Consider the following 72,089-nt stretch of genomic DNA (forward strand, 5'->3'; position numbering starts at 1 on the left):
ATACGTTTTGACTAACAAATAGAAATATTACATTTGCAATGAAATGTAATAATAAATGCTTATTCATTGTAATAATAAGTAGTATGAATAGATAATAAGTAACATCTGTGTATATAAGGCATGTTACCATTTATACGTGCGTGTAACTAACGCATAAGGCGTGTAACCATTAACACATGTTATGTTCTAAGGTATGTGTTACAGCATAGAAATATATAAACATGAATGTGAGATCGACATAGATAATAATTGCATAAAAATAAACATTGTACGAAATATATAGTTAAAGTGACTTACCTAGTTATAAAATGAAGAGAGAATGAATCGAGCGTATATCGTCTTTATTGCGGAATCAGATGTGTGTGTCTGAAGCACATTTGCGTCTTGCTTAAATATAGCTCGATTCATATGGTTACGTAAACGTCATATTTCTTGATTAAAGGTTATATTGCTAATGGCGACATACTGTCTTGGTAATGTTTTGTGTGTGTGTCGCCTATCAGTATAAACCCTTCATTTTGTTTAATTAATGTATAGTTGATTGGCGTACCTAGCTGCCGTCTTTAAGTTTATCCCTGTTAATGTGTTTACTGTATTCATTGCTGATTGACGTTGCTGGCGTAATTGACCCCTCCGTATGACGAGTTAACCACGCCCCCCCGTGACACGTGATGCAAGGTTAGACAAACATTCAATAATGGCTGCCAGTTCGCATAGGTCGATAGCAAAATCAACCGATCTGCCGATTACGTTTTTGCCTTAATTTATTTACAAATATCGTTGTTTAAATAAAAAGCCGACAAGAGGAGACATTCAAGTATTTCACTACAGGGTACATTTACGATGACAACGTGATTTAAATCGACGAAACCATTTTTACTTCAGTAAATTTTATCGAAGCACAAGAACCCGGAAGTGAACGTCGAACCAAAAGTACATTTAAAACATCCTTTGCTCGTTTTTCTTGTCAGAACTGATAAATTAAAATGTCTTGTTTGTTTCTTTTTTCTTCTTCTTTTTCATCTTAATTTTTGTTGTTGTTGTTGTTGTTGTTGTTGTTCGACTTTTATATTAATGGAATCCCGATATGCCGAGGAACAAGAGAATAGAATGCGCAGCGACGACCCGGCCTCGACCCGTTTAAAACCGTGGCGTCTTTATTTTTGGTCGGGTTGCGTTAAATGTTTTGTTTAAAAAAACAAAAGGGAGGGACGTGAGCAGTAACATTAAAATACAAGGCGTGTGGGAATGCTATCAGTGTACCAAAATTTTATGTACGAAAGGTTACAAAACTATAGCAGGATACAGTCGCCTGTGCCAAAATTATGCAGGCAGTGGTTTAGATTGTGGGATTGCGATATTTATGGGGGTGTATAAATATATATACACAACATAGCTGCACTGCTTGAATCAACCGATATACGGCACTTGCCCTATTTATGAAACCAAAACCATACACGAAAAAAAATTAAATTCAGAACTGGCGTAGCCAGAGGGTGGGTTGGTGGGGACCACATCTTTGGCCCTCCAGTTATGTATACTGACATATTGGCCCGTCTCCGTTCTGACAAGATATATTAGGGCTGTTTACGTTTGGGTGCCCCATCCCTTCTTTATAAAATCAGGCTGTCCAGCACACCCTTTTGAAAAAGTTGGACACAATTAGGAATGAAAATATAGAAAATGTAGGACAAAAGTAGGAAAACGTAGAACAAAAGTAGCACTGAAACAGTACGTAGCGACATTATTCATGCTCGAAACACCGTTTTATTTAGTGCTTAGTTTGTACATGTATTTTGTGTTCTATCAAAAATAATTTGTATCTTATGTAACGGTCACGTTATAGTTATTTCAAATTACTGTACACTATATTAATCAATATACATATTTACATGCATAGGAATGCTGATGCACAGTAAAACAGAGTTAACATGATTAATTTAAGTTTTCCATAATGTATTATAGGTTCTGAAGTCATACATACACATTGTACATTATAATCATATTAATCATTGGAAAATATGTTGGCTTTGAGGGTGTAATTTTAATATGTTGAGATTATATGGTGCCACAAATTGAGAGATGTATCTTGCTGCCATAAAAAAATTAAAATAATTCCCGTAACTGATGACTTTTATAATATTACAAGGAATATGCACACTTTAACAGCAATTCGTGGCATTTTCAAACCAAAAAGTACGAAAAACTAAGTATTCTGAAGAAAAAGTAGGACAAATAGGACAAAAACCAAAAAGTACGAAAAGTAGCTGGACAGTCTGTAACATATTTGCCAATTAAGCCAGTACAACAGTTCTTAAGTAAATTATAAACTTATGTGTTGTGGCAACAACTGTTGGGAATCAAACTTGAAGCTTCTGCACCCCCCCCCCCCCCCCCAATCTCACACAACCCGCCCATTAGTTATCCTACTGTCACACAAAATGTACTCAAAAAGGTTTATCTGTTCTAGAGGCATAGTCAGATAAAAAATAGTAATAAATATTATAAGACAACCCATGCCTACAGAACAATAATAATAATACAAAATAAAAATTTAATTAAAAACATTTATATATATATATATAAAAAAAGAGGCATAATTATATTTTTAGAGAGAGAGAGAGAGAGAGAGAGAGAGAGAGAGAGAGAGAGAGCACGGTTTCTGCCAGAGGGTAAAATGGGTATGGCGCCATACCCAAATTTTTATTTTTTTTAAGTTAACATTTTGACAAAATTAATGACTCTTATCATTATTGTATGATTTTCTTAAGCCTAACCCTAAATGTAACCCATTTTATTTGTGGAGGAGACCCCCCATAGCCCCTGTTGACTGTGGTTGCATTCAATAACATAGCGCCATACACAAAACATTATTTCTGGCAGAAACACTGTATATATATATATATAACATAAAACTAAACCACAGATTGCAGTTCGCACAATTTGTTTAATATTTATTATGAGAATACTTCCTAACATTTTCTTTTTTCTCAAAGAGAGGGTCTTTACGTATTACTCCCCATGCAATCTGGTACAGGTAAATATATCTATTCAAAAATGTATCTTTCAGTGGAATCCATCTCCAAATCATTATCCTCGAAACTGAGCAATTAAGGATTACTATTTGATGGGTGGTGTCAAACTGAATCCCAAGTCTTGGAAGTCTGAATTACTCCTTAGCAGCAATATGTCAAACACAATTTTTTTTTTTTAAATATTGTATTAAAAAAAATTGTTGAAAGTGTTTCATTTTCAGCAGCAATTTCACCCCCTGCCCCAGTTTTTCTTTCACATATCAGTTGAAACTGTTCTATTATTTCTATCATTCTGTTCTCAATATCAAGATGCAATGTAATTTGTTTAATAGTTTGTCTTCAGAATCTCATTTTCGACATCTAAGCAATGACTCCACATCCATTGGTCCAGTTGCTGAAATATATAAAAACAAACATGTTAAGTATTTCACATCCATTTGAAGAAGTACATTAGTCTGTAACTTAATTACATATCATTGTATTAATTTAAAGTTTAATTTAATTTTAGGAAAACACTTTTTTAACAGGAAACAAAATCAATGTGACTAAACAAAGTATAAAATTAAAAAGTATAGCAGTAAATTAAGAAAAGTAGTGAACAATGTATTTAACGTTGATGATGTTATTTGATTTCTATTAGAAAGTTTCACAAAGCTACATATAAGATGGCATGTGGAAGAAGAAAAATGCCTATGCTTTGCTAAAATTTGGGGTATAAAATAATGATGAAAAACAAAACTACTGTCTTCAAAAGAAAATCATATTTAGGGTAGGTAATAAAAACAAAACAGATGTAAGTGCCTCATCTAGGTGGTTATGGGTTTGAAATGTTTTGAAATTAGGGTTAGAACATATTTCAAGCACATGACCATTTATAAACAGCAGTTCTTTTACTATCATTTATCTGAACATTAAAAAATATATCTATTAATTTCTAAGATTTTTTTTATTATTATTATTATTTTTTGGCTTCAAAACATTTCAGGGTCCCTACATAAAATTTGCCTAATTTATAACTTTCCAGACAATACTTCCTTATCCCCCTAAAGCTCACAACCATATAGGTTACTCCCTCACTCCCCTCCCCCCACACCCCACACACACAAGAACATACACAGACTCACGCCTACACACATGCAAACAAAAAGAAAAAGAAAAAATGCTAAGACTTTCAAACGTTCCAGCATGCTTGTTAATACTATCACTAACCCTAAACCTAACTTACGCCTAAATTAACTGAATGCTGGAACGATCGGAAGTCTTGCCAAAACTTTTATTTTGGCCATTCGTCTGACTGTGTATTGTTTAACGACAGATTCTTAACGACAATATATACATCGAAGACTGATTAAATGAGTCAGTAAATTCCATTACATTGGAGGGAAAGTGATTCTTAAACTCTTACCTTTGTAGAATTAATATATCAGTTGAATTTTGATGGATTCGGCAAAACTTCACTTTCAATACCATGTGACGGTTTCGCAGGAAAACACTGATTTCACGTCAATCGTAGGCTCCGCATAGTTGTTATCGCTATTAACACTTGTCAGCAGAAGTATATGTTTACTATGATTATAATTCAGTTGGAGGAGACAATTATTTTAACTAATTTTAATGCTAACTATACAAAAACGTTACACATCGAAAACAAGTATGTTGTCTAACCTAATGGCGTCCAAGCAAATTTGGGCCCGCGGTTTTTGAACCACGAAACATGATTGGTCCAGAGCGGTTGTCAATCACGCCGTACGGAGGGGTCAATTAGCCACCGGTTGTTAATTGATAAGTCTTACTCTGTTTATTGCTGCACTGTATTGTCAGCGTTACGTGTTTTGTGCAGGTTTGCCTTGGGGTGGTAAATGACACTGTGATAGTACCCCCATGCGACATATAGCTTTTGTCCTCAAAAGCCAAAATAAGTTATTAATAATGAAAGAACATACTAGTATACATCTAAACATAAAGATGCATAATTACATACATACATACATACTATATTTATATACATTTCAATACTAACTAAATACATACATGAGTATTGCCCTATGTCACATGCCAACACTGTTCTAGGTAGTGAGGAGCTAGCCGTTTAATATGTATTGACCGAGGAGTCTGGGTCAATAACTTTAAAAAACCCATGACGGAGAAGTAAAATATAGGCTGTAAATGGCTGTTAGAAGAGATTACGTAGCTTCCTAGCTGTGAAGAAGGAAATGCGTATTTGTGATGGGAGTGGAAATGATTTGTTTGTGAGCTTGTTCGTCATAAGAAATCCAGGCCAGTTAACACCTAGTGTAGGAAATAAATATCCCGAGATTTGTAGATTGTCTATGTAGTTAGGAGGTTTGATTAACTAGTAGGAATGACACAGGGTCAAGGGCATTATAGGAATAGTGATACACAGTGGACCCGAAGTAATTTCAACCATTATGCAATGTTTGTGTGACTGGCGTTGTTTGATAATTAAGATAATGATGAGTGTGATCATTAAGATAGAGATGATTCCAAGCATGACAGAGATGTGATAGTCTGTGAGATCTGTTGGTTCAAATGAGTCTGTTTGTGGTGTTGTGGCTGCTTGGTACTGAAACGATGGCAGTTCCATAGCTTTACAAGACACTGTTGTAGTTATTAAGAGTAGGGCAGCACACATAGTTCTAACTTTGAAAAACATCCATATCACTAGTAATATAGATATAATGGAGAATACTGAACTTACTATGGTAATTATATCGTTTGTGTCTGGCCAAGTGGGCGTTAAATAAATTTGACCATCAAGAAGTGGTTCCGCTAGTGTCTTAAATATTGTTCTATCTTGTTTAGCACTCTGTACCATTCGTTTCAGGCTAAGGTGATCTTGTTTATCTTGTGCTAGCATACTAGAGAAATTGTGTGAATAAATATGAAAATCAGGTATGTCTATTGAAATAGCTTTTGTAAATGTTGTGTCGCCTGCAATACTGGAAAGAGCAGAGGCATCAAAGAAATGTTGAAGAAATGCCAGATTGACAGGATGAAGTAGTGTAACATGTGTAGATTGATTCACTCATGAACCAAACGGTGCTGGGTAAACCAATTCTTCTGTGGAGAGAGCACAATAGCATGGTATAGCTATAATGCAGAATGTACAACCTTCTATAATACTTTGGGTGGATGGACATTTTAATGAAAGCAGGGGTATACGATAAACTAAGACAGATGATTCATCTATATCTATCAATTGCAAAGGTTCAGGCTGGGTAATGTATCTAAAATTACAGAGCTTTTTTATTTCCATCCGATTATTTTTAAATAATGCAAGTTCACATGAAGATACCGTGGTTGGTTTTAGAGCTAATCTATACGGGCAGTGAAGAACATGGTTGCCTGTACACTGAGCAAACTGTGCTGCATCTAATGTAGTGTAACGTTGATTATTATCAGATATGGCAAAAAATGCAGGTAATCACAGTAGTTGTGTGGCGTGCAGTGAAGTGTCATTTACTGGAACCGAAAGGGAGACTATCTTATACAGACTGAGAGGTTTTGGAAGTGAAGATATAACGTATTTGACAGAAATGTAAAGGCTATTTTGACTACGTGTATATATGAACTTTCCTTGTGTATAATAGAATGTAGGATCTTGTTGTATTATGGTAAATGAGTTGTACTCTCTGGCTAGGATTTTAGAGACATGGTGTCGAATGATTTTTGGGGGAATTAGGAGAGGAGACAATATACCATTTGCTAATTCTAAAACACCTAATTTTTGTTGTTCCAGTTGTGTGACTAGTGATGCCTGTTGTATGTGGTCCATGAGAAGAGCTGTTATAGAGATAATAGATGATCTTAGAGATAGTATATTGTGAGCGCTATTTGCTGTGGCAATTTGAATACCATCATGATTGGCTTCTATTCCAGTGTTCGAGATTAAAACATTTGGGTAGTATCCCAGTTGGATACTATCATTTCAAAATCTGGTATCCCACCTGAGAATTTAGTATCCCCCTTAAATGAAATTCATAAATAACATCATAACAAACTTGGACTTAACTGTTACTTAACTTCATCAGTAAATGACGACTTTCATTGTTTCAGCGAAAAATAAAAACGCAGGATTAAAAAAGAATAAAGAACAACAACATTATATGGTATCCTGTTGGGATACTGGGTTATTGAAGTCTGGTATCCAAAATTAAATTAGATTATCCCCGGGATATCGGGATACCGTTAATCTTGAACACTGTATTCCCTTCATGACATTACTAAATCGAGTATCTTCCAAAGACATAAAGGATGATAGATGTTTAGCGTGACGTGCAAAGGCATTTGCAGTATTCAGTTCTGTTTTGGTAAGTGCGTTGATGTGTTTTGCAAGAATGTTAACATCGTCTGTTGTAGGTGTGCCAAAAAATTTCTTTGCAAAGCTTCCAACAAAACTAAGCATAGCCAGTTTTGAACGAGTTGAGCTTGGATAGGTTGATTCTGGTATAAGTTGCTTAATTTGATCAAGAGTACCATTTAACTGAGAAATGGTTTGTCGTTTTATTGCATTGAGGTGTGTTTGAATCTGTGCAATAAGTAAACACGTAGCGTTATGCTTGTAACATCTTGTCATCTGCGGTATCTGTGGCATCTCGGGTAGTTTTACCTCATACGTATGTATCCAGTATTCAGTTGCGAGATGGACAGGAGGAGCAGGTTTGAAAAGAATTCCATAATTCAGTCGTTGAACCGGTTTCACCGCGAAGACAGGAGATGTGCATATCATCAATAGCCAAACAAGCAGTCTCCCCATGGTAGAACCTATGACAGGATGAAACAAATGGAATACATCAGTGGGTAATCCAAAATTGACATATGTTGTGGCCATCAACAATCCCAACTCGTACATTTATAACATAAGTAATTATGTTGTAGAAAACCCACTCACATAGCCACGAGTCTCAGACATTTCACGGACTAACACAGGAAGTCATAGTTTGATTTATGAAAAATATTTGCGACCTCTTTTTCGTCTGCGTCCAGACTGTGTCCTGCGGATATGAAAGTCCTTCAAAAGGTCTGCTCGAAAATCTGTATGTGGTTCCCATGTAGGTGTAGGATAACCCATCCATTTGGTTAGGTAGTGTTGAACACCTTGAATACGTTTCATTCTCATGAGCCGCTCCACTGTATATGTTTGTGTTCCTGGTTGTGAAGTAGCTGGTTGAATGGGAGACTGGGCAGCTGGATGACTGCGAGACTGGGCAGCTGGATGACTGCGAGACTGGGTAGCTGGATGACTGCGAGACTGGGTAGCTGGTTGAATGCGAGACTGGGCAGCTGGTTGAATGCGAGACTGGGTATCTGGTGGAATGCGAGACTGGGTAGCTGGTTGAATGTGAGATTGGGCAGCTGGTTGATGGACTGTTGTATGATTCCTGGCATTCATGTTAGTGTCCGTAGTAGGCAGTGTGCGAGCTCTTTGTTGTAATACACGTACATATTGTGACTGATGTAATTGTGCAGGCTGTTGTGGAGCTGGTGCTGTACTGCTGGAGTAGAGATCAAGTTGAGAGTCTCTATCTCTAGTAGTGTCAGTTGTTGACTGTTGCTGTGCTGTTGGTTGTGACATCTGCGTTTCCTGAGAGTGATGTGTTTGTGTCGACTCTTGTGGGGTGGATGGCATTCTAGCGTAAAAATATTTGAGACGATTTGCTGGTACCAGGGACGTGTGAGTCTTCTTGGACGCTGAGTGACAAAGCTTGTATGTATGATTAGGCCCTATTTGCGTGATGAAGTAAGGACCATCCCATTTTTGTGTCAGTTTTGGTGAGCGACCTATCATATTGTCCTGTTTAAAAAGGAGTACTTGGTCACCAATGGAAAACGTAGGGTGTTGTGCTTTGAGATCTTGGCGATCTTTGTTGACAGTTTGGCTTGTGGCCATATTGTCTTTTGCAATAGCCTTGACTACCTTGAGATTATCAATGAGTGTCGTGATATGCATTTTTGCGTCTTTGCGTAAGCTGGGTTTGGGAAGAAGTAAGGTATCAAAGGGTAGGTGCATTTCTTTTCCAAAGAGAAGGTAATGTGGAGAATATCCTGTTGACTGACATGGTGTATTTCGCATTGCCATCATGATATGTGGAAGTAGGTCAGCCCAATTAGTCTGTTCTTTATTGATGTAAGATCTGAGAAATTGTTCAATGGTGCTGTTTCTTCGTTCACATACCATTTGTTTGAGGATGATAGGAGGATGTATAATGATGCTTCACTTCAAACAGTTTGCAAATTGCATTTACCAGGAGTGAGGTGAATTGACGTCCTCGATCTGTGATGAGAGTGCGTGGCACACCATATCGTGTAAATACCTCGTTGAAGAGAACTTTGCCTATTTCCGTTGCTTCTTGTGTACGCAGTGGAAAAGCTTCTGTCCAGCGGGTAAATGAGTCAACTACAAGAAGTATGTACTTGTATCCTTCTTTGGTTGCTGGTAAGGGCCCGAGGATGTCAATGTGAAGACGAGAGAATGTATCTTCAATAGGCATAGGAACCATGGGAGCAGGTTTTGCATGCGTGTAGCGTTTTGACTTTTAACACTCTTCACAGGAATGGATGTAGTTTTGTATGTCTTGGTACATACCTGGCCAGAAATACTTGTTAAGAATCGCTTGTCGAGTGGCATCTCTTCCAAAATGGCACCCTCCTGCTTTAGAATCATGATAGGCAAAGAGAAGATCTTTTCTGTCCTGTAGTGGAACTAGCAGTTGTCGTACCATAGGTGGGCGGTTGTGTTTCTGTCCTCTATGTTTGGGTAGATAGAACTGATACAAGATGCGATTTAGGACATCATATTCTTGTGCTCGCCCTTGAGGACCTTTTATCTGTGACTCTCTGTAGTTAGGTGGCATTTCATTCTTCTCTATGTAGTCAATCACAGGTTTTAAATCAGGAGACTTGCGTTGTCTATCTGTAATGTTCTGTTCGTCCAGATTTGTGTCTATTAGTACAACAAATGCATCCATCGGAACTGTTTCGTGATTGTAGTGGAATTCAACAGAAAGCTGAATTGGCTCCTCTGAGGGTGAATTCAATGTTTGTGTTTGCGTCGTAGGTATTTTTTGTAAATGTTGTGGTGTATCAGTGTCAGTTGTACACACAGAGGCTTCTATTTCATGTGATTCTGCTAGCTGGGCTGAAGTTGGTTCTTCAAGCTGGATGTTCCTTAGATCTAATGAAGGAATGTCATCTGTAACTGGCAGTGTCATTTGTTCCTTATACTGGACTCTAGATAAGGCATCGGCATTTTTGTTGGCGGTCCCTGTGTCACAGAAAAGATTAGTTTTATGTATTTTATGATGTTAGAGGGGGTTTATATAATAAATGCCCAATATTTTGTCCATATCTGGTAGAGCATGAGCATACTGGGTAAATTGTGAAAACGTTGTCATAACTTTTTATGAGCAGTATATTGAGTTTCTTCAGTGGGAAATTAAGCTGCAGGTAAAATGCATGCAGGCTGTGGGAAAGGTAAACGTCACCTGTCTGTTCATCAGGGCGTTTGCCAAGAAGGTTTCCAGCAGGCAAGTTGACTGGGAAATGGCTCTTAGGAGCTTTTTGGGTTTGAGCGTGAGCCAGAACCACGAGAACCTTTGGGTTTGAGCATGAGCCAGAACTATGAGAAGTATGTGAGCTATGATAGCTATGTGAGCTATAACTGGGTGTGAGGGATGACACAGATGTAACCAGCGGAACTGTAGGAGAACCATCTGCAAGAGATGTCTACAGACTAGCGTGGTGGCGGACTGTTGTTAGGATGTCTGCAAGAGATGTCAACAGCCAACCAACCAAGATGTGCTAGTGTCTGGTTGTCATCAAGATACTGATAGTATTCGCAATGACAGTGAATTTCAGATGAGTTTATACTGATACAAACTGAACTGGCTTAAAATGATTATTTAACTAAGGCTCGAATATTGACTAGAAGCTAGTTGGCTCAGACCGGTTTACCATGAACACCAGCATACAGTTTTTTGGGGGGTTTAATTTAAGGTTGGGGTAGTGATGTGTTTGGAGTGAAATCGTCATTTTGTATATTTATATTTTGTATATAAATTTGTTGAAATGTTTTGTTGTTTGACTTGTTTCTTGGACAATATGTCTTACTGATAGTCAATCTCTCGTCCATCTGTGACACCCTGCACGGTGAATAATATCGAAATCATACTCCTGTAGCATCAGTGACCATCTGGCTAGACGTCCCGAATCTGGTTTTATATCTTTTAGCCATGTCAGTGCTTTGTGATCAGTGAAAACTTGGAACTTCTGTGATGTAAGATATACTCTATAGGTTCTGATGCCTTCTAATACAGCAAGACATTCTAGTTGTGTGGTTCCCCATTTCTTTTCGCATGGATGAAGAGATCGACCTCCATAGCAAATAACATGTTCTCTTCCAGTGGAATCTAGCTGACTCAAAATATACCCAAGAGCAGTCCCGGAGGCGTCTGTTGTGAGTATGAATGGCTGATGTGGGTCTGGGTATGCAAGAATAGGTGCAGATGTTAAGGATCTTTTTAGCTGTAGGAAGGCTTCCTGACATTTGTCTGTCCACTGGAATGGAACATCTTTTTGTAACAGATAGTTGATAGGAGTGGCAATCTTTGCAAAGTTGTGAACAAATTTGTGATAGTAGCTGCATATTCCTAACAAATGTCTGACATCATGGACTGTCTTTGGAGTAGGAATGTTTACCACTGTATCAATTTTGGTATTGTCCACCTCGATTCCCTTTTTTCTAAACAGATGTCCGAGATACGTTACCTTTTTCGCAGCAAACCGACATTTACTAGGTTTAAGTGTGAGTCCAGCTTCCTTTATCTTTTGAAAGATGCATTCCAAATGTTGGAGATGTTCTGTAACGTTCTTGCAGAAAACAATGATGTCATCAACGTAAATCAAGATGTATTTCCAGTTCATTTCTTTGAGGGTGGTTGAAATTGTTTGCTGGAAGGCCATCGGAGCATTCTTCAATCCAAAGGGTAGCCGATTCCATTCAAAAATACCATCTGGAGTTTTGAATGCTGACCGATCTTTGCTGGCTGGATCAAGAGGTATTTGACAGAATCCGCTTGCACAGTCAAGGACACTAAATATTTGAGCATGTGATTCCCCAACAGCAAAGCGATAGGTACCATCATGTTTCTTTACCATGACTACTGGAAAATGCCATTCAGAGGAAGTCGGCTGAATTATACCTGCATCCAGCATCTGGCGGACTTGAGTAGAACATTCTTTCCTAACCTGTGCATTTTGTCTGTAAAATGGAAGACGAATGGGCCTAGCATTACCTGTGTCGATTTTGTGGTGATGTATGTCGGTTTTCCCCAGTTCAGACCAGTCCTTGACAAATGCTGTACGGTGTCGTGATAGAAAGTGTTGGAGCTCCTCTTTTTGTGACAGGGTGATATCAGAATCGGTAAGGTCAAAGAAAAGGTCAGTTGAAGGTGCTGTGTTTTCTGATGTTGAAACAGAGTGAACATGTTGGTGAGTTGATGTGGAATTTGTTGTTTCTGATAGGGTGTGAACAGAATTAGCATTTACAACTGATGCAGTTGCAACTACGCTTCTGGTACCAAGCTGAATGGGTAGGTTAGTAGGATTTAATATTCGTATACAAATACGCTTTTTCGCTGTGTTGACCAAGCATTTTGCACCTTGTAGTTGTTTGCCGTGTAGGCTAGGAGCAGGTTCTAGGAGAACTGTTTGGTTTTTACCACATCGGGATATACGTACAGGTATATCTGCTTGTGTTAGCGCTGGAATAATGATTGGTTTTACTAGTCTAGCATAGCCTGCATTTGTCTCAGCTAGACAAACAGAAATGAGACCATCATCGTGCGGCCAAGTCGATTGTAGCACTGTTGTGTGTAAGGAAGTCTATGCCAAGAATGAGAGCGTGGTGCAGAGAAGAAAAGGCATGAAATTTTTGTGCTATTGAAATGTTGCCAATCCGAATTGTGAGAGTGATTGAGCCTACTACTGGATGTTTTTCTCCCCCTACCCCTATAATCACTGGGATGTTTGATTTGGACAAGGAAGACTGTGCGTGTAGCCTTTGAATAAACTGTTGGCTTACACGACTAATTGAAGCACCTGTGTCAACTAAAGCATTGATTTTTAATTGTTTCACTTTAACTTGTATTGTGTTTCTTGTTAACGGAGCTACCATTGAAACATGTACTGGTTTGTGCCTGACTCCAGATTGTCTCTGATTATCAGGCGCAATTTCCTATCTACCTTGTCTGTAATAACTTTTTATACATACGGACCCATGATGACCAACGTTGGAACAATATTTACAAACTGTATTGACATGTGGACAAACATTACGACTAGGGCAATACTCACCACATCCTGGACAGCGGTTTTTCAGATGAGCTGGTACAGCAGAACGGTTGTTTCTAGATGGCTGGTGTCGTGGACCTGCTCTCTGTCCATTGTTGTATCGGCGTTGTTGTGGGTATGGCGTCTGATGTTGTTGTTGGCATGTCACCTGGTATACTGGCTGATGTTGTTACTGACAATGCCCCTGGAATGCTGGCTGATGTTGTTGTTGACATGGCGCCTGGTATACTGGCTTATGTTGTTGTTCACATGGCGTCTGGTATACAGGTTGATTATATTTATTTGCACCAGGATTTGTCGCCTGGAGCGTTTCTGCCTCGTGTTTGATCTGATTAACCTCCGCTTTGTTTCCGGTTAACATAGCCTCTACTACCGTCGATAGGTGTCCAAGCTTTTCTGCCAAATCGACAGAGTTTGCTTGAAAAAGCGTGGGGCTAGATTGTTCTACCATCTAAGCATTATGTCGCACTTCTTCTAGTGTTTGGGGTTCTTTAAGGTGGACCCATTGTCTCATTGGCTGCTTTAGTCCATTCACCGCAATGGCTACCACCACTTCCTTAGGCAGATTTCTATTTTGTGTGGCCGTTTGCACTCTTGTCAAGAACTCCTCCACAGTCTCCAATGCGTTCCGAGACATACTGAGGAGTCCCAATTGAAAAACCGAACTCTTTTTAAAACGTTTCTTGAAGGCTTCTCGAAGGCGTGCCAGGTGTTTTTTAACGTCATCGGTGAGATCTTGGTGCCACACCTTTGCTGAGCCTTCTAAATAGAACGGCAGTAGCAGGCACGCGCATTCATTAGTATATGCATTTAGCGTTGTTAAGCCTGTAAAGTCATTCCACCAAGTTGTGGGATCTTGGCTACCTGAAAAGTTTTCGAGTTTAGTATGCGCCATCGTGTCAGAACCTCCTTGTGTTGTTGGTATCGCAGGAAGTGATGACAAATTGTGTGTTGTAGTTGTGGATGATGATGGAAGTGTCTGAGTGTTGGTCGTAACCGTTGTTGATAATGATGATGGCTGTGTAATTATTTCCGGATATAGCATTGTTGTTGTTGCTGGTGGTGATGTTGTTGTTGATGTGTCTGTATGATTCCATCGAAGCTTCTCTCTGTAGTTTATTGGGCTGGCTCCATTCATTGGTCGGGATCGGAAGATCTCCACCACTTGTAACGATCTTGTTTTTCGGGTTACCTTTGTTTGTAATAACTACTCTGGAGGATGTAGTAAAGAGCAACTGGAGTCAGCCTAGTTATAAGATGAAGAGAGAATGAATGGAGCATATATCGTCTTTATTGCGGAATCAGATGTGTATGTCTCTACATTGCAATACATACGTTTTGACTTACAAATAGAAATATTACATTTGCAATGAAATGTAATAATAAATGCTTATTCATTGTAATAATAAGTAGTATGAATAGATAATAAGTAACATGTGTATATAAGGTATGTTACCATTTATACGTGCGTGTAACTAACACATAAGGTGTGTAACCATTAACACATGTTATGTTCTAAGGTATGTGTTACAGCATAGAAATATATAAACATGAATGTGAGATCGACACATTTTTTTGTTTAAATTAAATTGGTTTACAATTTAAATTAAAAAAAAAAAAACTAAACGTCTATTCCTACTTAGTAATTAGGCACATACCCTGCACTCTACTGTTTTGACTGATACTCGTTGGACAGATACTCATTGGACAGATTAATATACATTTACACATTTAGATACAATTTGTTTTCATTTGAGGAGTTGCTAATCCGTCGATAGTCAGTTTCAATACTAGATTTACGACCAATTTGGTTAACAAGTAGTATAAACCATTTATTGTTATTATATATTATTTTATTATGTCTGAACATTGAAAATTGTTTTGTTTTCAGGTGGAGAGTTTGTATTGACACTTGAGTATTATAAAGACTGAGTTCATTTATGTTTGCATAATTTATTATTTTATTTTCAGTGTACATGTACATTCAAATTTTATAGAGTTTATAATTCTATTCATTTGTGATTTGATAGTTCATTGCCTATAACTGACTGATGACTTTATTTCAGATCGTACATTTGAAAAGTGGCTAGGTAGTGCTGTAACTGATAGTTAATAACTTTATTTCAGGTTAAGCTATTGAGATTTGGTGTTTCCCTATTTAGTTGTTTACAAATGAAATCACTTTAGAAGTGGGGATAAATACATGTATTACAATTAATTTATGCACATGAAGGTTATTAGGTTGTATATGTAGTCTATCATATTGTGTTTATAACCAAATGTGATAGATTTCCTGTTTGATGAATTATGGTTTAGCTAGAGCTTTCAAACTGTTATAGTCAGGGTGAAACTAATGTTATTGGTATTGAGTGTTGGAGATTGACAGTTTTGTGTTTCTTCCAGAGTTGATTGTTTCATGTGATTGGATGTATTTTATGAGCATTGATTACTGTCGTTAGTAATCATAGTGTATTTTATTTTGGATTGTGATTCTTGTCAAGATTATTTTATTTTCGGAAGCGGTTTATATTGTTGATAAACTGTAACAATGGCGCGACGTTTGTCTGAGGCAGACATGGTAGATGCATTGAATGCTAGTGGAAAGTACAACATTGAGTACAAGGGTACAATTACATCTATTCCAAGTCTAAAGAAAGAAAGTTATGTTTTGAATATGCCTCATATGGGAGGATCAGATAGTCAAAGGGGTCAGCATTTAACATCGTCGACTTATATTCCTAAGATTTCTCCATTTTCTGGTGATGATCCACCTCAGAAGGGAGATTCTTCTTTTATGGAATGGTGTTTTGAAGTCAGATGTTTAATGACAGATCCTGAGATGCATCCTCCTATGGTGTTGCAAGCAGTCCGGAAATCACTGCGTGGTACTGCAAGGTCAATGCTAATTCCACTTGGTGAACGGGCAACAGTTACAGATATTATATCAAAGTTAGATATTTTGTTTGGTGACGTCCTTACAAATGGCATGATCATGCAAGAATTTTTTAATGCTAGTCAAAAGTCAGAAGAGTCAGTTACTGCTTTTGGATGCAGATTGGAAACAATGTTGCAAGCAGCAATTAATTGTAGTGATTTGGATAGGCATTCAAAGAATGATTTGCTGCGGCATAAGTTTTGGACACCATTGAATTGTGAGAAGTTGAAATCACAAACTAGACACAAATACGATACCATCAGGGAGTATGATGATTTGTTAAGGGAGATAAGGAAAGTTGAAAAAGAACTTAGTATGACAACTGCAACAAATATGTCCAACAAGAGGGTTCATCAGCAGGCGATGCCAACGGTTGGGGTTGATAAGGTGTGTGCATTAGAGTCGCAGTTCGATAGGAAGTTGGAGAATTTGAAAAGGAAGTTAGATAAAAAAAATAGATGATAAGTTTGATCTTATTTTAAAGAAGTTGGATCGCTTGAATGTCGAGGGGCCTCAACTAGATCATTCAGCTGGCCAAGAATTTTCTTGGGGAAGGCAAAACCAGTTTCGTGGTAGAAGGGGGTACAACCTACAACGTGGTAGAGGAACTTCCAACAACAATAGAGGGAACTTCTACAATGATAGGGGAAATGACTATCATGGTAGAGGGAATCGCTATCAACGTGGTCCAGGATATTTTGGTCGACGCAATGGTAACGAGAACAATGGCGATTTAAACGCACAATGATCTCTGATAATGGCCAGTCAGAGATCAGAAGTGATCAGGTTTCTTATGATGATCAATGCCAAAATTTTATGAAGAGACTCATTGGTTCATCCAATGAGGGGATGATCGTTGTTAATGGACAGACTACCAGAGCTCTAATCGACAGTGGGTCAATGGTGACTACTATTGCAGAGTCATGGTATAACAACTTACCAGATAGTTGTAAGCTGACTCTGTTTCATTTGGACACTTTGGGGTTGCAAGTATCCGTTGCCGATGGTTCTAGTTTGAATTATTTGGGGTACATAGAGTGTATAGTTGTTGTTCCATTTATGTCTGAAACAGAGTTGTTTGTACCAATTTTAGTGGTGCCTGACACTGCGTTTATGCGACATTGTCCTGTGATTATCGGAACGAATATTATTCGATTGTGCAAGGATATTTCTTCAGGAGAAGGTGATTGTGATATTCTACCTGAATGGAAAACAGCTTTTGACAGTATTACATGCAACACTTTTAAGGTGAAGTCTCTAAATAGAAAACCCTTAGAAGTGGGTCCCTATGAAACAGTTGTCATTGATGGGATTGTGAGAGGAGTTGACAGGGATGTTTTAGAAGTGGTTACAGAAGATTTACATTCTTCAGGTTTTACAGTATGCCCTCGAGTGGTCAAATTAAATCAGTCAAGATCTACTTTGAGGATACCTGTAAAAATGTGTAATATGTCTGCCAAGACAATCACTATTAGACCCAGATCTGAAATCTGTAGCATTCAAGAGGTTAAAGTGGTGGATAGTCTTGCTTCAGAATGTGATTTACCTGATAGAGGCCAGGAAATGTCTAACCCAGAAGAGTTGGGAGTAAAGATTGGCACAGATAACCTTAGTGAAATTGAGTTATTTGAAGTTCGACGGGTACTTGAAAAGTGGAAACATGCTTTTTCGACAGGACCATTAGATCTAGGAAAGACGGATTTGGTGAAACATAAGATTGAGTTGGAAAATAACAAACCTTTCAAACTTCCTTATAGAAAGATACCCTCAGGTATGTACGATGAAGTACGTCAACACGTGAAAGAAATGCTTGATGTCGGGGTGATCCGAGAGTCCAGCAGTCCCTTTTCTTCAAATATAGTGTTGGTCAGGAAAAAGGATGGGTCTTTGAGATTTTGTTTGGACTATAGAATTCTAAATTCTAGGACACATAAGGATAGTTATATGCTTCCTCGCTTTGATGACGTGATTGATACTTTGCATGGCTCACGATTCTATTCAAAATTAGATCTGCGGTCAGGGTATTGGCAAGTAGAAGTAGAGGAGCAGGATAAGGAGAAAACAGCTTTTTCAGTTGGAAAATTAGGATTCTATGAATGCAACCGGATGGGATTTGGTTTGACCAATGCACCAGCAACGTTTCAACGGTTAATGGAAAAGTGCATGGGTGAAATGCATCTGAAGACATGTTTGATTTTCATAGATGACATCTTGATATTTTCCAAGACTTTTGAGGAGCATGTCAAAAGATTAGAGGCTGTGTTTGGCAGGCTTGTGCAGCACAATTTGAAACTGAAGGCATCAAAATGCGAATTATTTAATACATCTGTTACCTACCTTGGGCATGTTGTTTCGGCAGATGGAATATCAACGGATCCAGGGAAGACGTCAGCTGTGAAGGATTGGGCTGTGCCTCAAAATATCAAAGAGCTTCGTCAGTTTTTGGGTTTTGCGGGATATTACCGTCGTTTTATAAAGGACTATGCAAAGATAGTAAAACCATTGAATGAACTCCTGGAAGGACACGGTACTAACCCAGCAGCGAAACGTTCCACAAGAAGAAGAAGATTGCCGAGTACAAATGGGAAGATAGACAGCAGTTTGCATTTGACAAGGTGAAGGAATTATTAACGGAGCCTCCCGTTTTGGCATATGCTGACTATACTTTGCCTTTTATTGTACACACCGATTCAAGTGGAACAGGATTAGGTGCCATTCTTTATCAAAAGCAACAGGGTGTGGAAAGAGTTGTTGCCTATGCCAGTCGTGGTCTCCGCCCCAGTGAACTCAACTATCCTGCTCACAAGTTAGAGTTCCTTTGTTTGAAGTGGGCCATTACGGACAAATTTCATGATTACCTTTATGGTAATACTTTTCATGTTTTGACCGACAACAATCCACTCACATACGTTTTGACTAAAGCCAAGTTGGATGCAACAAGTCATCGATGGGTAGCTGCTTTGGCAAACTACAACTTTACATTATCTTACAGAACGGGAAAACTCAACATGGATGCAGATGGCCTTTCTAGAAAGCCTGACGTCTTTGCTGATGTAGTCAAAGCAGTATGTCAAGCAGCTGTAGTTTCAGTTCCACTAGTTGATTGTGTATCAGACCATACTATCACTCATTCGGCCGGTGATGTGATAGGTCATGGGGATACCGTCTGTTGTATAGACTGGAAAATAGAGCAGGATGGTGACAGAGTGATTGCTAGATTGCTAGAGTCATTTTTATTCTCAGCCATGGTCTTTTGCGAAGAGGGGAAGGAATCCACATAGAGCTGCCAGCTGTGAGAAAGTTTATGAGAGAGCGGAAACGTCTCGAATTAATAGATGGAGTTCTGTACAGGAGAGTTATCTTGGAAGGACAGACCATTAGGCAGTTGGTGGTACCCGAAGTACATAAAATGACAGCAATACAGGGTGTTCACGATGAAGCGGGTCATCAAGGTAAAGAGAAAACGCTTTGGTTAGCCAAGCAACGTTTTTATTGGCCAGGGCTTGAAAAGGACATAAACAGAAAGGTAGAGCATTGTGGCCGTTGCATTCGAAGATTCGAAGAAAGATTCCAGTGAAGCCAACCACCAAATTAGTTCCCATCGAAACTACAAGACCAATGCAGTTGGTTTGTATCGATTTTCTAGGTCTGGAGCGATCCAAAGGAGGTTTTGAAAACATACTGGTGATAACGGATCACTTTACTAGATATGCCCAAGCAATTCCATGTCGTAACCAGTCAGCACATACTACAGCAAAAGCCTTATATGAGCATTACATCTTGTATTATAGTTTTCCGGAACAGCTTCACAGTGGTCAAGGAAGAAATTTTGAAAGCAAGGTGATTAAAGAATTGTGTAAGCTTGCAAATGTTCAGAAGACTAGGACAACACCTTACCATCCAATGGGCAATGGATCAGCAGAGCCATTCAACCAGACTCTTATCAAGATGCTAGCTACATTCGATGAAAACCAAAACACAGACTGGAAGTCATATGTCGCACCTTTAGTGCAGGCATATAACTAAACCAAAAGTGATGCTACTGGATATTCTCCACATTATCTGATGTTTGGGTGGAATCCCAGGTTGTCTGTAGATGTTTTTCTTCGAACAAAATCACCCAGAGGAAAAACGGAGGATCACAGAAGCTATGTTCAGAAATTAAAGAATAGATTGGAGTATGCCTACAAAGCGGCTGCTTGACAGGCTACTAAATATTCAGAGCGCAATAAGGAAAGATATGACAAGAAGATCAGAGAAACAAAACTAGAAGTTCGGGACAGAGTTCTAGTCAGGAAAGTAGGACTGAAGGGGAAGAATAAGTTAGCTGACAGATGAGAACAAGATGTCTACTTGGTAGTACAGGTGCCCCACAAAGATATGCCAGTCTACAGGGTGTGAAGGGAAGTGGGAAATGGGCCCATTCGAACACTTCACCGGAACATGCTGCTACCATTTAACGCCATTCCTTGTGATGAATTAATTACCGGGTGTAACTATGAAGTTAGACTGAGGCAGCGAGTCAGATGTCGTTCAAGAGTTGAATCGACCTCTGCATCTGAATCTTCCGATTCAAGTGAGTCATCACAGACAAGTGTGAAATACATTATTCCACAGCGTAGACATCCAGGACAGAGGGCGTTACATCCGTTGTCGGTTTCTTCACCAAATGGAGAGCATTCTACGACCTCTGTAGTGGAAACTAATCACCCAACACCTGCAGAATCTACCCCTACTCCTCAATTAGATGTTGAAGTTTGTTTTGGAAGCAATGTGGAAACTACGGTTGACACATCTCCCATTGATAGGTCAGTTCTTTCAGAAGACCAAGTTCATGATATGAATTTGGAGCCTGTCGAGTTACTGGAGGAACGTCCTAAGAGAACTCGGAGACCACCTGACCGATATGGTCAGTGGGTTTGTACTCAGCTGGTTTCCAGTGAAGAAGTTTTTGTGTAACTTTGAGCAGTTATGTAAGTGGTATATATTTTTGCATTGTTTTTAAAAAAAGCTCTTTGCAGTTGGGAGTCTTAATAGCTGTCATGCGAGTTGCACAATACAGTTTCCTGTAGCAAAATGGGATGCAGTTAGAATCTACATGGTGTATAGTTGCAATTACTATATAACAAGAGTGTATAGTCTTCAGACTCATATTTGAGCTAATTACAGATTGGCTTTATAAATACACGTAGTTCTCAAAAGAGAATGACTTAACTGATTTTTTGAAAAATATATTTCTATGTATGTATATAATATTGTATTGGTTTTTATTTCAGGCATATGGAACCAGTGCCATGCTACGATGGTGTGGTTATAGGGTTCAGTGTGTAATCACTATCCATATTACTTACCAAATGTTTGATACATGTATGCCAGTATTTAACTCATGTTCTTATAATATTTAGATGGTGACTGACGAAATGCCAGGAGACATAACCAGGTGTTTAGCTAGCAGTTTAACTAATTGTATATTTTCAGTTTAATTATTCAGGATAAAAGTTATTATTGAACTAAACATATAAATTGTGTTCAGTAGATCATATTATTAACTTAACAATTGTTTACAGAAACCCCTTAATTTATTAACTTAATTAGTCTTATTGATAATCCAAAGTAGTCATATTATTATAGTTTGGTTAACTCTAAGTTGACATACAAGTATGACATGACATGACCTGACAGTAACCACCTGATTGATCGGGGTCACGCATGCTTTTCCTGCTCCTTGCACTTCCCAAGATCTTAGAGAGAGGAAGACATCTTTTGTATATGGTCAACTTAGCTACAGGCTGTGTTTTCGAGGTTTGTGAAAACCACTTTGAGATGTTGCAGTTCACCCGCTCTGTGTTTGTCCATTGGCCTTTATGTTCTTTCTCGCACTGTCCTGGACGTGATTGCTTTTTCTGGATTTAATGCAGCATTCAATGCTTCAGCAACAGCATTTCATTTCACAGGGTCACTGAACGGGATATTCACATTCACTTCTCTAAGAAGCATAATGTCAATTGTAGGCGTGAAAACAACTGATTTTTGTTGTTGTTGTTGTTGTTGTCCATATTGACCTGAAAGAAGTAAATTATTTATAAATATTAATTCAGTTTATTGTGATAAAGCCTTCATAAATGTGCGTTTCCAGAACAGCGCAAAAAAACATTAGGGTAGGGTAGATTGTCTTGCTTTTTTATTTCTTATTATTATTATTATTATTATTATTATTATTATTGTGATTATTAAATGAAACATTAGGGCAGGCCTTTAAAAATAAATTCCAAATAAGGTCGGGTATCATGGAAACGTTTTGGTTTGTTAAATTTATATCTCAAAGGCAATTTCCATGAAACCCATTACATTAATTTGTTTCACTACAATTAGATAAATAAAACGTTTCACAAAAACTTCATATCCGGTCCATATGATATATGTAGCTGGTATCAGTTGATAGTGAGGGGTGGAGGGGGGGGATTACATTTTTAATGCCTGGCATACTTATTTAAGGGAAAATGTGCGAATAGCTAAGGACCAGCAGATTCTAAGGAAGTCAGTCCTTTCCCAAAGAGGCCAAGAGGCCTACACCCCCTTCCCCGTCTACGGGCCTGCTGCATTCTACGTTCCTGATGTGGATTATTTTGTCATCCCCACTCCAGGTTTGAGTCCAAACTCATATGGTTTTGTTTTTTATAGAAAGCAGAAAAAAACAACAAAAAAAAAACAAGGACTAAAGGTGCTTTCCGTCTTGGTACGAGTACACAATGAATATTTTTTAGAAAAATTAAATGAAATGTTTCTACTATACATATGTTATAAGTAGCACAAAACCCTCATATTACGTTCCACACAAATAAAACCACAATATACATATGAGTAACATATTTAACTAATTATCAATTAACATTAATTATGTAAATAAATAGCTTTATGGTAGAAAAAATACATTTGTATACATACGTTTTAGCCTCTACGTATAAATGGCGTTTTATACGTAATGACGTGTCCTCGTACGTATGGCATGGAAACATACGTCACACAAACTGATGACGTAGTACGAAGAATTCGCCGAAACGCACATGGAAACGTTCACGTTGGGCCGTGCCGAACCTCTCTATTTATCCAAGAACTTACCCATGATATCCATGTCATAAACCCACGTAATAATTTAGTTTAGCATATAATAGCTAGCATATCCAGTGTTTTTCAGATCACATACTTTCAGAATTTGATAACTGCAAATTAGATGAAAATCAGTCAAGGTCATGACGCTACGTTTATTGACATTAAGCAAACGTACTATGGCGACACTCCAGAATTGACGTATACATGATCAGTCGTCAAACAAAAACATGTTAATAGCATCCTTACACTGAAAGTTGTCTAACGTTATGAAAAAAAAAAAGAATGAAAAAAAAAGAAAGACCATCATGCACTAGTTTTATGTAAGGATATCCAACATATTTCCCATTCAAAATGACACCGCATTGCATATTCATGTCATTTGAATATCCATCGATGGCTAACTGGATTTAAATTTGAGATTATATGATAAAGAGATTATTACACTCGTGTGTTTCGGTATTGTCAATATCATATATTAGGAATAAACATAATGTATTATGCACGTCAAATGTTCGCACAATACATTTTGTATTCCTTATTATATGATACTGACGATACCGAAACACACTGACAATAACTTCTATATATTAACCCGTGTAATAATGGTATGCAAATTTAAAGGTATGTGCAAATTTGCAAGGTCTGTGGGTGAGGTGTGTCAGTGGGTCATTTGTTTACAAGCCATCAACACCTGTATATCTTAGGCTTAACATAACGTTTTCATAAGATTTAGTTTAGAAAGTGACGTCAAACTAATTTGCACTAATCGTGATGACGTCATATTATAGATTGAGGCGACTTTATTACTGTGTTATAGGATAAATAGAATTTGCTACTCATGTTTTTGATATGAAAAATATCAACCTCATCTAGTAAATCAGAGCCTCGACAAATACTGATTAACGTAGACATGGTTGATATTTTCCTTATTAACAAAACCCTGATTGTGCTAGATATCATTTCTATGAAAGATGTGAACGTCCCATCTTAGTATCTGACCACAGAAAAGTGACTGTAACAGAGCGATCACAATCACCACTGTAGCAACCACATCAAGGAACGGCTCTTTGATATGCATCTTCCAACAGACAGGAAAGCACATACCACGATATCTGTCCTTCTGTCTGTTGTTGTTGTTATTGTTGTTGTTGTTCTTCTTATTATTATTATTTAATTAATGTTTTTTTTTTTTTTGTTTTTTTTTTTTTTTAAATTGGGGTGGAGGGGGGAGTGGGCAGCACGAAAACCTAGTTATATTTATTAAGTTATATCAAATCAGGTATGGGCCATTTCAACCAAAAGAAATTCAGAATCATTGATAGCTACCACATTGTTCTAAATTCAAAATGACCACAAAAATGGTGAAAGTTTCTAATGGGTTGACAAAATCCATTACAAATTCCTTAAATGTCTTTTTTTTATATATATTATGGCAGTATTGTAGAAGGTAACGCCTAGTTAAGTTGAAAACGTACTAAACATGGTTACTACAAATACAAACTATGTTCTTTTATGAAAGAAGTGAACGTCCCATGAACAAAAAGTGAGGTCATATACCGAGGGAAATTCATGAGATAAATGCTCCCAAACCGATTTTTAAAAAGATATCAACGAAATTCAAGCGGATAACGTTCCTCATTGGAAGCATAGGTCGAAGACTGCTCTTTGCATCAGGAAACGCAGTTAAAAACATTGCGTCCAGTACATGTAGAGAACACAGGACCATGCGTTTACAGAGTGGTCTTTGCGTTAGGAAGCGCAGTAACTACATTGTGTCTAGTACATGTCTAGAACACAGTACGTTGTGTTTACAGAGTGGTCTTTGCGTTAGGAAGCGCAGTAACCTACATTGTGTCCAGTACATGTCTAGAACACAGTACGTTGTGTTTACAGAGTGGTCTCTGCGCCAGGAAACGCAGTAACCTACATTGTGTCTAGTACATGTCTAGAACACAGTACGTTGTGTTTACAGAGTGGTCTTTGCGTTAGGAAACGCAGTAACTACATTGTGTCTAGTACATGTCTAGAACACAGTACGTTGTGTTTACAGAGTGGTCTTTGCGTTAGGAAGCGCAGTAACCTACATTGTGTCTAGTACATGTCTAGAACACAGTACGTTGTGTTTACAGAGTGGTCTTTGCGTTAGGAAACGCAGCAACTACATTGTGTCTAGTACATGTCTAGAACACAGTACGTTGTGTTTACAGAGTGGTCTCTGCGTTAGGAAACGCAGTAACTACATTGTGTCCAGTACATGTCTAGAACACAGTACGTTGTGTTTACAGAGTGGTCTCTGCGTTAGGAAGCGCAGTAACCTACATTGTGTCCAGTACATGTCTAGAACACAGTACGTTGTGTTTACAGAGTGGTCTCTGCGTTAGGAAACGCAGTAACCTACATTGTGTCTAGTACATGTCTAGAACACAGTACGTTGTGTTTACAGAGTGGTCTCTGCGTTAGGAAACGCAGTAACCTACATTGTGTCTAGTACATGTCTAGAACACAGTACGTTGTGTTTACAGAGTGGTCTCTGCGTTAGGAAACGCAGTAACCTACATTGTGTCTAGTACATGTCTAGAACACAGTACGTTGTGTTTACAGAGTGGTCTTTGCGTCAGGAAACGCAGTAACCTACATTGTGTCTAGTACATGTAGAGAACGCAGTACCGTACGTTTACAGAGTGGTCTTTGCGTTAGGAAACGCAGTAACCTACATTCTGTCTAGTACAGTTTACGGAGTGTATTCTGCGTTAAGAAACACATCTGATCTTCTTGAGCAATTGAGTTTGAAAACGCAGCAGATTTCGTCCAGATAACATGCACTGCGTTAGCAGTGAACGCACTGCGTTAAGAAACCCAGGGGAAATCGCACTGAGTTTGGAAACGCAGCAGAACAAAATTACATAGAATTAGTGCGCACAGCATTAGGAGAGAACTGTGGAAGTTATTAATACTGAGTTTCGGAATACACAGATGAGGTGGAGCTAGGAAGTGGCCAAAAATAGGTGCATGGGTATGTCGCGGCGTCGGACCAGCAAATCGCGGTGTCGTATCAATAAGTTGAAGGCTTCTTTGAAATGCCACTGACATCCACTCCTTTTATTTGGTATCAGGGTTGCACATGATTTATAGAACTGATGCTGTTTTATAGCTGTGCTGTTATAACACTAACCTCGTGAAGGTGATTTAATCCCCGAGGTTCTGCCTGCCGTACATTAACTATCGACCTGCGTGGACTATGAGGTACTGGGGAGTGGCCCAGTATAGATGAAGCATCGCACCAGTAAAAGTAATTTAAAAGCAGCTAATTTACCCAACACTTTCTTAGACCGATACTAAATGTTGTAGCCACTTTGTTTAAAATGATCAATTACCTGCTAATGTGCCATTGTGAATTACAGTTTACAAATTAGTATGTTCCTCAATTTTAATAGTTTAAAATCTAAAACATGAAAGTCATTAGTAATTCAATAGTTTAATTATTTGATATTGAATATATGTGGACTATTAAATTGATGGCCATTTCGAATTTCCGTTTGGCTGCAATTTTGAATTTCTAGGTGTTTGCTATGACAAGAGGATGGTTATAACAATGAGCGAATTTGAATGATATCTATAGTCCACAAGTGTTGTTGCTATAAAAATGGAGCGGAAGACATTTGAGAGAGAGAGAGAGAGAGAGAGAGAGAGAGAGAGAGAGAGAGAGAGAGAGAGAGAGAGAGAGAGAGAGAGAGAGAGAGAGAGAGAGAGAGAAAAAAAGAGAGAGAGAGAGAGAGAGAGAGAGAGAGAGAGAGAGAGAGAGAGAGAGAGAGAGAGAGAGAGAGAGAGAGAGAGAGTAAAAACAACAGTTATCCAAATACCTATTTGTGGCATCATTGAAATGAATCAACCACTATTTTGCAGGATAGCCATTCGACTGATTTTTGCAGAGATACGGTTTTGCTCATGGATAACTATTTTTTCTTCAGCTTAATACTGGATCCACTGCGGTAATTTGTAATTCCTCATAGTTATATTTAGCAGGCCATATTGATTAATCTAGCCGCTACAGGGACACGTTATTCAACGACACCATAAGAGTACAATTATGTTTTAATCATTGGCTAACTGATGTGAGAAATGTGGTCATTTCACACGTATTGAGAGGAACCCCGCTACATTGTGCTTACATTAGCAGCAAGGATCTTTAATATGTACTTCCCCACATACCTGACAGCACATACCACGACCTCTGATATACGATACGTGCTATGACATAAATATATTGGAGCTAAGATTTAATAATCACTGGCAGAAGATAGTTGTGGTGTAAAAATAAGAACATCTGTATAACAGGTTCAGTAAAGACCCTGACAAAACTGTGAGATCTGTATAACAGGTTCATTAAAGACTGACAAAACTGTGAGATCTGTATAATAGGTTCAGTAAAGACTATGACAAAACTGTGAGATCTGTATAACAGGTTCAGTAAAGACTATGACAAAACTGTCAGATCTGTATAACAGGTTCAGTAAAGACTATGACAAAACTGTGAGATTAATGAAGCAGATCCACCGCTGGGCAGACTCACCCAGCAAATCGTACCAAACGTCATTGTAGGATGTCTGCATTATGGTATATCTCACTTTTGCGAGATAACAGTTAACCTCGAATACTTCACTTCGTATCTGTGTTTTAACAAAACTAGACTCCATTTACACTCGTGCCATTGCACAACGGCATAGGAGGAATATATACAAAAACAGTTTGTTATATACATGTGACAAGATGGTTGACAATAAATACATTAATTACAATGCAAACACACAAACAGAAACACGTACAATTACAGGTATCAATATATTATGCAAAAATACAGCTATTTAATACACATATACGGGTATCCAAGTGCTTATAAACGAATCAATTATTAAATGTCATATATATATATGAAACATGGTAGTTTCTTGAGGGTACTAATTCTTTTATTCTCAATTAGTTCTCTAAAGTTATAAGTACTTGGCCGTGTACAATAATATGGGCGTACAAACTCTTAAACTTGTACTCTTGAATTATAAAAAAGGCAAATGAAAAGATAATGGAACTCGTCGCGATATGTCCGTTACATTACATAATAATTACAAACTTTCCGAATGTATACGATTTACTGTATTCTGATTGGCTGACGTCACTAAAAAACGAAGCGTTATCCTTCCATAAACCTCATAAAAAACGTCATCACGGAAGACCAAGATCGAAATAACCGCACAACACCAACAGTCACTACACGTAAACAAAAGTTAATATCAAGGTCACTTTGCGATAGAAAAACACAAGACAAATCTGCACATGAAATTGTTTCATTTTTTAAAAAGAAGTTATAATAAAGATATATACACTGTTTTTGTTGATTCAATACTTATTTTTATTTTTAGCGGACAATTTCCAATAGTATGTATACATGTATTCCTACGCTTATTTACAGAACATGGTTGACGGTAAGAACGAAAGAAATTATTTTTGAGTGTTTTAAGGTACACTTCTTGTACTGTTTGTAATTATAAGAATTGTTTCTAATTTTTTAGGAATTTATCGATGTATAAAAGTCACAAATGTAGTATAAAATCGCTTCGCTACGCTACGCGATTTTATACCATTTGTGACTTTTATACATCGATAAATTCCTAAAAAATTTAGAAACAATTCTTATATGTACAAATTATACCTTCTATAAGTATGTTATTCCAGCTTCCAGTTTTAACGGTTAGACGTTCTAAATTTTAAGAATATTGTCTAGTTTCTCTGGTAGTTTGTTAATATAGTTTTTAAAAAATAGTTGTTCTTTGTATAATTGTTAAGTGTTGCCTCTCTACGATTGCGATATGTTATTTTTCCGTGTTTGTAAATACTGATCGCATTATCTTTGTTTAATTTGTTGCGAGGGACAATTGCTGATATGAAATATTGTGTTATCCAGATATCAACCATTCCCAAGTTATTCAGTGTGTTTTTTAACAGTGGTAAACCAGTTATAGTTAGTTCCGTTAGTAAGGTGGTCATTTTGTATAAAAGATTGGAAAGTTTGATTGCATTTCTGGTATCAGTCGCGCCTAATAGCGTACTATTCTTCTATATATAGTTAACTCTATTGGTATTCTCCCTAACTCTCCATAAAACATAACTATTGGTGTTTCTTTCTTAACAGGTAGTATGTGTCTTAAAAAGTGTATTTGTACCATTTTGTTTTTTATATATCCCCATATTTCGCCTCAATATAATAAAACTGGAAGAACCATTGAGTCAAACATTTTATGTTTTCATTCGTTCGATAGACAGGTGTCCTTTGATTTTGATAGTACACAGGACATGACCTTGATAGCCTGTTGTTTAAGTCTATTCTTAATAATTTGAAAGTTGTTTAATTTTGTAAAAGTAATTCCTAAGTATTCAAATCTTAAAATTATGTTTATAATCTCTAGTGTTACCGTTAAGAATAAATATTTCTATTTTGTTACCGTTTATTTTAAGTTTCAATTTATTTCAATATTGATAAAACATATTTAAGGAGTGTTGTAGGTCTGCTGCAGTGGTTGATAATAGGGCAGTATCGGCGGTAACAGCGTCACTAGATTGTTATTGCATAATTGATGCCCGATAAACAATATATAATGAGCAATCTTCAAATTACTTAGGATTATGTCTTTTTTTTTTTCCGTTCTTCTCCTTAAAGTTCATCAGGGTACGAACACACCCACATCCATACCAAAATGTTGTTGTATTTTATTATTTACTACTTAATATTATTATTGTCTTCTCCTTTTTTGTAGGTTCATAGGTGTATGAAAACAATAATAAACATGTAGGCCTACTCTTGTTTTCTTCTCTCTTTTTTCGTTTTTGTTGTTGGTTCGTTTATTATTACTACTATTATTATTAATTATTATTACTATTTATTAGTAGTAGTAGTAGTAGTAGTAGTAGTAGTAGTAGTAATCCGAACATATTTTCATCATAATGTCCACAGATTTTTCTATGAAATCTAAATCAAAGAAATGAATGCTACATGTAACTTACTTTCACTGAGCTTACTACAATACGATCGTGGGCCACCCCATCCATCATAGCACGACCATGTACCAGCGTCAGTTTTTGCATCAAACGACTCTATGATCAACGTGTTTTGTTGGGGCGAATCGATCACACCGGTGTAACCGCGAGGGAATTCACCAGACGGTTCGCATATTCTCTGTAGATAGTTACATGCGACTCTCTCTTTATTATATGGTCCAACCCAGAATATTCCTAACTGTACAGTTCCCGATATCCTACATTTTAATTCGGTCTTCTGCCCTTCAACTGCTGGCTCCATACAGTCAATGGCTGTTGTAGCTTGTTTACCATATTTACCTGTAAATAATAATAATAATAAAAATACAATTAAACAGTTGAACACAGAAACAAATAGTACAGAGCTGAATTTTACAGGATAGTTGCACAATATATATATATATATATATATATATATATATATATAATTGTATAATATTTTCAGTACAATCAAAGTATGTGATATTTTTCAGATCACATACTTTAACAATTTGATAACTTTGCAAATTAGATGTAAATTAATGGAGGTCACGGCACTAGGTTTATTGTCATTTACGCAAACGCACATGGGCGACACTTCATAATTGACGCATGCATTCATAGTCATCAAATAAAAACATTTCAACAGCAATTTTACACTTAAAGCTGTCCAGTCTTCAGAAAACAAAAAACGTTAGGCCCTAGTTTATTTTGATGTAAGGACATCCAAAATGACGTCATTCGAGTTTAACATCATTTCCATTCAAAAATACACCGCGCCACATATTCTTACGTCATTTGAATATCGCGTAATGGCTGACTGGAATTAAAGTTGCGTGTACAGTTTACAAAAACACGTTATATTAAGCTTGAGATTATATGATAAAGAGATTATTACCCTCGTGTTTTTCGGTATCGTCAATATCATATATTAGGAATAAAAATAATGTATTATGCTCGCATAATGATACGGAAAAACACTCCGGTAATAACACACACACACATATATATATATATATATATATCATATCAAAAGTCCACAAGTTTCCGAGGTATGCTAACTTTACTACAGAAGTAAATGTATATTTATATTTTGGTAACATGATTACGTCAGTAACCTATTTTCATCTTCAACCTTTGAGAGACCATAATATACTATAGGATCGATATCGCACGCACATTTGAAACACTTGCGATCGGAATTTTAAACAAAAACAAGAATTTAAATAATTAAGAGTAAGAACAAAAGTGTTATTGTAATGATGCCAGGATTTTAGATTGGGTGGGTGGGGGCAACCCACTATTTGGGATGGTGTGGGGGTGGGGGTAGGGGTGGGGTGGGGAGGCAACCCACACTATGTATGTATGCATGTATGTATGTATGTATGTATGCATGCATGCATGCATGATTTTATATAATTTAATACAATAAAAAAAAAAAGAGAAGAGTTCGATTGGGGGCCATGGCCACCGTGTCCACCCCCTCGCTATGCAACTGTAAGTATGTCCATTGTTGCTGTTTTCTGCACTGTGTTATGTTGAATTACAACCATCGTTTAAATTATATATTTATACATTTTATTTAAATAAATAATGAGTATTTAATTATTAATATAAATCATTTAACAATATTTTTACGGCCTTAAAAGTGCCAACAGTCTTTAGTGGTTTCGAATGAAGAAAAATAGGCTCTATTTGATTAAAACTTCATAATTGTTCATAAATCAAAACGTTTGTTTTGTTGACTTAAATTTTAACAGTAGAATGGATTATATTTTATATTGCAATGTGCTAAGGATATTGTTTTCATATATGAAGCCACATAACATTTAATGGAAGTATACATTTTCAGTAATGGGAAGGAAGCTGACGCAGTAATCCTCAACATTCAGGGTTTCTGCCAGAGGGTAAAACGGGTATGGCGCAATACCCAAATATTTTTGCAGATTATATATTTTTAAGTTAAACATTTGACAAAAATAATGCATCTTAACCATATCCCTAAACTTTACCCATTTTCTTTCTGTGGGAGAACTGTTGACTGGTGGCATTCAATTCCAAAGCGCCATACCGACAAATTTATTTCTGACAGAAACACTGACATTAGTTTGTTAGTGCACACGAATTCCACATCATCCATTAATTTGTATATTTACAGGGCTGTATCTAGTATAGGAGAGACTAAATCGTACACTGAGAGTCGTCAGCTATTGAGCGTCTACTGAATATTCATGAGCAAATGGTTGATCAACATCGAGATTTTACGACATCGAGTAATGTCCTGGTGTATATATAAAAAATTATTCCAAATGTGGATGTTAATGTAACAAGTATTTAATAATATTATGAGTGGTTAATAAATTGTGTAATTGAATGTTATGTAGCGTATACCATTGTCGTTATTTGTTGTTTTTGTACTCTCTTCTACTGTGGGCTAATCCCGCCAATATTTCGATGACTCCTACAACAGTTGTTACGGATATCTAAACATGACAAAATTGTAACGCATTAAAAAATAAACTTAATTAAAACACCCCCAAAAACCCAACAACAACAAACAAACAACAACAACAACAATATCAAACATCATCCAACAGCTACAGAATATATAATTTAAAATAATTACTATATAAATTTGTACAGGTCAAACACATTAGAACAATGTTATCCACTACTTTTAATTATAATCATTTATAATAACAATTTAAAAATATAACAAAAACAACAACACATCAGTAGTTACGGTAGTTTTCAGAAAATGATAAATTTAAGATTTCGGTAGGTTGGATTATAAATACATTATCTCATTACCAAGTGCACATGAAGTCATCCATTGATATACTTGTAACAAATTACACACTTCTTGGCTAATGTCTATTTCCTCAAAGTAAAAACCTACTTTTGTAGACACAAAATGTATCAGTTATTTAAGTGATCAGTGGATTTCTATTTCTATTATTTTTAAAGTATGATTTTTATTACATACATACAGTGTGTGTGTGTGTGTGTGTGTGTGTGTGTGTGTGTGTGTGTGTGTGTGTGTATATATATATATATATATATATATATAGAGAGAGAGAGAGAGAGAGAGAGAGAGAGAGAGAGAGAGAGAGAGAGAGAGAGAGAGAGAGAGAGAGAGATAGATAGACACACATGTGTATAGGTAAACACCTTATTGTTGTTGGGATTTTTAACGACATCAATAGAGCACATTGATTTATTGGATGTCAAACTTCTTTTTTTTTTCTTCTTTTTTTTAAATGATTTTATTGCCCCAAGATCAGTTGACAGTGTCAAGGTTGGGGAGCCTTGAATCATTGCCTTACAAAAATACATGTATATATTCATACCTTCTAGTTACATACATTTGAATTTGTTAAAAACAATACATAAATATGAATACAATAATGGTTTTGATCTGAGGGGGACAGGGGATAGAGAATGGACAGATGAAATGAATGGGGTAAAAAAGAGGAAAAATAAACAGAAACTAAAAAAAGAGAGAAAGAAGCATGTATTATTTACTCGTATTGTAGATTTAAGATTGGTTTTCTGGTTCTACTGAATTTTTTAGTATATCCAAGCAAGCCCAGATTTTCCTTTAGGTTAATAAAATGTGCAGTTATGAGATTGAAGAAAGTAGTACCAATTATTTCTCCGATTTTCAAGCAAAAAGATTCAACCATTTTCTCCCAATGTTCATTAAATTTGTCATACTGGCAATTTTTAAAATAAATACATCTTTCTATTTTGAATTTAGTTTCCAGGATATTTTCAATGGCCTTTTTGTGCAAACTTTGTTTAAGTATTTTCATGTTGTAAATGTAATATTTTATATTGACAGTTATCCAGTTTACTACGTATCTTAGATCACCATCTGTCATTCCAAACATAACTACATTTTTGCTTAGTGGGATGCAAAGATCAGTTTTTTCAAAACTCCATTTTTTAACTGCTTCCCAAAGGTTTCTTACTTCAATGCAGTCGTAAAAAAGGTGTTGCAATGTCTCCGGTTCATTATTACAAAAAGAGCATTTGTTTGAATCAACATAATGTATCATATGAAGAAAAGTATTAGTAGCCATGATATTTTTAAGGATGTCATTACATGTATATCTGGCATTTTTATACCCCCATATTTATAATCTTGAGTTAATAATTCTCGTTTTATTTTTTTCTGGTTTATTTTGCCAAATAAATTGGAAAAATATTTTATTTAAATTATTTATAATTGTTTTTGATGGATTTGGTAATGACATTAGTAGATACGTAATTTTTGGTATTAATAAAGTTTTAACAATTGTAACTCTTCCTAGGACAGTCAGTTTTCTAAATGACCACAGTTTTATCAAGTTCAGAATTTGTTTGATCTTAGAGTCAAAATTACATGCTATAATATCTTTTAAATTTATGGGAAAGTTAAGGATGTCAAACATTTGGTAATTCTGACATATAATCTTAGAGAGGAAACCCATTACATTTTTTTTCATTAGTAGCAGATAATCTTTTATATGCACCATACCACAGCCTTTAATATACATGTACCAGTTTTGGTGCACTTGCTGTAACAAGAAATAGTCCAATGGTCCCATCAAAAGGGCTCAATCCTAGACCGACCACACATCAGGCAAATGCTTTACCACTGGGCTACATCTAGCTTCTTCAACTTATGTAGACACTGAAAATTAAACATGAATATGAATTATTAATCCATTATCTAACTGATCAGGGTAAATATCCATTTCATTACAGATGTGCATTTACATTTCCATTACAATTATATTGTTATTAATTTTTAAGTAGACGTGAATAATCTTACTGTATGTTTACTACTGATGTCAGTGGTAGTTTTCAGAAAAAACAGACTCGTAACATTTCAAAAGTGGATTTTACAGTACCTAACTACCGATGGTACATGGATATCCACCTGTGGCGGGATTTGGCTCAGTCGGTTGAGTGCTCACTTGAACTGCTTCCATCGCAGCATCGAACCACCTTGGTGGATCCATTCAACTGATTGAGTTTTTTCTCGTTCCAACCAGTGCACCACTACTGGACAAAGGCCGTGGTATGTGTTTTCCTGTCTGTGGGAAGTGCATATAAAAGATCCCTTGCTGCATTAGAAAAAAAAATGTAGCGGGTTTCCTCTGATGACTACGAGTCAGAATTACCAAATGTTGGACATCCAATAGCTGATGATTAATTAATCGATGTGCTCTAGTGGTGTCATTGAACAAAACAAACGTTTCACTTTTTCGGGATATCCACTGAGGGTAACTTTCTTTTAATATGGTATATTACATTACATATATGTTGGCTAATGTATATTTCAGCTAAGTAAACACCTAATAATGTAGACATGACAATTCAATATGAATATGATGGCTTAATCCATTATCTAACTGATCAGGGTAGATTTTCTTTTCATATGTAAAATTTATTTATTTATTATTATTATTTTTTAAATCAACAGATGAGAATAACCTTACTACATATATACTATCCATGCCAGGGGTAGTTTTCAGAAAAGGAGATCCATAACATTTTAAAAGGGTGGATTTTACTATACTTAACTATCGAGGGTACATGGATATCATCCACCTTTTCCTTTAAAAGTTTATATTGCATTACACATATGTTGGCTAATGTATATTTCAGTTAAGTAAACACTTTCTAATGTAAACATGACAATTCAATATGAATGTGATGGCTTAATCTATTATTTAACTGATCAGGGTAGATTTTCTTGTCATGTGTAAAAACTAGAAAACAACAACAAAGAGTTGAAACACTTGTCATAATTTGTTTTATTCAGAGACTTAGTAACAACATTAGTAAAAGCATAGTACTTGACACTGGTAGCTGATAGGCAAGTATTTAGTCTACAAATAGCTATACTCCATTCACAATCTGAAATAATTGTTACCACAAATTACACGATAATATAACCACACAACAATAAAAGAACATTGTAAATATAATACCCCAAAGTAATATTATCCCATGGCTTAGTGACACTGCATGGGGATCAAAAAGCAGTTTGTACTTGTAAATGTTTAGGTGCTGTGGGAATTGCAGAACACATGGATGTGTAAAGTACAGTAAGCAATAATATGTCATTTATCTAAATTGTTTGTGTATTTTTATGGTAAAACATTCAATATGCCACCATAAAATGAAAAACATTTGCATAATTGTGTCTACATACAGTGTAGTAATGGTCACTCGTAGACTAAATAAGCACTATAAAAAAGTACATAAACAATTAATATGATGAACAATGGCATGCTAGTAAATAAACAATTGTTTAAGATTTACTTGTGCACTGAAACTATCAGTAGACCAACTAGGCCAGAGTTTGTCATAACTATAAGTTACTAACTATACTTTATACACACGAAGAATCCACAGAAAAGCCCCATTACATATGACATATTTGTTGCTTATCAGCTCTAACCCATGTTTAGAGTATTTACTTTTTAACTGGAAACTACTCCAGTAATTATAGCATGCTCATTCACATGGTATAAGGGTATTTAAAAAGCATTTAATAGAAAACGCCACGCTACGCTCAGTGACTTTGCAGCAAAATAGCTCACACAGGCGAACTATCAACATGTAACAACTATACACCTCGCATCCGGTGGAGTTAATTGTTGAACCATTCTATTATGGCAAATTTGGTGAATAAATACAATTCCTAGCAATATGGCCTTTATTATCACAAACAAAACAGATGACCACAACTCCATACCACCCAATGTGTAATGACTTGGCAGAACGTTTTAATACAACACTAAAGTCCATGCTAAAGAAAATATGTTATGAACAACCAAAAGAATGGGATAGATACATTGATACATTACTTTTCGCATGCAGGGAAGCTCCACAAGAAACCTTGGGATTTTCACCTTTTGAATTATTGTATGGTAGAACGGTTAGAGGTCCAATACAGATTCTGAGGGAACTATGGGTGGATGAGGCGCAGGAGGAAGATGTGAAAACAACGTACCAGTACGTGATTGATTTAAGAGAGAGAGGTTGGAGGAGACTTGTTCATTGGCGCAAAAAGAATTGGAAAAGGCATCTACAAGGTACAGGAAGTATTATGACACAAAGGCAAAATATCGACAGTTCAAGGTAAACAATAAAGTGTTGTTGTTACTACCAGAAAGTCATGACAAACTTTTAATGAAGTGGAAAGGTCCATTTGGATTCTAAGTGTGCACAATTTGGTGCACATCAATAATCTACCGGGTGTAACCCGGGCACCCTTGAAGAAAAATCCAAGATGGCGGCCAAGATGATGGCCAAATCTGGAAAATGGCCATAGCTGGCTTATAAATTGACAGATAACAACAATTATTGTATCTACCCTATGGTTTTAGAAGCCAAGGAGGGCACTGGTGCTATCAAAATTCAGATGTTATAAATTGGTCATGTAAATGCAAGATGGTCACCAATATGGCTGTCTAAATTGAGCAAATGACAATAACTTCCTTAATATTCGGTACTAAAAAGTAATTCTTGCATCTAACCCCATGGTTTTTGTGGTCCTGGAATACAATGAAAGTAGTTCAGTTCTTCTAAACCAGTTAATTTTAATTAATTCAAGATGCCAACCAATACAGGAATGTACCTAAGAGACGGAATTGTTAGAAATAATGTGCCACTGTATAGTTGTAAACATGATTAACAGTAATTAAAAAAGCTTGTGGCTTTAAAGTGCTGTTCCAGATGTATGATGTATTGAGCTATATCAATCAAGATATTATTTAATATGATTAGAAAATTAAAAAAATATTTTTTTTTAAATTATATACCGGTATATTTTCCATTTAAAAATATTCCCCTGAAAAACAGAACCAGCTGAATTCGTTTCGGGAATTTCCGTAAGATTTGATCCGTGATGTCACGAAGGGAACTCCTTTCGATAATCAGCGCCATTGTTCATTGCTTCTTTTGTGTTTATTATGGTTAAACGGCGTGTTGTTGGCGGCTGTAGCAATACAAAAGCCGATAAATTTAGTCTTCATGCATTTCCTAGTAATGTTGCTGTGAGAAAGCTGTGTGTGAATTTGATTAAAACAACGTGGAAATACTGGACAGGAAGAAAATGCCGGAGACCGTTGCGACAGCAGACAATTTAGTTTCGATTCGTCCGAACTGGCTTGTCGGCTTAAGCGAGATATGGGAATACCATGTGTTATGGTTTTTAAAAAAAGATGCCGTACCAACAATTTTTCTGCGACACAAAACAAATGACAACAAGCGGACGCCATCCACACCGAAATGTCCCAAATTGCATTATGCTTTCAACTCCGGTCAGTTTGTTTTCTCATGCACGGTTCGTGCAACCATCTCGATCATTTGTGAGATTTTTCTTTACAGTTCGAGAACATTAAAACAATAAAGTACAGACAAGTAAGTATCTATAGCCTAGTCCGTCCCATCCTACAAAAATTTAGGGTTTTTTTTTTGTAAAAAAGAAAAAAAGATGCTAATTTTGTATGCATCTTAGAAAACAATCGGCTCAGAAATAAATGACTTGTAAATTCCATAGGATGAAAAAAGGTGTTCCCTGTAAAACAGACTTTAAATACATTAAATTAATTTTACTATATCTTCCCACAGAGAAAACCTTTTTTCATACTATGGAATGTGCTATAAGTTATTTATTTCTGAGTAGACTGTTTTCACAAATGCACACACAAAAAAATAGTATTGTTTTGTTATTTCCAAAACACTTTTACTTCTTTTTTTTTACGTCAAACTAAACTGAAATTATTCACACAAAAAAAACATCTTCATAGATGGATGGGACGGACTAAAAGTCGTTTTTGTTTATTTCTTAAAATTACTGATATCGGGTCCACTTGACTCGTAGATTTTCAAGAGTTATTTATTGTCGGTCCCACTTGCACTTGCACTGGAAGTCATCTCGTGGTAGGTTTCAGCGTTCCCTTCGTGACGTCACGGCTATTTACCAGGCAAATGTTTTTACCGAGAATTTTACTCGGTCGTTTCCGGCAGTGTTCTACGGGAGTGATGTTTTAATACTTTTATGGGGCATTTTCGTAATTATTGATTTACATATCGGTATAAAATATTATTGCAATGAATTAAGAAAGCATTTAATTGTGGATTTTGAAATTTTAGTGTATGGTCTGGCACAGCACTTTAAGATACTCAATTAATAATAATAAAATAATTTGACAGATGTAAAGAAAAAGTTTGTTTTGTTTAACAACACCACTAGGGCACATTGATTAATGAATCATCAGCAATTGGATATCAAACATTTGCTAATTCTTTTTTTTAATGCAGCAATGGATCTTTTATATACATACCATGGCCTTTGACCAGTTGTGGTGCACTGGTTGGAATGAGAAAAAAAAAAAAAAAAAAAAAAAAAAAAAATCAGTCGAATGTATGCATTGTATTATTATTTTACAGTGACCTCTTCTTGGCCAATTCTACAACTCCAACAGAATGTAAGATCTCTGTAGTGTTGTGCATGGTGTAGTAAGCATGATGTAATTTTGTTAATGTGCAATGCAGTGTTATTTTAGGTGGCCTAGTAATTGCTTTTTATTTTAAAAACAATTGAACACCTATAATTGCATTCCATTGCAAACAGGCAAAACTGCATCATGCTCACTAAACAACACACACAACAGTACCCGAAGAACACAACAAAAAAAAAAAAACCCAATAAAGGTTAACTCTGATATAGTGTTTCATTATTACATGTAGGTCATCCTCTTTAATCCAACAAGTCTTTTGTGTGACTGTTACTTTTATCAGTTCCACCTTCCTCTGTTCATTACTTATTTTGGTGGTCATGAGTTAAATGCAAGAATTACTTTTCTGTATCAAACAATAAGCACTTTATTGCCATTTTCTCCATTTGAACCACCATATTGGCAACCATCTTGTATTTAGGTGACCCATTTATGAAATCTGAATTATGGTGGCACCAGTCTTTTCTGGTTCCTAAAACCATGGGGTAGATATAAAAATTGTTGTTCTCTGTCCTCTCTTATCTGATTTGGCCACCATCTTGGCTGCCATCTTGGATTTTTCAAATTTCTCAAGGATGGCACCCAGTGGATTATCGATGTGAACCCCCTACAGAGTCAGAAACCACAGACAACAACTGTTTACTTAGCTGAAATATAAGCATTCAGTAACGAGTGATTACCATTACCTGTAACATGCTTGGTAGTAAGAACGAAGACAAGCACAACGAATGATACAACAGCTAACTTCATATTCCTTGTCTGTAAATAAGAGAAATACATTTTAAAATTTGGTTCTAAACTAATGAAGAATGTGTACAATGACAAAGGCCCAGGAATTGTTGCTCCTTGTGAGGGCGATTCTGTATTATACACACAGTATTCTCGGTGTAAACATCTGTTTAGTAACATGTTTTGTTTTCAAGCCACTGATCGCATAACATTACTTTGTCCGCAACTGTACGAACAGGTAAGGTGGGAATATGTTTTACAGAAGATGCAGAATTGCACAAATAATCATAACGAATCGATTCTGTGAAATAAATAAAAAAGCGCAAAAACTGATAAGAATGAGACGTTTGTGTGTCATTGTCAAACGCCTATTCATTCTCGGTGTGTTTATTTATTTATTTATTTTTATTTTTATTTTATTTTAAAATTTAGTTGAAATATTATCTTTTCTTCCTTTTCATGTATGTTTTTATGGAATTTTGTTTATATCGTTTTTGTTCATCGCTTTTTGGCATGTGTGTTGGGGTAGGGGTAGGGGTAGGGGTAGAGGTAGGGGTTGTGGTAGGGGGGAAGTAGGGGCAGGGGTAGGGCTAGGGGTAAGGGTAGGTGTGGTTGGTGGTGGATTCACAAGTATCTCGTCCTATTGATCATGTTTGTTTACTTTTAAGGACAATTTCTCTTTCTTTTAGTTATACAATAATTTCACAAAACTAGGAAGAGTATCTTTTAGAAACAACACACTTTTGTATTATGTACAGGGCCCGCAGAGTATATTTGAAATTGGGGATGGGGGTTAGGGCCTCCACGAGTCCAAAATATTGGACTAGAGTACTCGAAGTTCAAACTCGACCCGGGCCCTAGTACCCGACACTTAAACTAGATCAAAGATTTGTTAAGGAATAAAGTAAAATAGTATACATCTTCATTCCAGCGCCAATTCATGCCAGTGTATTGCATTGCATATGTAACCATGGGTAGTTTTGCAATTAATGATAACTACCGCATATGAATATTATATTAATACCTATTGTTAATATTTATATATCCTACATTATTTCATTTACACTTGTTAATAGTGTCACGACAGGTTGTATAATTATTTTATCAGTTGTCAGTTGGTTAGCTGTGTTGTGTTTTATGCAGTTGAGTGTGGGATCAGTGCACGTGAAGTTAGTGACGGTTACGCTTGACTTAATACTCTGACACATAACAGGTAGCAATGCATGCTGGTAAAAATCCGATCTTTTTCCCCGCCAAAAATAACCACACCTTGGGGCACTTCCATCTTTTTCTTGAGACGTTTTCATGGCAAAATGACGTGGACAAATATAATAAAATAAGAATGCTCTGCCTTGCACGGTGCTTGAACCTTAATTGGATATATCCTAATGCACGTTGGTATGTTATCCTATTCTGTCTTGCACGGGTACTGTGAACGGACTAGAGTCTTGCTAGACTCGGCCTGTACCCGAGTACTCATGGAGACCCTAACGTCAGTTTGAAGGTCAGGGTATAATGTATAATACTGTGTTAATAGCGGTCAACTCTGCTGGTGCTCTCTTTCACCTGTCAGCGCAGGCGCTCCCCTCTCCCATTTACACGACCTCCCTCTCCCATCCATGACAGGCGTGCGCTAAAACAGCTTGCTCTGAATGTGCACGTTAAACCCTATAACCTGACCTGATCTGACCATCCAACCATGCGGTTCTACGTTTTGAGACAGGGACAAAATGTTGTTGTTTTTTGTTTTTGTAAATGATGCCAGGGTGCAATTAGTTCACAGCTGTCCTACCCGGAGTTTATTGGAGGCCCGGTGTAGCATTTAATTTGCACTCCCCAAGAATATGCATTCCCCAGTCATTATTTTACGTATAATTTGCACTCCCCCAGTTATTATTATACTTATAATACGCATTCCCCTTTAATTATTTGCACTCCCCTGGTAATTATTATACATATAATATGCACTATCCACTACTATGTTTAAATACAGAATACAATAATTGTCTCTTAAAAAAGTTTGAATTGATAATAATTTAAGTGCTATTCAGTGAATATAATCCACATTCGTTAGTATTAGTCGCATATCGGTCCAACCGGAAGGAGTTATAGGTTTCATCTCTGTCCGTCTGTCTGTATGTCCGTCTGTCCGTCTGTCTGTATGTCCGTCTGTCCGTCCATCCATCTGTCCCACATAAATTTTCGGGATATTTTTTTTTTCACAATGCATCGAGATATTGAGGTGAAATTTTGTATATAAATTTTATTACTTACAATTATAGATCAAGTTTGACTTACATGACGAATCACACATTGTGACCGAATTGACCTCCCCGTAAGGCTTGGACGCCATTAAGTTAGACAACATAAATGTTTTGATGTGTAAGGTTTTTGTATATTTAGCATTAAAATTAGTTAAAATAATTGTCTCCTCTAACCAAATCATTATCATAGTAAACATATACTTCTGCTGACATGTGTTACCAGCGATGACAGCTATGCGGAGCCTACTATTGACATAAAATCATGTATTGAAAGTGAAGTTTTACCGAAATCTATCAAAATTCATCTCATATATAAATTCTACGAAGGTAAGAGTTTAAAAATCACTTTGCCTCTAATGTAATGGAATTTATTGACTCATTTAGTCAGTCTTCGATGTGTATATTGTTGTTAAGAATCCGTCGTTAATCTACACACAACGAATGGCCACAATAAAAGGACATTCACACACGTGAACGATGATGAAACCCACGTGAAGTCGAATAACAGGTGAAAAGACCTCTATATGTTCCCTCCTTTTTATAACAAAACCATTTTTAACCATGATGCCTAGTATAACAAAAACATTTATTGATTGTTTTGTTGTGGGCTTTGTGTGTGTGTTGTGTTTTTCGGTTTCTTGACGTACCTTAATTTTATGTAGGGACCCTGATTTATTTACACACACACACACACACACACACACACACACACACACCACAACCTTCTGATAGCACATTACTAGTATCCCCATCCACCCCCTACCCCCATCACCACTTTCAAATACACTCCATTGGCCGTTTACATAATAAAACAAAGGCTGTTTCTAAAACATTTTCTTTTCAGTTTTGTTAAATTACTGATTAAAATAATTAATTAATTAATTAATTAAAATCGACAACAAACATGATCGATTTCATGGGGGATAGTACGGAGTACTTGCGAACCAACCAAAACCCTCTCCTCACCAAAAGGCAGTGAACAAAATACAATTAAAGAAATGTCCACATAACATACATAAAAAGAAGAAAATATCATAATTCAACTAGATTTTATTCAAATATATAATAAAAAAAATAAAAAATAATAATAATAAAAAAAAAAGAAGAAAAAAAAGCCGAGAATGGATTTTTTTTTTTTTTTGCAATGACATACAGTTAACTTCTCGTTCTCCAGGGTTTCACGTTTGGTTGTTGTTGTATTTTCTCATGTAATAGATCAGTTATGCAGTCTTTAGACAGTCTTTGCAAGGCTCGCAATTAATTATGTTGATAGGGATTCAGTCTTTGCTTGTAAAATTTTAATTGGGAGGCAAATGTTTGAAATTGAGAAGCAGTTGTAGAGCACTGGTATTGCTATCATGTTACGCTTTGCGGCTAATTCTTTGTGACACTCGGAACGTCTCGGCTGATTCCATCGATAAATAAGTGTAAGTTCAGGCAGTAGTGTTTTGCTAATGTTAGCTAGACTAGTTTTTACGCTACATGTTAAACCGAATGACCACTCTGAGAACCAGTCTAAAATATTTCACCACTCGCTGTAGCTGAAGGTTCTAATAGACCAAATCAATTCCTATTGCCGATAATGTTAACGTTTACTAATAAAACTGATATAAGCAATCTAATTAAAATTAGCTCCACTATTACATGTGGATCTAAAGACAGCCAGTTGGAGCTCATATCCACGAATCAAAACCTTACTTGCAGAATCCTGCCAGTGATTTAAAACTAACAACACTGCGTAGTCCCCAATGTCCAGGTAACATTTCGTCTGTAAATAATAATTTAAATATTGACCAATCACACTTCGCCTTTTATAACGTTATTTGGGAGCATACAAATTCTAAAAATATCAGGCGAGTCTATTTTAGTGGCCGCAGTACAGCGAACCATACCAATACGTACGAGGTGGGTTATCAGTTTTCAATTTTACCGAACAGCTGTTTAAACGGAGACTATGGGGGATATAGTTTCTGGGCCTTCACCATTGACACCCCCCCCCCCCCCCCCACCCCCACCAAAAACCCCACAACCCAAACAAACAAACAAACAAAAAACCTAATAAAAAACCCAAAAACCTCTAAACAAAAACAAATAAAAAACAAACAAACAAACAAAAAACAAACACACAAAAACAATATCTGACACTGATAGGCGATTCCGTGTAAATGAGTCATTTGTTTCCACCCAGTTCACTGGTTGCTAGGCATGCTAGGGTGAAGGTCAGCAGATGTGACGTGCAACACGAATCGGAAAAGAATAAATTGTATTATCTCGGCTACATGTAAAATTCTTTAATCTCATTGGTTGTTTGCCGTTGGACAAATCCCTTATACCACTGTGGGCGGAGCCAAATTCTCTTATACCCCGTCTGTAATTTCCAACAGTTTCCAGCCACCTCAGTTAATGCTAAAGCAATACTTAGATTATAAATAACATTGATAATCAATCAAGTATGCATAATTAATTTTATTTTTACTATAAAATACACTATTTCAATACTTTTAAAAGCTGCAATGTTGAACTCGGCCACCTAATTACGGTCGTGGTGTTATTGTATTAATGCGCGATTAGCAACAGTTGTTTTTTTGTTCTTTATTTTCTTTTTGTTTTACTGCATACATTTCTGATAAAAAAAAGTTGTTTTATTATTATATTTTTTTATTATTAATATCTGTTTCAGACAATTTCGTATTACAAACATTTGAAGTTAAAAACTCGTTTATCGATGAAACTATTTTTCGTCACTGGCAAGTGGTTTGGTTCGCGTCCGCGTCCGCGTGGTACGGCTCCGTTAATAAATTGTTAACAATTATTGTCTGGCGTTATTTTGATTATTTGGCTGTATGGTTTAACATGTCGGCAAGATAAATTCGTTGTAGAAGCATCTCTCGGGGTATATGGCTTTTTATGTACCCTCTGTGTGCTCTTTTACCCCCTCGCCTTCTGCTCGGGGTAAAAGAACACACAAGAGGGTACATAAAAAGCCATACACCCCTCGTGATGCTTCTACAACTTATATTACACTCGAATCCTTCAAAATATGACTAAGAACAATTCATCATGTATTTAACACTTGTAAGTTGTAATAATAATACACTTTTTATGTCGCTAATTAATAGATTTAGTAGACTCCCTGAGAAAGAAAATGGGTTAGGTTTAGGGTTAGAGTTAAGAAAAAATCATACAGTAATGATAAGAGTAATTAATTTTGTCAAAAGATTAACTTTAAAAAAGAAGAAGAAAAAACCCATCTGCAAACATGTTTGGGCATGGCGCCATAGACCTATCCGTTTTACCCTCTGGCAGAAAGCCTGGACTCTGCATATTGCAAGACTCGACCTACACCAGTCCAAAACATAATGGCGGCCATTACGCTGTAAGGGTTATATTCTTTCTTTCTTTTTCTATGGTATTACAGACTTACAGTTTAATTTATTTCTGAAGTGATTTTTTTTGGGTATAATATCGTGCAAATTTTTGTATTATTTTATTTATTTATTTATTTATTTCCAAAACACTTTTTCTTTTCAAACCATATTGAAATGATTTACAAAAGCAAAAACAAAAAAAAAAACAAACAAACAAAAAAACCCACCAACCCTTTCTCAGTCTGTTCGATCTCTTTAAACTAAATTAATTAGGCTATATGCCACAAATATAATCATATAATTCTGGAACTTTAAAACAACAGTTACCATTATTTTATTTTTATTCTATTTAAATTGAGTAAACTTACCTCAATATTATAAAAAAAAGGACAAAATTTAAACCTCTTTTCTATGGAACCCGGCAAATGTGACGTCATTGGCATTAGGACTGGTGGTCTGCTTAATCAGTACAGTACGCGACACAACATGATTGACATGTTAAAAAGTGAATTGTTTCTTAGTATCGGAGACAAGGTGTGAGTCAAGTGTGTAAACTGTGCATGAAAACAAGATGATATTTCTACAAATATGTAAAAACAAGGTGGGGCGAGTACATAGTGTTTTACACACACACACACACACACACACACACACACACACACACATCACCCGCACACTAATCTGTATTAAGGTCGATGACAGTCATTCTTCGCACCCTTGTTTTGGCGTCGTACACAATAAATACAGCATATCTTACCGTAATTTCACTGGAAATCCATATTTCGTAAATAGTAGAATTTTCTAATCACAATATTTTCAAAAAAGAAATAACAATGTCAATAGCAATTTTGCATTGGAATTTTTCCAGCTTCTTAAAACGGAAACGTCATGTACCCAATGTATGGTTATTGTAAGGAGATTCCAGTGACGTCATTCAAATTTAAAATGATTGTTACAATGCTTCGCCACATTAAAACAGAAACTGGTTTACTAACCTTGACCCCTGTCAAATTTCTATAACAAGTGGACAACGCTGTTTACAGGTTGGTATTCTTTATTTTTGTTTTCATAATTCTGGAAAATATATTAATTTTAAGTTTCAAAAGATGAAAGAAATAAAAAGTACCGTTTGTCATATACATTTTTTTACAGTTGGATATGTTTTATTTACTGTGTAATCAAAACAAGGGTGCGAAAAGTGACTCTCGTCGACCATAGTTACACACACGCGGCACTTCGTAGCTGGGACGTAACCCGGGAGAGTGGAGGTGGGAGGTAACGGGGGTATCTGACGATCGCCCTCCAAGTGGAAAAGTAGCCTAAGTTACGCTTCAAGGGTAAACACGATGCAGAATATCCATATAAAAAGTCAGGGCCGGTATGCACAGGGAGCGAGTTGTGGTGATTCGTTAGACTGTGTCGTATTTTCGACTGACAATTCTGTAACAATTTTCCATTTGGTGCAGGGTTCAAAATGTTTTCATAGTCCGAAATACCGGTGTTCTTTCTTGTGTTTTTCTGGGAACGGGGTTCTTATAAAACTGCGCTCCCGTTATGGCATTCCATGATGGGGCGATGGGGGAACTTCACCCCCCACATGATAATTTTGTCTTAACGCGGCGTCTGACGTCAATGGCTTCTTTTAGAAGTGTTTTGTGGGATTTAAGACGTGGCTCATTATAGAGAAAGGTCGATTTTGTCACTGATAACGAAATGTGATATTTGAAAAACACTGAACTTCAAATGGATTTTGAATATATTTCTATACTTCGGCACATCGAGTTCACATATTCAGTTGTTAAATTGAACCTATTTCTATGTTTTCTTTGAAGTTTCAAGTCATTTCACCCTAGCGCATTTGAGCGCAAGGCGTCCTAACTGGGGTTGTCTCAGCAGTCATGGCGGCAGCCATTTTATCAATCCCATAATGCATCGCTTCAAGGTGGCACTGCCTAGTGTGTTACATGTGTTTTAGTTTTTAAAAATAAATATTAGGGCCTAAGTTGCTGAAATTGCGTTTTGTTATAACTGACCATGTGTCAAATATCGGAGGTGAATCTAGCCCAAATGCATTATGGCTAACGAGCTCTCGCCCACAATTACATTGTTTTGGTTGTTTCTTGCATGGAAATTGTCTTCCTGTTTTTAAAGCTGCAATCTCGCCTCACATTAATTAGCGTAACTTCATAGAAACACTCCTACAGTTTTTATAAAGAATTGTGTTTGACAGTAACACAATTTTAATAGTTAAATAATTTTTAAAAATATATTTTAGGTAATATTCCGATCAGCACACAGTACCCTTCCCCACATGCTATACATTGCATGTTCTTTTTTAATGTATTTTCCAGGGAAACATGACCCCACCCCCATCCCCACCCCAACACACACAAAAACCTTTGCTAGCCATAGTCTTGACCTCTACACAATTTCCTGCACAGGCGCCTGTTTTACAAAATATTTTGTTTCAATGCTTCAAATTAATTTTATATGTACATTAAATTGTATTATAAACATGCTAAATTGCAAATTTTGCTGTAATAACAGCAAAAATAATTTATCCTAAAACATCGACCTATTATCCTGTTCACTTATTTAGACCCAAAGTTTTTTGCAAATGTTACGTTTATTTCCTATTCGATATTTGTTTTTTTTGCATTTACATGAAAACAAACCCAAACCCCGACAGGTTTTATATACAAATCATCATATAAAATGCACGAAGTTTACTTAATTCCACTTTTTAAAAATCTCTGTGTCTTTTGAATGCACGTTATTTCTCCTATAAATAACTAAGGTCATTTGCATATCAAAACATTGGGATCTGAGGCTACGTGAAGGCCATTATAGCTTGTTTCACTAAATCAAGGTTATTATTGTTTTGCAGTGTGTAACAGCATTGTCTAATCTTTCCGTTAAACATAGATGTAAACAAACAGAACATGTAACCCTTTCTTATAGGTGCATTATATTTAATAAATTTAGCTAATGTATTATGTATTTTTATTTTATTATATCAATTATATATTAGCATACCATACCTAACCTAACACAACTGAGGTGTAGCACAGTAATAAACACAAATCACCTCACACACCGCAGGAATGTGCTTTCCAAATTTATAAATAAATTTAATGCAGGGCCGGACCCAGAAGACGGGGGGGGGGGGGGGGGGGGGATAAAATGTCAAAGGCCACCAACATCAAAAAATAATTAAAATGTTATTTAATTTGCCTCTAAATTGGGAACTCATACGTATATATATATATATATATATATATATATATATATATATATATATATATATATATAGTATTTAGGGTGGTGCTAGGGGCTGGGGTTTTGGGGGTTGGGTGTTACATTTGTAATGCGAAAAACCAAAGGGCTATTGTTCGGACTCGTATGGGTTCAACCACTTTTTCATCCCGCAGACACAGCCCTGAATGTTCAAAATACGATAGCATTGCTTGGTCAATAACATCATTATTTCGATCTATGACTGCACGTGCTATTGTAGCAATGTGTAAACCACGTAAAATACAAGTTAGGTAGGGTATATAAATTCATTGAAAATGCATTAGTCGACATTCTTGTTTTTGTTATTTGAGGAAAAATATGGGTAAATCGAAAAACACTTCAGTTGATGTAAAATCGTGTATTAAGAACGTTTTCGATTATTTTGAAGGTGAATATCAGCGCGCTAGACCTAGGTATGCTTCTTATCGAATTGTCGATCGAGTTGCCGCTGCACTTAAAGTTTCGGTTTCAACAATAAAAAGAACTGTGAAAAATCTAAGCTCTACGAATCCAAGCACAGAAATCACTGTTAAAAAACGCGACCGAAAACTCATCGATTTATTTGATAAAGATGTTATTAGACGACGAGTATACAGATTTTATAGAGAGGGCAAATTACCTACATTACATAAGATTAACGTGGCTTTAAGGGAGGAATGTGGAATCAACATATCCATATCAACTTTACGAAGAACACTCCATGACCTCGATTTTAAATACCAACATATGTCTACAACCGGAAAAGTGATTTTTGAGGACGCCAATATATCAGACAGGACACTGTCCTATCTCCATGAAATATCCAGTTTACAAGAACAGGGGTATTTAATAGTGTATCAAGATGAGACCTGGGTGAATGTCAACCACACAACATCCCACCACTGGACAGATATCCACCTGGGCACAAGTACCGCCAATCACCTGCCGAAATCAGACGCTGCTGATCGAGTTCCTAAACTCTGTTCGGTGACTGGGAAGGGAAAAATACTTATTATTTGTCATGCTGGCTGTGATAAATATGGATTGATAGATGGCTGTGAATTGATCTTTGAGGCTAAAAAACCAGACGGAGACTATCATGGTGAGATGAATCATGAAAATTTCATCAAATGGTTTGAAGAACAACTTATGCCTTCTCTACCAGAACCTTCTGTTATCGTCATGGATAACGCAAGCTAACACAACAAATTAACTGAGATTACACGATGTCCTGCACTAAACGCTAAAAAGGAAGAAATTCAGTCGTGGCTACGAAACAAAAATATACCTTTTGAGAGTAACATGACAAAGCCAGTTCTTTATGAACTTGTGAAAAGTAACTGATGATATTGCTGAACGCTATGGGCACTTGTGTCTAAGACTGCCGCCAAGACATTCTGAACACAATCCGATAGAACTGATCTGGAGTCAAGTCAAAGGGCACATAGCTCGTCATAATGATGGTAAAATGACCACGGTGCGGAGAGAACTTGCACATGCATTGAACTATGTCACACCTACACACTTCTCTGACGCAGTTAAACATGTAATAAAGATCGAAGAAGATTTTAGAAAACAAAATAGTTTTATAAGACATAAAATACCCGCTGTGATAGTCCCCCTTAACGAAGATAGTGATGAAGAAATGAGTTCGTCGACTGATTAAGTCATTTCTCCATACCCATCAGGAGTATTACTTTAATGTATGCATGAACTCTTTAACACCAAAAACAATTTATTTCCATATCATTCACTATCAAACAATCTAACAACCTATAAACTAATCGACTAGAAATGCATATAGACTACACATACATACGAGAGCATTTTTTTTTTAACGACACACTCAACGCATTTGATATACGTTTATGTGGCGTCAGACAAAACGGTTAAGTAGCATTATGACAGTGAGAAAGAAATTCGCTACCGCCACATGGGCCACTGTTTCCGATAAACAATTTTGATAAGCAATAAGGGACGTTTTATATGCACCATCCCATAGACAGGATAGCACATACCACAGCCTTTATACATCAGTTGTGGTGCACAGGCTGGAACTAGACACAACCCAATGGGTCCACCATGTGGGATCGATCAGTCGACCTACCATGAGCGAACGCTTTACCTCTGAGCTACGTCCCGCTCCATATACAAAAGAAGCCTTAAGTGGGGTTGGGGTTGTGCAGAGGGTCACACCTCCACCAATCGCATGCATACCATATTCTTCTCTCTCTCTCCCTATAACCATATAACCATAGATTAAAATATGTTGAGTGCGTCGTTACATAAATGACGTCTCTCTCTCTCTCTCTCTCTCTCTCTCTCTCTCTCTCTCTCTCTCTCTCTCTCTCTCTCTCTCTCTCTCTCTCTCTCTCTCTCTCTTCCTTCAGCGCGCGCGCTTGTGTATTCCACAATATAATTATAATATTTGATACATATTTTTTTTTCAAACTGAGGTTTTGTCACTTGAACTCCCCACCTGAATCCGCGCCTGCTTCATGTTTACAGATATTTTCTTAAATATAGGTCATACTACGATTTGTGCGGATAGGACGATAGAACCGAACATTAGTTTGAAACGCACTATAGAATGATGCTTTTGATATGCAAATGACCTTAGTTATTTATAGGAGAAATAACGTGTATTCAAAAGACACAGATATTTTTAAAAAGTGGAATTAAGTCAACTTCGTGCATTTTATATGATGATTTGTATATAAAACCTGTCGGGGTTTGGGTTTGTTTTCATGTAAATGCAAAGAAAACAAATATCGAATAGGAAATAAACGTAAAATTTGCAAAAAACTTTGGGTCTAAATAAAATGAACAGGATAATAGTATTTGTATAAACATGTTTATAATGTTGGTCTTGCGTGTGTCGATTTTTCAAGAAAGGTAGGGCCTAGATGTCCAACATTTTAGAATGAAGACATTGTTGTACACATGATAGTAAGCATAACTGGCAGGCAAATCAAAATAAATAACCATAAATAAAACAAAAACAAATAGCCCAATCCACCCCCCCCCCCCCCAAACCACCCCAGTAACAACACCAACACCAACCCCACCCCAAAATAAAATACAAAATACCCCTCCCCATCGGCAAACACACACACACGCTCCCCACCTCCCCCCGCCCAAAAAACAACAAGAACAAAAACAAACATATAACCCAGACGAACACGCACGTTTTTTCTATCTATATATACAGTGGCATGCAATAATCACATTTGCATTATTATTATTATTATTATTATTATTATTATCAACACCTCCCCCACCAAACCACCACCCTCAAAAAAGAAGACACGTCACTGACCCACCCCCCAACAACTTGTTTTTTTTCGAAACATTTTCACTATCATTAATCACATTTGTATTATTATCATTTTTTTTTTTTTTTTTTCAGCCTTTTATATATTTTTTTCATATGTATTTTTTGTTACTCAGCTTAAATCAAGAACTCACCCACCAAAAAAACAAAACAAACCCCACCACCACCACCCCAAAAAGACCTGTCACCCACTCCCCCCACCACCAACTTTATTTTTCTTCAAAATATTTTCACTATCATTAAATAGACTGTTTTACCCTATTGTATTACAATGGACTAGTCCCTGCCACTAGCTTTCGTCACGTGCTCATTCAATTGCCCATGTGCACTGCCTTTATTTATTTTATGTAACATTGTTTCACTATTTATGCATAACAGAAGTTGGAAATGAATGGGGTATCGTTGCATTGTCCTGATAGGCTAACTAAATATATTAAGTTGTGAAAACAACGTCGCTTTGTATTGCTTATTTTCCGATTTTACGTTTATAACGACGTTAGGGTTTATGGTTACATAGTAACATTATAATGGTATATGTTACCATTTTCCAGTGTAATAGAAGATTCCGACAGAGTATAAAGATTATTGCATGGGGAAGAGAAACATGGTGACATCCCTACTAGGTTATAACATGTAATAGAAAATACCGACAGAGTTTAAAGATTATTGCATGGGGAAGACAAACATAGTGACATCCCTACTAGGTTATAACATGTAACAGAAGATACCGACAGAGTATAAAGATTATTGCATGGGAAAGACAAACAGTGACATCCCTACTAGGTTATAACATGTAATAGAAGATACCGACAGAGTTTAAAGATTATTGCATGGGAAAGACAAACATGGTGACATCCCTACTAGGTTATAGCATGTAATAGAAGATACCGACAGAGTATAAAAATTATTGCATGGGAAAGACAAACATGGTGACATCCCTACTAGTTTATAACATGTAATAGAAGATACCGACAGAGTATAAAAATTATTGCATGGGAAAGACAAACATGGTGACATCCCTACTAGTTTATAACATGTAATAGAAGATACCGACAGAGTATAAAGATTATTGCATGGGAAAGACAAACATGGTGACATCCCTACTAGTTTATAACATGTAATAGAAGATACCGACAGAGTTTAAAGATTATAGCATGGGAAAGACAAATATGGTGACATCCCTACTAGGTTATAACATGTAATAGAAGATACCGACAGAGTTTAAAGATTATAGCATGAGAATCAAACATGGTGACATCCCTACTAGGTTATAACATGTAATAGAAGATACCGACAGAGTATAAAGATTATTGCATGGGAAAGACAAACATGGTGACATCCCTACTAGTTTATAACATGTAATAGAAGATACCGACAGAGTTTAAAGATTATTGCATGGGGAAGACGAACATGGTGACATCCCTACTAGTTTATAACATGTAATAGAAGATACCGACAGAGTTTAAAGATTACTGCACGGGGAAGACGAACATGGTGACATCCCTACTAGGTTATAACATGTAATAGAAGATACCGACAGAGTTTAAAGATTATTGCACGGGGAAGACGAACATAGTGACATCCCTACTAGGTTATAACATGTAATAGAAGATACCGACAGAGTTTAAAGATTATTGTGCACGGGGAAGACAAACATGGTGACATCCCTACTAGGTTATAACATGTAATAGAAGATACCGACAGAGTTTAAAGATTATTGCATGGGGAAGACGAACATAGTGACATCCCTACTAGTTTATAACATGTAATAGAACATTCCGACAGAGTTTAAAGATTATTGCATGAGGAAGACAAACATAGTGACATCCCTACTAGTTTATAACATGTAATAGAAGATACCGACAGAGTATAAAAATTATTGCATGGGAAAGACAAACATGGTGACATCCCTACTAGTTTATAACATGTAATAGAAGATACCGACAGAGTTTAAAGATTATTGCATGGGGAAGACGAACATAGTGACACCCCTACTAGTTTATAACATGTAATAGAAGATACCGACAAAGTTTAAAAATTATTGCATGTGGAAGACAAACATAGTGACATCCCTACTAGGTTATAACATGTAATAGAAGATTCCGACAGAGTATAAAGATTATTGCATGGGGAAGAGAAACATGGTGACATCCCTACTAGGTTATAACATGTAATAGAAAATACCGACAGAGTTTAAAGATTATTGCATGGGGAAGACAAACATAGTGACATCCCTACTAGGTTATAACATGTAATAGAAGATACCGACAGAGTATAAAAATTATTGCATGGGAAAGACAAACATGGTGACATCCCTACTAGTTTATAACATGTAATAGAAGATATCGACAGAGTATAAAAATTATTGCATGGGAAAGACAAACATGGTGACATCCCTACTAGTTTATAACATGTAATAGAAGATACCGACAGAGTATAAAGATTATTGCATGGGGAAGACAAACATGGTGACATCCCTACTAGTTTATAACATGTAATAGAAGATACCGACAGAGTTTAATGATTACTGCACGGGGAAGACGAACATGGTGACATCCCTGCTAGGTTATAACATGTAATAGAAGATCCCGACAGAGTATAAAAATGTTTGCATGGGAAAGACAAACATGGTGACATCCCTACTAGTTATAACATGTAATAGAAGATACCGACAGAGTATAAAGATTATTGCATGGAGAAGACAAACATAGTGACATCCCTACTAGGTTATAACATGTATTAGAAGATACCGACAGAGTTTAAAGAGTATTGCATGGGGAAGACGAACATAGTGACATCCCTACTAGGTTATAACATGTAATAGAAAATACCGACAGAGTTTAAAGATTATTGCATGGGGAAGACAAACATAGTGACATCCCTGCTAGGTTATAACATGTAATAGAAGATACCAACAGAGTATAAATATTATAGCATGAGAATCAAACATAGTGACATCTCTACTGGGTTATAACATGTAATAGAAGATACTGACAGAGTATACATATATTGTAAGCCTCCCGGCTAACAAAAGGAACATAAAGTAAAGTTTGTTTTATTTAAGTACGCCACTAGAGCACATTGATTTTTTTTATCTTATCACCGGCTATTGAACGTCAAACATATGGTCATTCTGACACTGTTTTTTTTATTTTAGAGGAAACCCGCTGTCACCACATAGGCTACTCTTTTACGATAGGCAGCAAGGGATCTTTTATTTGCGCTTCCCACAAGTAAGATAGCACAAACCATGACCTTTGTTGAACTTGTTATGGAACACTGGTCGCTGCCAGTGGTTTACACCTACCCACTGAGCCGTGAGGAGCACTCACTCAGGGCATGGAGTCTGTATCTGGATTAATAATCCCATGCCTTGACTGGGATCCGAACCCAGTACCTACCAGTCTGGAGACCGATGGTTTAACCACTGCGCCACCGAGGCCGGTCAAAAGGAACGAGTCAGGAATGGTAGAAAACATCAATTCAGATTTATTTATTGCAGCAGATAAGCACGATATAACACATGAACATCATTAAGCTAGGATTCCATGTGTCCGTAGTGCGCTATGCGTAGTGCGTTATGCGTGATGCGCAATGCGTTTTGCCCGTTTCCATGTATCCGTATATATTAATCTGCGTGAAACTACTTTGTCCTTTTGGAGCAAGACTGGAGAAAAGAATAGGTGTGTATTTTATGAATATGGCTTGCAAAATATGGTTTAAGTGTAGTTATTATCACAAAGTTATTGTTACTGTATGAAAATATTATATGACGGATGTCTGGCTTCTAGTGTGTGGGTGCAACTTTTAATAACTTTTAATATTTCGATGTTTACTCAAATCATACCGTAATCTACCTCCAAATAATATCAATATTCCATCTCCCCCACTGAAGGAATAAACTGTTTATATTCTTTAGAAAAGGGCACCCACCCCAACACCATCGACTTGGATCCGCTGACATTTAACAAATTGGCTTATCATAATTATGCTGCATATACACGTACATATATAAGTTTCTGTAATTGCGTTTATATTTTTTGTTGAATGTTATTTTTACGGAACATTATCTATAGTAGACTTTATCTTTTGTAGTGAAGTCATGCCTCCCTGCTGGTCAAAACTAGCGCGTTTAAGAAGAGAGGTGGAAGAAGATGTGTTGCTCATAGCTGGAATTGCGCATTACTACCGAAAGAAAACCAAACGAAGGAAACATAAGTGCTGGGTCCATGCAATATTGAAACAGAGAAAAATATTTGGAACGTACCATCATCTGGTTAAAGAACTTGAGTTGGATTCAAAAGTATTCCAACAATACTTTCGTTTAAGCAGGGAACAATGTCAGCAAGTTTTGTTGCATTTAGAGCCACACTTTGTCAAAATAAACCTAACAAGAGAAACCATCAGTCCAACGGAACGACTTACAATTTGTTTGAGGTAATAACATAAACATACACATGTATATATTTTGTTAAGTTCTGTTTATTTGCAAAAACATGTAATACAAATATCAAAGTTATACAATGACTGTAGTATGAACTATTTCCTGAAAATCATGAATAGTGAGCATTTGCCATCCTGGCCCTATTGTATCTAAAATACCGAATGCAAACGTTACAGTGCTCTATACATTAAGGTTGCCATAATAAAGAAACATATTAATTCCTGTCTCAGTTGTTTAACTCGTACATAGCCATGCCAAGAACATCTGATGTTTCCCTCTCCACACTGGGGAAGTGCTCGTTTTCATAGTGATTACTTTGTGGTGAGCACTGATATAAGGGAACGCACTGCTGAAGAGTGCTGGAGGGAGATATTATGCAATGTGTTTGAGGCTGCACACAAGCTTGCATTGGAGGAAGAGGCATAATAGTTTGGGGTGGCAAATGCCTATTCTCTGCATTGAAGAACAACTGTGCAATCTGAAATTGCACCACTCCTTTAACACGTGATTTCTCGACTTCCTGTGTCCGTATTGTCTGCGTGATGCGTATTGGAACGATCATCGAGGAGTTCTGAATTAACGCATCACGCATCACGCATTACGCATCACGCATTACGTACACATGGAATCGCTTCAATTGAATTCAATAGAAACCGTTATTAGCGCATCACGCATAACGCACTACGCATAGCGCACTACGGACACATGGAATCCTAGCTTATCCAGTAGATCCCATAGCTAATATAAGCTAGGGTAATAGGAATGCAGGCATAAATATAATTGTAAACTGACGGCGAGTGCGTTCTGTATTGTTATTGGTTAATTACATTATTTTTCCGGGATCAAATAGACAATAAAACCCGGAAAGCTAATGACGTCATTAAAGGTGACGTCATTAGCAATTGGAACATGCGAAGTTGACGATTCCAGAGTCTACAGTTAGATTGTAGCTAGGCATTTTTTTCAAGAAGTACCAAATATACAGTTAGTTCTGTAAAAAAAAAAAAAAGATTCAGTTTACAATGTACATAACCATGTTAAGTTTTTAGATTTGCGGGTATTATTGTATATTTGCTGTCCGCAAATGTTTAATTTTTGACCTCAGGCTAACGCCTTCGGTCAAAAATAACATTTCCAAGATCAAATAGACAATAACACCCGCAAATCTAAAAACTCCATATGGTTATCTCCTAAGTAAATAAAATAAGTTTTTTTGGTCTAAATATTGTATTAGTAAATTAAATTATTTGGAAACAATTATGGTTTTCAGTAACAAATTCAGGCCTAAATTGCTTGCTATTGTCTAAAGTTCATTTTATTTATTTTTGAATTTTGTGACTTAACACCAAAATACAAAGTGATAAACAAACGTTCCTTGGCGCCTTTTATACTTTTCATATGACGTCATCTAACCAGTCGCATGACATAATTTGGCTTGATGATACACCAGATCGGATCTATTTCACAAAGAAAATGCTAAATAATCTTATAAATAAGGTGGGACAGGTTCTGCCCCCAACGGATCCAGGATCTACTATTATACAGCATTCCTGTGCACTTCCCTGCCCCCAAATCAAGTATTAGCTGTACAATTTACAGAACAAACACTGAGTCGGCCGTTCGACCTGCTTCGAACATTTACGTTTATTGCTACTTCTTTTTTTATTTTTCATACAGTAAATACGAAGGTGCAAACCCTGCCCCAAACGGAATTAGTGAGGCACAGAACTACTTAATATTATACCACAATTCATTTTACGATATTAGTCAACCTAAAACAATGCCCCATTATTTTGTGGTAATGAATCCAAAAGCCGTGCTATAGAAATAGACTACCAAGTCCTATAAAAATCACCAGTAAACTCGTACAGCACATCGGAGTAATTCTGTTTTACATTTTAAAGTTAACAAATTAATTTATTTTAACACCTGTTGTATTTTCGACCCCTGTGGCAACAACGCCGGTGAAGTCAATATGGCGGACATCGATGAATATATTCGTCTGCGAATACGCACATACATAGGAATAGTTTAAACTCCAAAATAACATTAACTAAGTGAAACAATATAATTCTAGGCTATTGAGAGTACAATGAAATCAGTACCAACATGTACAGAGTAACAAGTTCATCGAAATGTCGTCTTATTGAGTAAAATACATGTACTCTCAACTTGTGTCAAAATCAGCTGTTTGCCATTATTGTGTTAATCACGTGTTTTCGTACATTACTATAAATACTCATAATTAATGGACACACTACTAGAGTACATTACAAGTTTATTGTTATACATAAATAAAAACAGAAGGCACATCAACTTTAATTATGACTTAGGTAAGGTTTTACTTCAAATTTAAATAAAATTTTGCATAAAACTATAAATGTGTCTAAAATATAACTTGGCACCCTGTAAATATGTCAAAGTGACAATAAAAATCAAGTTCTTTACAAATTTCAGTTTAAAAAAAAGTTCTTTACAAATTTCAGTTTTTAGAATTTCATACATGAGAAATTATCTATGTTAATGGGAATTAAAGACATTAACTCAGTATTGGCAAATGTTATTTTTGATATAAAAATATATTGCTATTAAAATCTTAGTTCAGATTGCCTAGATATATTACCATATTTAAGAGAAGCTTTCCCTCAGTGCTAACTTTGATTCAAGGTCAATGTCATTGTGAACTCGTATGGTCCAGTGACGGCTAATTAATCAGTCAGCATAGTTTAATTAAATTAAATGACACAATCATAATAATTATTATTATGCACTGAATATGTGCTATAGGGTATGTACTACCAGTAGTAGGGTCGGCACTTGGGTACCAAGTATGCAAATGAGGTCACGTAACCTGGACGTGGCCTCTTCTGATTGGCTGATCTCTAAGCGTGGGGGCGTGGCCTAATGACGTCATGGGGACGCTAACCTTGACCTACTTCGAGAACATAGTCCTCTGGGTTAATGACTTGGACAGCTGTGGGATGGGCGTGGGAACCTGACCTCTGTGTCAGGAAAGACCGGATGTTGGTAAGATATATGGGTGTGTTAACCGTCAGGGGCCCTTTGATGTACAGGAAACAGATGATGAGGAAGTCGTTAATCATCCATAGAATGGTTTCAAATGACGGGGGGAGGGGGGGTGGGGGGAGGGGTTGTTATCTGACTGTGACAGCTGTTCCTTTGATGTACAGGCAACAGATGGCGAGGAAGTCGTTAATGGGTTTTATGAGGGTGTTAACCGTCGGGGGACTAAACAGATGGGGCGGAAGTCGTTAATCAGATGGCAAGATGGGTTTAATGTTTTTGACGTGTGTGTCAACCAGATGTGAGTCAACGGGGAGTGGAAAATTTCAAGGCGTTTGAAACTTGCCCATATATGGTCATGGCGTGGGAACACCATGAGTCATCCCAGAACGTGTTCAAACACGTCTTGACCTTGAGATAGCGTGGGGACGCTACCGTGGGGGTCTATAAGAAACCCAAATTCAGGACGCTTCCCATTCGCTCAGCGACACTGCTAGAGAGAAGACGTATATCGTTGACGAATGATACTTACGATATATAATATTATATATAAAATGGCATCGAGATATAACAAAAACACTACAGAGGGCCTTGTCAAAAACGAAGAAAGCGAAACGAGATGCAAACTAGACCTTGGCGGTAACGTCTACGTCGTGGCTAAACTGTGGAAGGGGGACATTGCCATTGATGTTCGTCAGTTCGACGAGGACCGTGGAAAATATTTTCCCACCAAGAAAGGCGTTTCTCTGACGATGAAACAGTGGTTGGAACTGGCCACCTTCAAACGGGAAACATCACAACATCTCGGTGGGAACGTTTACGTCGAACGTAGTTATGCCGGCGTGGATATTCGTCAGTGGTGGTATTGTGATCAAGAACTGAAACCCTCCCGTCGCGGCGTTTGACTGACTGCCGAACAGTGAAAAGAGCTCCCGATATGCTTTGACACTATCTACGACTTTGAGCCGGAACTGAGAGACGTCATACACTGCCACTTACGAGAAGATCATCAGAATCTGATCGGTGCCATAGAGTGTTTGGAATGCAACCCGAGATATTAGACGTGTCCAGACATGCTCGTTGACGTCACGGGACAAACCCAGGACATGTTTGGACATGCTCAGACATTGTGCATATAAACCTTAGATTTAGAGCTGTTCGCCATTCGTCAGTCGACCGTTGTAGAGTGAAGACGTGCGCTCCAGAGATGGCATCGGGATATTCGAGAATGGACAGCAGCAGTAACAGAAGTTGTAGCAGCGGTGATGATGTCTTGGTATGCAAATGTTCCGAAAGACACACAATCAAATGCAAAAGAGTGGCTACCAAACCAGAAGAACATTTCACGGATCAAACGGACGCTGCTCGTGAACCCGGTGAAATCGTGGATGAAGAACCCATGGATACACGTGAACCCGTCGAAATCGTGGACGAAGAACCAATGGATACCCATGAACCCGTCGAAATTGTGGATGAAGAACCCATGGATACCCGTGAACCCGTGGACAAAGAACCCATGGATCAGACGGATGCTGCTCGAGAGTATAAAACGGACTCTGCTCTCTACGATGATGATGCCTACGACGCCGATGACGAATGGGGTGGCCTTTTGAGACAGTACTTGTTCTGCCATAGTCCCGAAATAAGAGGATTCTACAGACGACTCTACACATTTGGTCGGTGGCCCCTCCAGATGAGCCACATACCGAGGGAATTCACCAAGGCTGGTTTCTTCTACATGGGAGACCATGATGCCGTCGTATGTTACTGTTGTGGACTACACACCTACAGGTGGCAGAAGATGGACGATCCAGTGATGGAACATTACAGGCTGTTCCCGAGATGTCCCTACATTAACAATGTGTTCAGATATTAAACACGTGTGTGCTACTTTTCGTTTTGTAAAATAAACGTGAATAACACCTTTTGTTTGTTATTAATGTTAGGGTGACCCTGTGTGTGTGTGGACCTGTGTGTGGCTTTGAGTGTAGCCCTGTGTGTGGCCCTGAGTGTGGCCCTGCGTGTGGCCCTGAGTGTGGCCCTGTGTGTGACCCTTAGTGTGGTCCTGTGGCCCTGAGTGTGGTCCTGTGGCCCTGAGTGTGGTCCTGTGGTCCTGAGTGTAGCCCTCTGTGTGGTCCTGAGTATAGCCCTGTGGCCCAGTGGCTCTGATAGTGACCCCGAGAGTGGCCCTGAGCCATGCACGAGCTATGCTTTGGGATGGGGACACGGGTCATATGTACCACACAAACTACATCTTTGTGCGCATGCGCGAAATTGTACAGGGTATAAATGAAAGGGTAATGGGTAACATCGTCATTTCAGTTAGAATCTTCAGAGAAGCAACATGTCAGTTCAGTACAAATTATACATTCCCGACGCGGACAAGTGGACCCGCTTTTACAAGTTGCAAGCCCAAGGCAAACCTCAGCCACATTTTCCAGTGCAACGTGGTGGAAAAAGTTAAATAATGTACAGCGTGGATCGATGTCTAGAACTCTACGATCCCACGTGGAAAAAAGAAAAAGAGGAACCGAACAAGTCCCCGACACCTAAAGTCGTCATGGTCTCCCCAACGCAACAGGCGGTAGAGCAAGCCAAGGCCGAGCAGAAACGGAAACGAGAACAGAGTAGCATGGAACAGAAACGACGAGAGCAGACTGGGCAAAAACGGCACAAGCATTTCTGAGAAGACTATAAAAGGGGGCATGGCAGTTTCAACATCGTCAGTTCACGTCGAACACTTCAACAGTCAACATCATGAATCAGAATTGGTTTATTCCAGAACAAAAGATCGTGTCCCGTATGTCCAAAGACTTTTTCAAAACCATCAAATATGCTACATCATTGGAAGACCTTCCATTCAGCTCAACTCTAGGCTCCCATGGCTTTTGCTCCTATAGCTCCTGCTCCTGCTCCTAGGGCTCCTAATGCTCTGGCTCCTAAGGCTCCTATGTCTCCTGCTACGTCTCATATAGCTCCTGCTCTGGATCCTAGAGCTCCTATAGCTCCTGCTCCGGATGATAGGGCTCCTACATCTCCTGCTCCGGCTCCTGCTGGAAAAGACCCTCGCATCACCGATCTGTTCACGGAAGGAAGTCACCACAGAAACCTCTCTGTGATTGCCATCAACCAGAACCTAACAGCAAGGACCCGACGCAGAGAAGAAACTGTCATTACTTGACACTGTTCAACAACCCCATCGAGAAGTAACAAGTCCTAATCTTGGCACAGCAGATGTATCCTGGAAATACTCGTCATTTGATGCAACGATTTGAGGAACCTACCCACAGACCCTACGGACATCTCTTGGTGGACTTGAAACCGACCACGCCCGAACATTGGCGCCTTTGACCTAATGGTTTAGAGACAGGGCCGTCCGAATGGTATAAAAGCATGAACGTAACGGCGAATGTCTCAGAAGAGTTTTCAACCATCGTCGGAGAAAGAGCTCTACGTGCAAATAATGCAAAGGAACGCATTCAAGAGAAAACTACCAGACATACCCGCCTACGAAAGTGACGACGAAGAAAAAGAAGATGAGGTAGAGCCCTATCTGAAAAAAAAGTCAAGAGGATGCAGTCTTGTGATACGTGTGGTCTGGTCTTTAAAGACGGGAGTGACTTGCAGTGACATCTGCGATTTAAAACGTTCGAGGAGGGAAATGAAGAAGAAGAGCCGTCGTCCGATCTGGAAAATGAAGGCGTGAATTCGACATCAGTCGGGACTATATCCAAAGCATGAGGAAACGCTACGTTACCTATTAACCCACTATCTTATAGTGTTTCCTACAACTCGTCAACTGAAAACTACCTATTAACCCGCTATCATATAGTGTTTCCTACAACTCGTCAACTGAAAACTACCTATTAACCCGGTATCTTATAGTGTTACTTAAAAAACTCGCCAAAAGATGCTGGCTTTTAAAAGTGTTGGTCATATGGAGAAATACTTCAACGTTAAACACATGAACTGAAAACTATCTTTGTACTATTACTTCAGTATTTCATAACATACTATTAATAGAGCATATCACGTGAACTGAATCTGAATGCGAAAACCATTACCTTCAGTGAAGACCATGTCTCTGCACTATGCAAAGGCAAAATAGTGGCTGAGTCCATGAATCTGTATGCAGTCTCTCGTCTATAGGATAGCCACTCTTGATGAGAAGCTTAACAGGTTAACAATCCTCCCTGTGCTGCTTAACAGGTTAACAATCCTCCCTGTGCTGCTCAAACGAGGACTTTCACTCTCAAACTAGTTTACTAGACTATACATCCTTCCTGCACCAAACCAAAGAGGACTGTCACTCTCAAACTAGTTTACTAGACAATACATCCTTCCTGCACCAAACCTAAATTACACTATGTTGTAAAAACACGGTTAGATACGTTAATAATCTGTGAACAAAACATCTTCAACAGCAATTTTGCTTTTAATGTTTTCTACCGTTCTGAAAAAGGACGTGTCATACACCCAGTTTATTTTGTTGCAGGGAGATTCAAAGTGACGTCATTAAAAAAAAACAAAAAAAAACAACAACCCAACAAAACAAACAACTAGCGCGCCAGTCTGTGCATGCCAATATTGCACTAGTTAGATATGAGTAATTGTTATGACATGAGAAATAGCTTACGCTGGTGCGTAATAATTTGGGTTCATTACATACCTGTGAGAGATAACGGAATTTAATAACAAAATCGTACGTCACATTGTGAGATACCGTTTTCCGTAACAAAGCTGGCGTATAAACGCTAACGCGATTGGCCAACAGCGCATTAAGGGAGAATGGGGTCAACACAATGTGACGTAAGATTTTGTACATCTCTTACTGAAAGCAGTACTGAGTTCAGCCAGACCGAGCGGAAAAACATCCAGGAAACTGGTTTATGCGCTTCATGTTAAAAAGAATGACCATTTCGGAAACCAGTCAAAATAGCTGGTAAACGTTAGCGAAACACGGCTGGCTGAACTCAGGGCTGGTTCTACTCTCAGTAATACGAATTAGTTTTAAAACCGCCGGCCCATAAAGTATTTGTGAACCCATATTTGGGTCATTAACCTCGATTGTGGGCGGGGACTATGCTGACACTCAACACCGGCTGCTCTGAATGTTTACTTGTGTTACTTTTTGGTGAATTCTAAGCAATAATTATAGGTGTGTTATAAATAAAATACTACACTCCTTTCAGTTTAATACCATTAAATTTTATGAATTCGTACATTACAAAATGGTATCTAGCTCACTTTCATTCGCTAGATACCATTCTCTAATGTACTCGTTCATAAAATATGGTATTAAACTGACAGTTGTGTAGTATTCTCTATTGTTTAGACGAGTGATCACTCATAACGGGGAAAATATTTTTAATATTTTCTTAGTGATAAATATTTTGCATTGGTGTAAAGTAGGTAGAACAACGAAAAATAAACAAATAAATATGTGGTCACGTTTTTTATTTTAAACAAAAATATGAACCAAAAGGTGTAAATTAATTAAAACCGGACGGAAAAATATTTAGTGGTTAGAAAGCTAGAGCCCTTTGAAATTTGGCGTGCTGTGAAATATGTCTGCCAAATTTTGACTCGCTTTTTTAAACTTGCCGGTGAAACTCAACTACTGATCGCCATGTGTATATTTCACTTTAAAATGGAATTGTAAAACGCCAAATATTAATCTGGAATATGTAATAGTGTTTTTGAAGCCACTGGAAAATGGTAACGTATACCATTATAATGTTAAAATGTTATCATGAACCCTAACGTCGTTATAAACGTAAAATCGGAAAATAAGTAATACAAAGCGACGTAATTGTTTTCACAACTTAATATATTTATTTAGCCTATCAGGACAATGTAACAATACCCATTCATTTCCAACTTCTATTATGCATAAATAGTGAAACAATGTTACATCAAAAATAAAGGCCGTGCACGTGGGCGTTTGAATGAGCACGTGACGAAAGCTAGTGACAGGGACTAGTCCATTGTAACACAATAGGGTAAAACAGTCTGTTTGATGATAGTGAAAATAGTTTGAAAAAATATAAAGTTGGTGGTGGGGGGAGGGGGTGACGAGTCTTTTGGGGGTGGTGGTAGGGTTTTTTTTGGTGGGGGAGTTCTTGATCTAAGCTGAGTAACAAAAAATACATTTGAAAAAAATAATAAAAAAAGGCTGAAAAAAAATGATAATAATACAAATTTGATTAATGATAGTGAAAATATTTCGAAGAAAAATTAATGTTTTTGCGGTTGGTGGGGTGGGGTGACGTGTCTTCTTTTTGGGGGATGGTGGTTTGGTGGGGGAGGTCTTGATTTAAGCTGAGTAACAATAAAAATATATTGGCAAAACATAAAAGGCTGATTTTTTTTAAATGATTAAAAAAAAAAATATTAATAAATAAATAAATAAATAAATAATTAATAATAATAATAATACAAAGATAGTTTTTCTTTAATATGTTATATTACATTACACATATGTTTGGGTAATGTATATTTCAGCTACGTAAACACCGTTTAATGTAGACATGACAATTCAATATGAATGTGATGGCTTAATCTATTATCTAACTGATTAGGGTGGATTTTCTTTTCATATGTAAATTTTAATTTTAATTTTAATTTTATTTTTAATAAATAGATATGAATAACCTTACTGCATATTTACTATGTCAGGTGTAGTTTTCAGAAAAGGAGATTCTTAACATTTCAAAAGGGTGGATTTTACTGTACCTCACTACCGAAGGTACATGGATATCATCCACTGAGGGTACTTTTCCTTTAACATGGTATATTACATTACATATATGTTGGCTAATGTATATTTCAGCTAAGTAAACACCTTCTAATGTAGACATGACAATTAAATATGTATATCATGGATTAATCCATTATCTAAATGATCAGAGTACATTTCCAAATTAAAAGAAATTATTATTATTATTATTATTATTATTTAAAAATATATGTGAATAACCTTATGGTACATGTATGTTTACTGTCAGTGCTAGGGATAGTTCTAGGAAAATGAGACACTTAAGATTTCAGTAGGGTGGATTTTACAGTACCCAACTACCGAGGGTACATTATCGTCCCAAAAGATGTTATATTAATTTACATATTTGTTAACTAATGTATATTTCAGCTAAGTAAACACCTTATGTAGACCCTATATGTGATAGATTAATCCATTGTCTAAATGATCAGTGTAGATGTCTAAATTGTATGTAATGTTTTTATTTTGTAATCAAATATATGTGAATAACCAACCTTACAGTATGTTTATTATCCATGCTAGTAGTGGAACTACTTAGCTGATCAATTGTGCACTTTCCTGTGAAAGCATGAACATTGGCAAATGGTTAGAGTAACCCAATACAAGGATATTTAGTCCAGGGCCCACTGGAAATTGCACCCTGTATGGCTGCCATCTTGAAATCCAAGATGGCCACCATTGTGGACCTGTTTTGTTTAATATCTCCTTAACTAATACACATATCGAGAGAGTTGAAATGCCTATACCCACATGTTAGGGGACTAGGAATCCAGTGGTGACAGAAGTGTTTGCAAATTGTGGCTGCCATCTTGAAATAAAAGATGGTCGCTGTCCACAGGCTATTTTGCCAATCTGATTAACAGCTCTACTGGGTCCGACAGTAGATCTAACAGCATTGCGAGGACTCTTATGTCCAGGCGACATTTCATTTATAAAAAACAATTTAAATATCGACCAATTACACTTCGCCTTTTATAGCGTTATTCGGGAGCATACAAATTCTAAAAATATCGGGCGAGACTATTTATGCAATAGGCGACCTTGTTGGTCTATTTCAACACTGAAAAAACAGGGGGGAAAATGCAGTAATAAACTCTGGATTGTATACTAGTATAAACAGATTTTATAGCTATACCATCACAGTTTTTTTTGTTTTGTCTTGAAACGAATTTTATATAAAATTTTATATTGAAATTAGTTTTCAGCATACTTCGTAATTCACCCGAATCATTTCGTATACCCTCGGCATAATCCCGAATGTTTTCAAATTCTTTTCAAATCACTGGCATGATTTTGCAAGTAAGGTTTTGATTGGTCGAATGAAAGGTCAACTGGACCTCATCCAACGGGCTGCTGTTAGATCCACATGTAATAGTGGAGGTAATTTTAATTAGATTGCTATTTTGCTCAATATCTCATTAAGTAGAAAAGATATCAATACAGATTTAACACCTAGACTGACATATCCGGGGTCTAAGAATCCAATGGTGACATCGAATATATGGCTGTCATCTTGAAATCCAAGATGGCCACCATCCACAAGCTATTTTACTCAATATCTCATAAAATATAAAATATATCAATACAGTTTTAACACCTATAATAACATTAATCATCGGCTATTGTCACTGTAGGTACTTGTGCGATCATACATCAAAATGACGAATCTTGCAATAATAGTGGTCATCCTGTTCTGTTATAAAGACAGGCTGCAGGTTCTGAAATCAAAAGTCATAAATGAGTGGCAAGCAGTGTGGACCATACCACTAACAAGTCAGCAGGTGTGCAGGCAGAATTAATGGAATTTTCTGTAAGGAGACTGGAATTTTAGGTGATGGTAAAGATCTTGTCACAAAGGTAGTGTTGGACAGCTCAGTATTTTATATAGCGCAACTGACAGAAACAAGCGGACACTTATAAACAATGGGGAAAGCTAACGAAACATGAGTGGCGCCCAGAGGCATCAATGGCTTCACTATGAGAGCTGACTGATTTCTTCAAATGCACCTGCAAATTTATGGCTCATTAATAGGAGATGGTATAAATATAATATATAAAACAACCCACCAGAATTACAGGTAGTGAAATGTTTAAGCAACACTTTGACAGCAAATTAGAATTTACATTGTCAAACCATTAACAAACATAACTGAACACATTTTATTCTGACTGAGCACATTGAGTTTGTATCTTTTAATGTCAGGATACCAACTTTTAAGTATGTAAATACTGTCTGAGTTTCCAATAACAATTACATTGTATCTAATCACATTAAATATTTATTATAAGCAATTCCTTATTTTTATAAACCATAGTCAAACATTTAAAACAACAGAACATGTCGATTAGATTTGGATGTCCAAAGATATGTATTTCAAAATTTTCTTGTGGCCATTTTGAAAAATATGGCACCATTCCACCCGTTGCCCACTAATTTTATATAGTACCTATCATAGCATCTATATATGTATATGTATGTATGTATGTATGTATGCATGCATGCATACATGTATGGATGTGCGTGTATGTCTCTGCGTGCGTGCGTGCGTGTGTGTGTGTGTGTGTATTTCATTCTTCTGTACATTGTAAGCCTACAGTTTATGAAAATAAAGATCATTGTCATTGTCTTTATGATAATCTCGAAGAATTACCACTTGGGTGTGCAAAATGTGACACACAGTTGTTATCTATGGATTCTGACACTGTTAGGGGTTCACATCGATAATGCACTGGGTGCCTACCTTGAGAAATTTGATGGCGGCCAAGATGATGGCCAAATCAGAAAACAAAGAAGAACAATTTTTACATCTACCCCATGGTTTTAGGAGCAGGAAAGACACTGGTGCCATCATAATTGGTGTCATCATAATTCATGAGGGCGGGTAATGCGTTCACTTGATGCACGGTCGGTCTAGGATCGATCCCTGTCGGTGGACCCATTGGGCTATTTCTCGTTCCAGCCAGTGCTCCACAACTGGTGTAACAAAGGCCGTGGTATGTACTATTCTGTCTGTGGGATGGTGCACATAAAAGATCCCTTGCTGCTAATCGAAAAGAGTAGCCCAAGAAGCGGGTTTCTTCTCTCAGTATCTGTGTGGTCCTTAACCACATGTCTGATGCCATATAAGCGTAAATAAAATGTGTTGAATGGCAATACATTGCTTATTGTTTGATACAGAAAAGTAACTCTTGCATTTAACCCATGGTTTTAGGGATCAATGAACACAATGAAAGTAGTTCTTCTATACCTGTTAATTTTCATTTATTCAAGATGGCCACCAATATAAGCAATGAACCGAGGAAGGTGGAACTGTTAAAAGTAACAGTCACACAAAAGACTTGTTGGTTTAAAAGGATGACCTACATGTAATAATGAAAAACCGGCCTCGGTGGCGTAGTGGTTAAGCCATCAGACTACAGGCTGGTAGGTACAGGGTTCGCAGCCCGGTACCAGCTCCAACCCAGAGCGAGTTCTTAAGGGCTCAATGGATAGGTGTAAGGCCACTATACCCTCTTCTCTCTCACTAAACAACTAACCCACTGTCCTAGACAGACGGCCCAGATAGCTGAGGTGTGTCCAGGACAGCGTGCTTGAACCTTAATTGGATATAAGCATGAAAATAAGTTGAAATGAAATGAATAATGAAACACTATATTAAAGTGACCCTTTATTGGGTTTTTTGTTTTCTCTCGGGTACTATGTGTGTTGTTTAGTGAGCATGATAGTTTTGCCAGTTTGCAATGGAATTCAGTTTTAGCTGGTCTGGTTTTTTATTTTTATTTTTACAATAATGGTATTTAACACTGGGAATAAATAGCAAGTACTAGGCCACCTAAAATAATATTACACTGCAAATTGACAAAATTACATCATGCATACTACACCACGCACAACACTACCAAATATCTTACATTCTATTGGCCAAGAAAAGGTCACTGTAAAATAATATTACAATGCATTTTACATCTGTCAATCCATTCAACTGATTGGGTTTCAACCAGTGCACCACAACTGGTCAAAGTCCATGGTATGTGCTTTCCTGTCTGTGGGAAAGTGCATATAAAATATCCCTTTCTGCATTAAGAAAAATGTAGCGGGTTTCCTTTGATGACTATATGAGAATTACCAAATGTTTGACATCCAGTAGCCTATGATTCATTAATCAGTGTGCTCTAGTGGTGTCGTTAAACAAAACAAACTTCTTCTTTATATCTGTCAAATTATTTTATTATTATTAATTGATTATCTTAAACCCACAAGTTTTTTTAATGACCGTGTTAATCATTTTACAAATATACAGTGGCACTTATTTTTAACAGTTCCATCTCCTTAGGTGCATTGCCTGTATTGGTTGGCATCTTGAAATAATTAAAATTAACTTGTATAGAAGAACTGAACTACTTTCATCGTATTCCATGACCCCTAAAACCATGGGTTAGATGCAAGAATTACATTTTTTAATACCGAATAATAAGGAAGTTATTGTAATTTTCTCAATTTGGACCACCATATTACATGGCCCATTTAGTTATATCTGAATTTTGATAGCACCATTGCCCTCCTTGGCTCCTACAATCATAGGGTAAATGCAATAATTTTTGTTTATCTGTCAATTTATAAGCAAGCTATAGCCATTTCCCTGATTTGGCCACCATTTTGTCCGCCATCTTGGATTTGTCTTCAAGGGTGCTCAGGTGGCACCCAGTAGATTATTGATGTGCACCAAACTGTGCAGACTTTGAACCCAAATTGGCATTTGGCTATTCACTTTTTTTTCTTTTTTTTTATTATAATAATAAAAAATAATAATAATAATTTCTAATAATATGGA

The 72,089-nt window shown here is 37.0% G+C and overlaps 2 protein-coding genes and 1 long non-coding RNA gene across 3 annotated transcripts; 2 read left to right on the top strand and 1 right to left on the bottom strand.

The window, feature by feature from the left end:
- The first annotated feature begins 15,954 nt into the window (after positions 1-15,954).
- Positions 15,955-16,803, top strand: LOC121387570. Its single transcript, XM_041518728.1, has one exon. It carries the CDS (start codon positions 15,955-15,957, stop codon positions 16,801-16,803), a length of 849 nt encoding a protein of 282 aa, XP_041374662.1.
- Positions 16,804-22,284: 5,481 nt separating this feature from the next.
- LOC121387571 lies at positions 22,285-46,817 on the bottom strand. The gene is made up of 4 exons (XM_041518729.1): positions 46,770-46,817; positions 40,727-40,799; positions 30,505-30,837; positions 22,285-22,403 (listed from the first exon to the last, which is right to left on the bottom strand). Exons 2-4 carry the CDS (start codon positions 40,788-40,790, stop codon positions 22,285-22,287), a joined length of 516 nt encoding a protein of 171 aa, XP_041374663.1. The 5' UTR covers positions 40,791-40,799; positions 46,770-46,817.
- Positions 46,818-47,638: 821 nt separating this feature from the next.
- LOC121387890 lies at positions 47,639-57,673 on the top strand. Its single transcript, XR_005959898.1, has 2 exons — positions 47,639-47,715; positions 57,107-57,673. It is a non-coding gene; the product is annotated as an uncharacterized LOC121387890 (long non-coding RNA).
- Positions 57,674-72,089: the final 14,416 nt, after the last annotated feature.

This window comes from Gigantopelta aegis, chromosome 13 (assembly GCF_016097555.1).
Source record: "Gigantopelta aegis isolate Gae_Host chromosome 13, Gae_host_genome, whole genome shotgun sequence".
In the NCBI taxonomy this organism is placed as follows: Eukaryota; Metazoa; Mollusca; class Gastropoda; order Neomphalida; family Peltospiridae; genus Gigantopelta; species Gigantopelta aegis.

Excerpts from the sequence above, each read along its gene's own strand:
- LOC121387570 (XM_041518728.1), top strand. The coding sequence starts at position 15,955 with ATGGCGCGACGTTTGTCTGAGGCAGACATGGTAGATGCATTGAATGCT.
- LOC121387571 (XM_041518729.1), bottom strand. The coding sequence starts at position 40,790 with ATGAAGTTAGCTGTTGTATCATTCGTTGTGCTTGTCTTCGTTCTTACT. Across the intron at positions 30,838-40,726 it reads TACTACCAAGCATGTTACAG|GTAAATATGGTAAACAAGCT; the intron begins GTAATGGTAATC and ends TATTATTTACAG. Across the intron at positions 22,404-30,504 it reads TTGTAGTAAGCTCAGTGAAA|GTCAATATGGACAACAACAA; the intron begins GTAAGTTACATG and ends TACTTCTTTCAG.